We start from the raw sequence: 62,765 nt of genomic DNA, 5'->3' as shown, positions 1-62,765 counted from the left end.
ACACAGCAAAATGAAGATCTAGTGGGCAGCACAGTGCCCACTACCATGAGCCTTTTCAGCCATAAGGAAGGATTGGTTGAGGCCAATGAGGCTTCTTTAGTTTTTAATCCCTGATTTTAACAGGCATCTACAGGAACAACTGTGTTTTGTCATATTTGCTTTAGAAGTCAGTCTGTTGGCTTACGGATTTGTACATTCCTTTAGACGCCAGCCATCCTTTTAATTCTCATTAATAACCCATTTTATTTGATTTTGTTGTCAAGTCCATTTCTAGAAACAATTTTCATGGAAAGTCATGTCGATCAGTGAATCAGTCATCCAATAACCTTCCTCAGCAATGAGTGGCACAAGATGAATCAGAAGAATATGTAAGAAATGGTGAGAAATCATCCCACAGAACACTCTGGACTTCTAGGGTTTTGGCCATTGTTACTTATCTTGATGATCATATCTTTCTTTGGAATACTTAACAGAAAGATGGTGACAAATCTTGTGTCTTGACTCCTACTTTATCCTGTCATTGAAGCTTGAGGGGAGAGACAGAGGTTCTGAGTGCTCACTTTGTGGTAGGTTAGATCTGACAGCAGATGGAATCCCTGAGACATGTCAATTTAATTTTAGGTTGTGTGTCTAATGCACATGTTGCCAATTACAGTGGTGCGTGATGTCTTTCTAGGGAGGAGGTCTTTCTCTCTCCCACTGGGTGAACATGCTAAGGATAAATTTTGCAAAAGTTTTTTTAAATCTAGGCTCAGTCATGTCTTAACAGCCCACATGAATAAGGGAACATCATTCAAACATTATTTCTGGTTCTAGAAACAAGAGATTCCTCTCCCTCTACTCTTTTATCCAGTCTCTTAGCAGCAGTGCACTCAAACTCACAGGAAACAGAGAAAAACCTCCAGGTTTCAGACAGACTTCAGAGTTGATGTGGTTGTACAGTTTCGATTGAGCAAGGAACTTCAAACTTCATTTGCTAGCACCCCAGGACCACACTTAAGAGGAAAAAAAATCCCAAAATGGGCTCTCAAACAAGGGTTCAGACCCAGATTCGTGTTACCTAGCTCCTCAGTAGAGAAAAATACAGAAGAGACAGGAAGCTAAGATTAGTGTCCAAGTCAGTGTTAGATGCAGGACAGCTTCTGACATCACCTTTCCCTGGGAAGGAGGAGGAGGTGACATTTTTCTAATCCAAATCTGCTAGCCCTTCAGAGTAGTTAAAGGAAGCTCTGCCTAGCAAAATGAGACAAATCCTTTCCAGAGAAGCTGTGGTGATTTGTTCATTGAGCAAATATCATATTGGTTTTATCATGCTGGTTTTATGTTCTCTATTCTAAAAAGACTTTGTCTGTTTTCATCTATCCCAACACTTCTGCAAGCCTCCACTCCAGCACACTGCATCAGCCTGGCTCCACAACCAGGCCAAACCATCACAGATAGGACTCCCAATGAAACTTCCACCAGACTTCCTTTTAGCAGGAGGGTGTAAAAATCATTGTTCATCTTCTTAAGAAATATATTCATGATGCAACACCAATAATTCCCAATTTTAAAATGTGTCCCACAGGCATCACAAAAAGTTGAAATTATTGCATCCCTAAGACTTCTGTTTTACCAGCACATGAGATAAGATGTTTTTATTGTATAAGCAAAGACTTTAATTGTTCATTTTAACTGTGTATTCATAAGTCTCAGAGTCAGAGACCAGTCCCTGACCCACTTCATAGGCTGGCACAGTCGTAGCTTCAGAAGCATCTTGTCTAAAATCTTCAGAAGCATCATGGCTAAACAGCCATGAGCAGTTTGGATGCTACCCTTAAGCCACTACAGGACGTTGAAGCTGGGTTTTCTAGAGCTCCAACCTACTTTTGACCTTTGCAATAGCGAGAAACAATAAACTTATATGTGCAGCATATGTCTTGTGCTCATGCCAGCCTAGGCAGATATCGTATCTACAGAACACCTATAAAAAATTAAGTAGAACAATTTGTATTTGCATATAAGGCAGGTGAAAATTTGAAAATACTTAAGTAAAAGCTTAAACGGAAAATTCTATCAATTTTAAAGTATTTTATCCCTCCTTTTCAAACTTATTTTTGCAACAAAAGCCTGGGTGTGGACATTGACTCAAAAATAAATTCTGAGACATTCCAATTTGACTGTAAACCCTTCAGCATGATCATGATTTTTGCTTCTGAATACATGGATATTTGTTTGACCCGTGAAAGACACTATTCTGTGTCTGGAGTTAAAGAAAAAAAAGTAAGACATGTGGCTTCTGATTTGCTGACATGAGAGGAGCAACCAAGCACCATCCAGCCACCATATGAGTACAATAAGTTAAGCTTCACCTCTGTTGCAAAGTCTAACTCTAAACACTACACTTTCTCCTGCCAAATGACCCCTTTCTACAAGTTCCCAAGTTTCACAAGAAAAAGGGCAAGATGCAAACTGTGTTCCAGTCCAACTTGAATCTGACCCAGTTGGAATAAGAGAAGAGAATAAACTGCCACCCACACACAGTTTTCAAGCAGGAAATAAAATTCAATTGTTTTATTTATGTATATTTATTTCTTTATAAGTATCTGCATTGTCTATTACCAGAGAACGGGTGTCTGGGTGTTAGGCTGGGGAAAACACTGCAATTCATTTTGTGTAGAAATATCCTTTTGCTGTTTTTATTAATTAATATCTTCGAGCCACAATTTCCATGAATTTTGCAGGCATAATGGATTCATACACCAGATTTAAAGTATCCATATGTGAGTATTTGTGGAACCTAGAACTGCAAAAATATTCATTGGAAATATTACTCATACATCTAATCAGGAAAAAGGAATATTGCCAGGCAGTCAGTCCAATCAGTGACAGTTTGAAAAGCAAATATTGGCTCTCCACAAACAATTTACTTAGCAAAGATCATTTGGACAATATAAACTCTAAAATACTCTCATATAGTAAATATTTGTTCATTAATTTGATTAATTTTGTATTATGCTTTAAACAAACATTCTGAATATATTTTTATTTTCTCCACTTTTGCCAAACTTCTGTTACAGATTGGTGTCTAATTTACAAACTTAAACACAAAGCCACGTAGTGTGGCTTGATACGCTGTGCACATAGAAGCATCTGTGCTAAGTAAAAACAGTGGCTGGTTTGATTAAAATGTTTTGATTTATTTTCTATTTCATCCTAGATCACAAATGCTGTTGATTTCGGCATCTCTTCAAGACATGCTATCTAAAACATTGACTTCACGTGAGTGGATATGGGACTGTTGAGTTGTCCCTGTGAACTGTTTCCATGACAGACTAAAAATAAAAGAATACAAGAAAAAGTTCTCAATTTGAAATATTATGAGGTGGTCTATACTGTAAAGGGATCAGACAAATCTTTGGTACTACCAACTCACAATTTTAAAGCCAATGCCCACTTTGTATCAAATTTCCTTTTGGCAAATCAATCCTCACTGCACATCAGCAGAAAAGGTGGAAGAATTAAACCTAAAATTACTTCTCTCAATTAGCTTGTCAGCATTTTGAGAGATTAATCCTTCCCAAGAACCAAAAAGTCTTGAAACTCTCCCTTAAATAGTTGAGAAAAACTCCGAGCTCTACCATCTAGACAAGAAGTTCCCCACAGGTCAAAAATGGTACATGAAAGCAGCCAAGGAGTCATGCATGTGCCTGTTCATATGTGCATGCATGTTCAGGCAGGAATTACTGCCATCAGCAATGCCAATTTCAAGAGTGGCACCTGTTCTCAACAGGGTTTGGTAGCTCTTGCTTCTGACAGCAGAAACACAAAAAAAAACCCCAAAGATGGACACATACTCTTTTGGAAATTGAGAGCCAGACTTAGCATGTCTTAACCACCTTTCAGTGTCCAATTTCTTTTTTTTTTTTTTTAAGTCAAAACTACGGGTTATAAATTCAGGATGAGTTGTTTTAAAAGCACTTTTTACGCCTATAACACTAGGCAGAAGAAACACTACAGTATTCTAGATAGTGTTCAAACACTGCCATAAAGTGAATGATTTCACCCTAAATATATTTAAGCTATATTTCTGCATTTTTTTTTCATTTATGTGATGTATTTTTGTTTATATAAATATGCCAATTTTTCTTGCAAAGATGTTTCAACATTTGAACTTTTTGTAAACTATTCACTTTCAATCTGTTATGTAAAACTTCTTACCTGTGTTCCAAGAAGTTATTCTGCAATGAGTTTTTTAATCCAGATCAGGAAAACAGCCTTTGCTAGGACTAAACTTATTTATGGTTATATTAAGTCAAATGTGTTTATTTGCATTTTTTTCTTCTTTTGTATCTTGACACCAAAAAAACAAAACTATGGGGGCGACACTGAATTCCCCGTGGAGATCTCCACCCTCCACATGAGAAATAAAATACTGTGTGCATGAAGCACTATTATCAGTTTTTGGTCCACTGAGATTTTTGATAACCTGTTTAACAGTTAATAAACTTTTCTTCCACAAAGAGACAGCACATGGAGGAAACAGCATCTCAGAACTTTCTTTAGATTTTACATGTTTCACTATTGAAGTTTACTGAAGAGTACAAGCAAATATATCAGTATTGTAATGAAAGCTCGATACAAAACTTTCCACATCTCAGGCTGACCTCACAGAGTTTTATCAGCTTAAAATCCAAATGTAGGAACTGAAAATGCAGTTTACATGACTTCTCTTACCCTGGCTAGAAATGGGCTAACTGATGTTTTGTGGCACTGCAGCTTGCTTTCTCAATAGCTGGGTTTTCATTACAGCAGTTGCTACATTGACTCGTAGGGCTGAGTATCTGAACTAGGATTGGAGCCAAAGATAGAGTTGCTGTGCCATAGCTCCCTCTGCAAAGCAGCAAATGATGCTGAATGCCTGGACATTTTAACATTAGTGAATCTATGGCATTCATTTATTCATAACAAGACTGTGCTGCTGACCTAGTTTGCTTGTTAAATTAATGGAAGTTGGAGGAACTAAAAAGAAAATCCTAGAGGGGTTTCATTTCTGTGCCTACTTGGTTGGATCAGTAATTCCTTTTATTTTCATTTCTTTTCTCCTGGCTGTATAACCAGATGAATTTGTTTTAGATTATTTTCCTATTAACTAAAATTTCCCAGAGGCTCCTGGTATTTGCATTCAGCTATTTCAGTAGCAGATATAACATTGCACTGGATACACCGTCTACTGAAACAATGAAGTTGTAAGGAAATCAGACACATGTTCCCTACAGATGTTTGACCTAAAGCTTACTGGAGCTGCCAAATCCACCTTTGGGTCACACTCTTCTCCATCTGGAGGTCTACAAACACTGGGCCAAATGCAAGGAGTGATTTATAAACTGGGTACCCTACTGAAACTAACAATCATGAATTCAAGTGCCAAAATCAATGCTGTGAGTGCTAAACACTTGCAGCCAACAAAGACTGTAGTTGGGACTTTCTGGCACTTTGTATCTCTGAAAATTGGGACACCATGACTTTGGTGCTTTGCTGTTAATTTTAGAAGTTTGGCTTTGGAATTCTGACTTTCAAATTGCTGTTCACACCTCCAGGTTTAGCCAAGCCTCCCTTGATCTTTTTCTTCCGTATTCTCCACAGTGGCAGGAATTGGTCTGAGAAATATGCCAGGGACAGACAGACTTGTAGACAGACTTGTAGACAAACCCATCATTTCTGCTTCTTTTTATGGCCATGGAATTGCCCAGATGAGGGTCTTGTTCTTTTGTTCACTGTTCAGTCCCTTCTGATGCATCTTACTGCTCTCGCAGGAGTGGCAGCAGTAATGAGAGCTTTATCCTTATGGTCAGCTTTATCCATGCTCATTCTACTTTTGCAAGATTACTATTGAAGGGAACTTACCTACTGCATCTCAGGAGAACAGGACTGTATGTTCCACCCACCCAGGGCTGAAATGCTTATCTTATTAAAATCATGATAACTGTATAATAGATACTGCTCACAAACTAAGAAGAGACTAAATCCCCACCTGGTAAAGAATATAAGACATCAGTAAACAAGACAAAAAGTCTTAAATTATGTTTAAGACAAACTCTGTGCCAGAGGAAAAGAGAAGGAGGCTTCATGGATCACAGAGACTGAGTAAATGGCACCAAGCACTGAGTCCTTCCTGCTGACTTTTTCATACTGAATGAAATCTTTGCAGGAGCTTAATGTTGTTTCCATAATGTGATAATTGAGCTGATACCAGTTCAGCAGAAAGGTTGTGTTCCAGAATATTAACAACTCCATCTGATTTCCCCTTCCATTTTCTCCATTGGAGGGAATTCCTTTTATTATCCTTCATATAGTTTATGTACTTGATTAGGTACTTTGAAAAATTAAGGAACCTGAGCCATTCCTTTAAGCATTTCATTTGAGGTGCAGGAAAAAGGGAGTTTGATGAAAACACTGTGTCTCTGTGAATGTTCTTCCTTCCCCATTTTGAAAATCTAGTTTTCATTTTTGCAGCACTTTGAAATAGACTTATTAATCCACTGAGGGAAATAAACAGCTGGAAATAAATGTTTCCCAACTGCTGGAGAGACACTAACTGTTTCCTAAGCCATATCCAAGTGGTCACCAAATAAAATCATAAGGGAAAACCAATTCTTGGCCTGGCTCTATGTCTGTGCTAATGAAGAAATCACCAGTAGAGGGCTGGGTGAGTCATTCTTCTTTAAGAATCATCAAATATCCAGCTTCTTAATTATTTATTGGTTGCTAAGACCAGCAGCCAACACTATGCTCAGAGTTGTTCAGGGCAGTCTTCACCACACAGTCTAAATTTGGCATACCAGCAGTATCCAGCAACTCACTGGATGTTCAGTAGACATCCAGCAATGTATTTGAGAGGTGGTGAAAGCCAGAGATGTTTGTAAAGTGTTAGAGAAGTCGTTTTCCAAGAGAAGTGCATTTTAAGGAAGAACACAAAAAGTACACAATAGGCACCAAAAGAATTGACTGACAGTTCAAAGGGAAGCCGTGGAAAGTGGCACATTCTTGATGGTCTGTGATTTTTCCTTCTGCCACAGATGATGTTATTTCTCATGTCCCTTTCAAGAACATTTACACAAACCCAGTTTCACATGTGCAAAGAAATAGATAGGGAAAAGAACCTGCAAGCCTATAGCCAATACAGTTTCATTCATAATACAAAATTTCCCATCTGAAGTGGGAAAAAAAAAAAATCATGTTGGGTAAAATACAGAATTTTGGTAAAGTTCAGATCAAACAATTCCAAAACAAAAATAAGAATGTGTAATTAGCTGTCATATCACCATTCTCAGTTACAATGAAATGCACCCCACAAGAAAAAAACCATCCTTAAGGCCTCATGACAGTATGGTCAGCTACATTAACCCTTGAGCACATCCCAGTGAGACCAGCTGAATGTCAGACTGGAAAAGGCACCAGCATGAGGCTGTGGATGCTCTCAGCATGCAGAAGAGACACCCAGGAAAGAGGAAAATGTGCAGAACAGAGGTGGCTGTGCCTGGAACACTGAAGTGGCCTCAGAAGCCTGTGTAAGTTTGGGAAGAAACACCGGGAATTGTTATTTTTGGGGTTTGAGTGTTTGACTAATAAGAGATGGAAGAGCCTGAAAGAGACTTTTCCTGGGCAGAGGAAGAGTTCCACAGCCCTGTATAGCTGTGTATTGCTGACATCCTGCTTTGTTCTCTGACATGCAGCCTGATAGGCCTCAAGGGCTATGGCAGGTGAGGAAGGACAACAAGATTGGGAACCCACTCATCAGTATGGAGTTATTCCCAAAGGTACCATTTAGCACCCAGACCTCTCCCACCTAATATAACTTCAGATGAGATCTGCTTTTACCTACTTTTATATTTCCTTACTGGGAAGTTTTCTTCTCTCTTCTCTGATAATGTACCTGAGACTTTTTTTAAACTAGTACTGAGCTGCGGGAGAACGAATAGATAAAAAGCAAGCCTCAAAAGAATTTACAAGACATATATAAACTGAAATATTTTCACATAGGTTTGGAAGAAAGCCATGTTGTGTCTGGACAATCCTTGAAAGGATAAAGAAGTTGTTAAATAGATTAATCATTCACCCATAAAATGTGATTTGAGCAGCTCCAGTTTGAAACCAAAAGGCCAGAAAGAGAAAAGGTGTCATGTTGAGAGAAGACTGGAAATTATGTGGTTGTTTGAAACAAGTGAAAAAAGCAAGAGGATGAAGAGATGAATTAATTGAGAGACTTGGAAAAAGAAAGATTTGTAGTGAATTTCATTGTGGAAGACACTAACTTGAGCTTGAGGAAGAAGACCAGAGGGTAGCAAAAAAAGGCCAGACTGAAATAGAGTTATCAGATCCAGTGATGTGACAAATAAAAATACAGTTTCGGCAGCATGTAGGCAAATTAAAATGGAGCTGTGTAAGGGGCAGAAACACAAATTGGGATGGGCAGGGCAAGAATTCTATCAACACTGAGGAATAAAAAAGATTAGAGAAAGAAGTATTAACAAATGTGAATTTAAAAAAAAAAAATGAAGCAATATTACCTGAGAGATAAAGATTGAAGAAGGAAAAAAAAAAGAGAAAAACTGAATATTAAGTCTCTAGTACAAGCTGATATATCCTGTTAAAAAGCTAGTAATAATTTCTTTTTTTCTCTCTCTCCTGTATGAAATACAGACTAATAGGGACAGAAGTGCTAAATTAAAACCTAGGAAAAGTAAAAATAGACAAAAAATGTGATAATATGGATTTTGTGGCTGCAGCAAAATCATCACTAGGTCTAATTCACAACTTCTTCTGTAAAACTAGAATAGCTCTGTTCGATTCAGTCAAGTTAAGTTGCTGTAAAAGAGATGAACAAGTCCATAAATTCAGATTTCATTTTTCTACACATAAAATGTAAAAATATTGAAAATTAAATGTGAGTTCCGTCACTCAAAGATCTAGTAATGACAGAAGACAGGTTAGAAATCAGGAAAAGAGGCATGGCATTCATCCCTTGGGAAACAGTTGAGGTCCCTCATATGACCAGAAAACATGTTCTTCTACTCAGACAATACAGTTCTCCAGCTGTTCAAGCTGACTTGTTCCTTAGAAGATGCAGTAAAGATACAGAATGAACTTTCATGATTAGCGGTGACAAATTCTGTAGACAAACTTTTGGTAATCACCCACACCGATCAAATTGTTGGTTTGCTTTATTTTTCAATATTCACTCAGTCAGAAACTGTAATGCTAATATAAACTTTTGTATATGTTTGGTGTAATGTCATAGTCCAGTAAAGTATAGGAGTAAGGTGTAGGGGGAGTCAGCACCAGCAGCCAAGTCACAGGTGGAGGACAGAATGCCCCTTTTTAGTGATCTACCACATTCTCATCAGGTGTAACTGGTAGTGGAAATACAACCCCAGAGAGCAGCATAGAGGGAGATGTGAACTGGAAGTGGCAGAGACGTCTGAGCATGACGGGGACCCTGGAACATCCAGGTGTGATGAAGCGCAGAGGGAACAGCCGCAGCACAGCGCCGTGCTGAGGCCACTGCTCTGCTCGCAACCTTCTGCCAGTGTTCCCGCCCGGCACTCCCCTCTGTCATGGAGACAAGTCTGCTGGGGATCAGTGGGACGTGCACTGAGCCTAAGGACAAATACAGAGTTCCATCAAAAGCTGGAAACATTTTGGGACAGCTAGGTTGCTGTTTCTTTGAAGTTCTGCTGGATGCTGAGCACACCTCAGCTGCTCCTTGAGTTTAAATGAGGTAAACTTGACTGTGTAAAACAAGTCAATGGCTTTGCTTGTGTCTTCCAGACTGAGAAGTGTTTCTTCCTAAGGCAAGGGAAGATTCCTTCACTGCTGCAGCTCTCTGAGCTGTTAAATATGCATGTGGCCAAACTTGGTCCTCGTAAAACCCAATTGACTTCATTCAAAAAACTCCTATAAAGATGACTGATGTCATTGGAGTCCCACCAGGGATGAATTTGGCCCATGCCATTCCTCCTGTGTAGTCACTGGATAGGAATGTGGAGAAGAAAAGCATACTGGGCTCTAGGACTCCATCTCTCAACAAAACTACCAGGGCTGGAAAAGAATTACACGTGAATATAAATGTGTCGTACACACTCCATTAGATCACCCAGATCGGCCCCTGCTTTCAGCTACCCACGTACAAATTGGAGTTTCTCCTTTCACTACTGAGGGTTGAGCAGGAGTTTCTATATGAGTGTGCCAAGTCTCTTGGGAGCAAAATCAGCAGCATTACCCCCAATTTACAGATGAAGAAACCGAAACAGGGAGCTGAAGTGATTCGCTTCAGTTTACATGTGGTGACAGAGGTAGAAAAGGTATTGAAACTAAAGTACTTATGGCTCCTTGCCACTTAGGCCATGTATTCCTGTGATATATCTTTTTAATTTCCCTCTCCTTTCCCCATCTCCCTTCTCCCCTGCCCCCAACCCCATCCACATTGTCTCTAGCCACACAACTGGGAAGCTGGGATTAATCCATCCCTAGGGAAACTGGGATTAATATACAACTCATGCGGAACCTTTAAAAACCCAATGATTTGTGGTCCCCTTTTCAGAGGCACATGCAATCCACAGCTGAAAAGTAACTATTTGCTGTTCCAGTGCACATTCTGAGAGAGGCTTTTGCTCTGTTTCATGAATGTACAGTGAAGACCCCATCTGACAGGATTTCTTCCTGCATCCAACAAAGCAGGCTTAGTAGGCTGTGCAGAATCAGGCTCTTGTGGAGTACTAACAGTTTATGGGCAGAAAAAGAATGACTGGAATGCAAAGGGGGGGAAGAGAGAGAGAGATGTGCCAACACATCTTTATGTTTTCCTTCTGTAACTGGAAATGGTTAAAAAAAAAGAATTAAAAGAAAAAAAAATCTGTGTTTCCCTCATAAATCTTGCAGGAAGAGGCAACTAGAGTCAGGTGCCTGGTTTTTTACTCTTGCAAACTCCCATTCAGTGATGTTTTTATGATGAAAATGCAAAATTTAAAGCAACTGTGAAAACAGAATCTGCTCTCGATTGGCAGACAGAGGCCTAAATAAGTTTTATTCATTGCATGAATGTCAGATTAAAACACATGCAAAGATAGAAGAGAAAAAGAAAGAGAGGGAACACAATTAATCATTTAAATTATTTGTGATCCTGATTCAAAAGGCACATTTCCCGTCTAATTCCTTTCATTTATTTTGGGGCTTAGTACAACTTATCTCTTCTGACTGTCATGATTTCATCTCTACTTTGCTTTCCTTGGAATCTCTGAACTGATACTGCCTAGCAAATTTCAAAACACTGGAGGGAACAGGCGAACTGTTCCCCGATGCAGCTGGGAGCATGACCAGATAGATAGCCTTTGTTAGCATGAGGGCAAAAGTGGCCTTCTGGGAGGAGGAAAGGCACACACATGTAAGTGTAGCACAAGTGACATTAAGAGGTTGTGTGTGCATCCTGTGCTCAGCATGCCCACATAGTTTTTTAATACATCTGTATTTCTAATTATGTCAATTCTGGAGATTTTTTTTTTTCTTTTTAATTGCACATAAAAATGCAGGTCCAAAGACATTCTTGGCAGTCAGATCACCAAGCTTCAGCTTTTCAAATGAAACGCTTCTCATGCCCAGCTGGAAGGAGTGATTTCTCCACCTTTGCGACCCCGCAGCTCTAATGGTTCCCAGGAACCAGTTACTGACACGGTTTCTTACCTCGCCACGGGTGTTTCAGTTTCCCGGTGTTAAGGTGACCGTGGAGCGACCGTGGGAAAGCCTCGGTGGAGTGACCTGAGTCCCTTCCTCCCTCCCTGTGCACCCGACTCGGATTTCTGCCTCGTAGTTACGACCCCTGAAAACCTGGTTCCAAGCGACAGTGACCTTTGCTTTCTCGCTCCGCGACAGGATCCCGGGTGCATCTTTGTTCCTTTACTTCGTGCCAGGAGCGACACAAGAGGGACGGTGAAGTTCCTCGGGGATTTTCTCTCTGAGTCTCCGCACGGAGGAGGATGAACCACCCAGCCTTCAGGCTTCCCCTTAACGCCGTGTCAGTGCTCGGGGCTGCTGGTGAGCCCTCGGCCAGGCGCGGGTTGCGGTGCCCTGGCCTGGCAGCGGGACACGCCGGGGGCGGCTGGCGTGTCCCATGGAGCGCTCCGGGGCAGCGACCCATGCCGGGGAAAGGCGGCCGCTCCTGCGGGATTTGCGCAAAGCAATCCCTCTGAACCCCCATGGAGGACCCGGGAGAGGCGGGGGAGACGACACCTTCAAATCGCGTCCGAGAAAAGCTGCCGAGCAAACATCCCGGCCCGGCTCGGCCGCGCGGGGCCAGCGCCGCGAAGGGTTGGATGCTCCTAGCCCCAGCCGGACTCCGCGCATGAGAGAGATGCCGGCGGAGCGGAGCGCAGGGCTGCGCACTTGTCCCACCCTCCTCCCGCGCAGGGCCGGCCCGGGCTGCCTGCAGGTTCCTGCGGACTTCACCCCGCACCCCTCACTTGCTGCTTTTCAGATGCCAAAACAAAAAGTCTTCACGCGGGGTGGGAAGCGAGTGGCGGGTGGGAAGCAAAGCCAAAGCAAGCCGGCTTCACACTCTGCACATGCTACCAGGCTCCGGAGCTGGATGCGCAGGCGGCACTTCGCATCCCGAGCTCCCCGAGGGCCTTCCCACGTTGGAGGTGGGTCCGCAGCCCGTCCTGCAAGTGCCTTTTCATTAGTTACGGTGCGCTCGAATGGGTGTCCAATAAATAAGAAGCGGAGAGAAGTTTCTCTCCCCTCCCCTTATGTTAAATGAGTTACAACCGCAACTTTTTCCCTGTCGTTGATAGGATTCTTTGACCAAATAAAAAAATAATTACTAAAAGCGGCAGAGGGGAAGGGGAAAGGAACCGCACTGGACGGAGCGGCTGGCGTCGGTGACCATCCGCGCCGCGGCCGAGCATCCGCGCCGCGACCGCGCAGCAGCCGCTGGGCAGCTCCGAGGTCACCTCTGCCACATCGCTAATTTGCAAGAAAGGAGGCTTCTCTTATCGCGGGGGCACTGACTTGTGACGGGAGGAAGAAGGTTTAGGGTTTGCCGGGGGGACGAGAAAGGACGGCGGCAAGAGGCGCTTCAAAGGCTCAAGCGGATGCCCCAGCACTGAGCTCTCTCCCCCGTCTCGATCCAAAGCGTTTTCGCAGTGGAATAAACATCTCTGATCTAAGACAGCTGCCGGGAATCAAAGGCCGCCCCAACCAGCGCGGAACCGGCCGAAGATGTGACTGAAAAATGCCTGCTCCTGACAAACTCAGGGATGGGGGTGCGAAGGCGGCTCTCCCCGCAGCGCCTCCAGGCTCCGAGAGCAGCAACAGTTCACCCATTACTCATCTGATTTGTTTTATAACACTTCTGACACCTAATCTTATCAGCTAATACCCACGACTCAGTTACCCAAGACGATTGTTTTTTTCCTCACTAGCAGCAAAATTATTTGACTTTCTGCAGATGTGTTTACTTTTGTCAGCCTTAAAAAAAAAAAAAAGAAAAAAAAAAAAAAAGAGGGGAAGAAAATTAGGAGGGGGAAAACTAATGCATAGAAAAAAGATCCAGACTTTCCCAGACTGGTAGAAACAACCACTGAGGAAATAACTAAGAAAAAATAATCAAAAAATAATTAGGTTCTGAATATTGACAAAGGGTTTACCAGGGAAGAGATCAGAAACCAAATGAACACATATGTAGTCCATGCAGACTTGCCTGTAAAATAACAATTTATTTTAATACTTAAAAACCACACACAATCCAGTGATAAATGTCAATTACCAATAATCAGCATAAAGTGCCAAACAGCCATACAACTTTTTTTTTTTTTTTTAATAAACAGAACTTATTGGAATGTCTCTTAATTTGAATACACTGTTCAGAAAGCCAGCATTTAAAAAAATACGCTCTCAAATTGAGATTTGTTCTCTCACACCAGGACACACGAAGACTTTAAAGTACCACTAAAACCACGTTGTGCATACCGTCAGTTTGACGTATTGCTATCTTTCTTTCCTCTGGGTTTTTTAAATAAGTCCAGAAGTTACAAACTTCCTCACAGCACACTAGACCACAAGGTAATAAAAAAGGTCTCTGTGTCCCATGAACACTGATCTGTCCCAACACCAGGAACCCGTGGGTCTGAGATCGCGATGCGTTTTCTAACGCATAATAGGACGCCCCACTTGAGAGACTTAGGTCATTTCCAAACATTAATTTTCTTCTCCCTTTCTGAAAACAAACTAGCAAATGAGGTGCTGTGATGAAAAACCACCGTTTCAGTTCTTAATCGTCTTCTGGGATTTTCTGTATTTCCTGAAGTGTAAAAATAAGAAGCTTTATACAGTCAAAAAAAAAAGTATAAAATAAGAGTTTGGATTTTCTTAAGTAATACTTTTGGAAGCTACGATTTTGGTTTGGTTTTTTTGGGAGGGAGGTTGGGAGGGGATTGCTCGGGGGTGTCTTGTGGGTTTTTGTTTGGTTTTAGAGATTCCTGTCCAACACGTGAGCACCACCTTTTGGCATAAAGTTTATCAAAGCCACACAAGTCAGCTAGCACTCTCTGTATCATTCATGTGTATTTTAAATGGAAAATAATCTTTTCACCCACAACTTAGGAAGTTAATTGCTTGGACGGGGGATTGAAGGGGTGCACATTTTGCCCTTTTTAAAGTAGAAACCAAAACAAAGCACAAAGTCCAGTGCTCCCGTCCTGAAAGTTTTGTTTCTGCTCTAGGTTTGGTATAAAGTCTGAAGGGGAGGAAAAGTTCATAGAGGTTGGAGATTCAACACTTAAGTTTGGCAGGTTTCAGTTCCTTTACTTGCGTGTGCAGTGTCTTGTGGACTGCTAGTGTTCTGGACTGGCAAAATCCTTTCCCACATTCTTGACACTTAAAAGGCTTTTCTTTAGAATGGATATATCTAGAAAGAGAAAAACAATTGAAATGTCAGAAATAACTGGCCTAAACTCAGCAGTGAGCTACCTGAGGGGAGAACATGCTGGAGATTTCTTACACCTACTGCTGAGACTGAGAGTGCTGGAGTGAGGCACCCGGGCAACTGTCTGTATGTGTGTGGGCAAGAGGGGGGGTGGCATCAGAAGGTTATAGGGTGCCTTTCTTAGGAATAAAGAGCTTCTCTCTTACTTTGGGGTCATCAGGCTGCATGTCTTCATGACACTTCTGAATGATCATAGAGGCAGAGGACAAAAGATGATGCAAATGGAGGGTGAAAACATCTGTGGAAGCTAAAAAGAGGGCTGTTTTAAAAAGAAAGTTGTTTCTACGGAGTGAGTGAGGTATGTCTTCCACGGTGATTTACCTGGGCTCTTCCACCAGCAGCCGGCAGAGGAAAAACTAGAGGGAACACTGTTGGCTGGATGGGTACTTGACTTTTCTTACAAAAATCTTGAATGTAGGAGGGTAACTGGGAAAATACGAATACACACAGGAAAAAGAACAGGAGAAGAAAAATAGTTACCTGTGATCCCTCAGGTGATCCTGTCTTCTGAAGGCCTTGTGACAAATATCACATGTGTAGGGCCGTTCATCGGTGTGGGTTCTTTCATGAATCAAAAGGTTGTAGGACTTGGTGAAGTGCCTGCCACAGAATTTACACACAAACTCCTTCTTGGTTTTGGATGGTAACCTTCCCCGTGTGGGTTTCTTTTCTGGAGAGAGTTTAGTTACCTCAAGCAAAGACCCCAGCCCTGCGGGTGAGCCCTGACTGTCTGCCTGTCCCAGTTTAGAGTGGTCCTCTTGTGTGGCAGCCACTGCTAAGTTGGCAAAGTCAAAGCGGGGTTTGGCTTTGAGGGTCATGTTGGTAGCCTCTTGCTTGGGCTGGATGACATGTGGGAAGAGCGGGAAGGTCGGCAGCTGGAACCGTGCATCCACCAGGCTGGAGACGCTGGGCACTTTGGAGAAGGAGGAGCGGGGCAGGTGCATGGCCGGGTAGCCCAGAGTCCACTGGTGCAGGTGCACGGCGTGCAGGGCACTGAAGCCATAGAGGTTGGAGAGGTGGTCAGAGGGCACGGCAGGCAGCCCGTTGAATGCTTGCAGGAAGGAGTAGTTGGTAAGCTGGAGGGAAGGATGGATAGGCACTGGGGCCGGCAGGGTTTTACTTCCCATGGTGGCCGCTCAGGAGGAGGATCTTGGGAACAGGGGAGGAAAATATCTGGAAAATAAAGATGAAGAGGGGAAGAGGGAGGGGTAGATTTATATGAAAACAAAAGCAGAGGGAATTTCTTACCTCACCCCTCATTAATATCCTTCTCCAAGCCACAGGAGGAGGTTGCCTTGGACTTGGAGATGCCTGACCAGGTCTTTCCAAAGAGTGTATCCCCAGATTCCCCCTCTCCCCATCTCTCTCTTGCACATAAATGTTGTACTCCATCTGCAATTGTTCGCTTCCCAGCAGCATCCCCTACTATGCAGACTTTCAATGATCCTCTACACAGGGACAGCCGAGAGATGCCATTTTGGCCCACAAATCTCAGTCATCTCCCAGTAATTTAAAATCCCTTCCTGGGTGAACTCAGCCTTTAGAAAATAGTGAGATACTGCCCACTACATCTGTCCAGAGAAACTGCGCTTAGCCCTGACTCGAGGTGACGTGGGGAACGGTGTGGAGTTTGCTGCCCCTGGGTTGCTCAGCTCCCTGTGGTCTGGCCTCAGCCAAGCCTCTGAGGTGATGGAGGCACTTGGATGCTCAGAACTGCATGCTCTCCCTCATTCAAAAAGAGAAAATAATTTTGGGGGAAAAAAAACATTATGGGGAAAATACCAGCCAAAGCCTTCTCTCTTGTGTACTGCAAAAAGAAATTGGAAAATGCTGAATTTGGGTGACGAATCTGAAGTGCCATTTGCTCTTCCCCGGGAGAAGTGTCTGGCTTCAAGCCCACATCCTAATCTAGGCAATTGCTTAATTAGAACCCTTCAAAGGCAAAAAGACTGGGGCTGGAGAAACCCTTCCCATGGGACACCCAGACCAGCAGCTGCAGGGCCGCAGCCCTTCCCTGGGCTGGGTGCCACCACTTTGGTCTGTGTTTCAGGGTCCTGCCAAGACCCTAGCCTCTCTTCTGGGCCAGATCCTGACCCGTCCCATCCTCCCATCCCACAAGGCAGAGGGGGAAAATGCTACAAGGCAGCAGCATTGAGGCACATCTGGCCCAGTCTGAAAATTCAGCCCCAGCTGCTGTCAAACATTTGGCAGGAGATGCCTCCCGAGGGATGTTGGTGGGGACATAGCTTCCTCCCTTTGTGGGTGTGAGAGAGCACCCATGGCTTTTGGAAGCATCACATCCCTGCAGCCCAGAGAGCCTCCTCCTTACTCCACAGTCCTCAACTTATACTCACTTTCCCCCCAGAGAACTTTGGGGTTTCCCTTCGGTGGGGCTATTTTCTGCCAGAATCCCCACAGGTTTGCTGCAGGGTTCCCACGGGATCCACAGAGGGTCTTCATAAGATCCTTACAGGGTTCGTGCTCAGTCACAGCAGGTTCCCCCAAAAGATTCCCACAGGGATCCTGGCAGTATTTGGACTAGAGTTCACCCCCATGTGAAGAGTAAAGCCTCTTTGGAGAAATGGAGGTAGCAAAGCACAGCAGAGCAGTAGTTGTCCCTCTGAGCTGGAAGTCTGGGGGTGTGGAAACTGGTGGTGGAAGAGGTCTAAAGACCAGGGAAACAAACATGATTTATATGTGGGCTGTTGCCTGGAACGAGGAGCTGCGGCTGGGAGGGTGTGAGAGGGAGAAGCTTACTCTGAACAGCTCTATACTCCAGGCCCACCTTTCACTCTGTTTTACATAAAACAGTAGCAGGAAGAGAGACTCAAACCTTAGAGGAATTCCACCGCAGTGACCCAGAATAAGACATTGTGACATTTTTTGTTTTTCAATTGGATACATTTTGGATAGTGACTGATTGAAAAATGCACACATTATATTCTCTATTCTCCTCCCTTTCCTCTTTCTTTCCCTCTTTCTATTTTTTTTTTTTTTCACTAAACTATTTAGGGCTGTTGAACCAACCAGACTGTTTTGTTGCTCTACTGGGGATATACTTTTATTTAGTTAGTGCTGCCTATACACTAAGCATGTCCACATCACAGCACAAATGCCTCAACTGGTGACCCCGAGAACAAAGTGCACAGAAAACACTCTTGTCATCTCGTCCAGGTACCTGAAAATGTCTGTTTCTGTCCGTCACAATGGCTCCGTGTCTGTTTTCCTGCCTAGGTAGCTCTAGATATCTCAAATATGAAACAGGCTATTGCAAATTAAGTTTATCCCTCTTTCTTTCTTTATATTCTTAGAAAACATTTAATATGGAATATATAAACAGAAATCTACTATGTCAATATGGGTAAATTTTCACTTGAAAGCATTTTAAAAATTCTCTTTTGATTTCCCCAATAAAGGACAAACCAAGGAGAAATACAGTCAGGTCATAATAGCATCCATTAAGCCCACAGTTTTTGGGGTTTTGCTAGAGCAGCTTTGTTAAATTAAAAAAAAAAAAACAAAAAAAAAACCCAAATTTTAAAAAGGATGAGAAAGCAAAAGACAACAAGGGGCAAAAAAAAAAAAAAAAAAAAAAAAAAAGACAGGAGAAGAAAATAAGAAGAAAAGAGGATGTGGGAGCAGAGTGTTCATGTTACTACAAGCTTCTTGGCACTTTTCCAGAAATGTAAGCTCTACTTTTACTCTGTACGACCGGGATAGTCAAAAATATGGATAAAGAGCAGGGTATTTCATAAAGAAGTCCCCTCACTTCGGGACATCAAAGCAAATGTGTTTCACAGTGTAGTAACTCTCTGGTCTCCCTCTTGCCTGCAGAGAGATCAACGTTTCTTTGATTTCGGTGTCACCTCCACCTTTAATTCTGCTTCATGTAAACAGATCGTTATCGGGTCTTCTTTTTTATTTTTTTAATTTTTTTTTTTTTAACAGAAGAAGCCCCCGCCAGTTCTCTGCTTAAATTCCCCCATAGCAATAAAACTGTGCGGGCTTTTCTTTTTTAGCAAAGAGTAGCTCGGTGAGTAATTAAGAACAAACCACTTGTGTTCTGACTGAAACAAAACCCACTCATGCCAAGATAAATTTACCCTGCAAAATAGGATCATAAACTTGAAAGACTACATCTGTCTCCAGCTTTCTTACCCTTTGTCCTGAGTGAAGATACGGTAATACTGTTGTCCAGTTGCCACTGTTTTAAGACCATTGCAATCTTAACCTTCCAAATTAAATTCTACCTACTCTATATGCCAGAAAAAAAAAAAAAAATCTACCCGGCTTTCTGCTGGTAGCATAGCAGGAGGCGAAATTAAATGGATTTGTAAGTAATCTTGTGGCCAGTCGGTATTTTTCCTTTCTACATTGAATTATCAATTTCCGACGTGTCCTTTGAAAGCGATATTTGTTACATTAAATACCTGACTCATAAATAATGAGGTTTGCTAATTAGTTCCACATGGAAGAATGGAGGAGGTAAATTACCCTGAGGACGCTGCTTATTTTTACAAACATGATAAAGTAGCAGACATAAAATGATGCATTCTTGCGAGAACCTCAAACTACAGCAATCAGGTTCATCTGTCAAAAAAAGTTCCCCAATTTTTCCTGATTTTTTTCAAGTCTGGTAGCCCCGTCCTTTCGGCTGCACACATTGGTGTGCAGCGTTTTGCCACCAGGTCGCCTATTTATTTTGTCCTCTTTGAGGGGACGAAATTTTCCCTTCCTAAAGTTAAAGCGAGGAAATGGAGCTTACAAGGTCTGTGGGGGGGAAACTAAGTGGAAAGGGAATAAAACTGCCCTTTCGCTCCGCATTATTCGAGTGTGGTGCTCTTGAGGAGTAAAGTGCATTGTTCAGCACAGATTTATTCAAAGTATTAATGAAGTGAGCAGAATCTATTAAAGCAGGTTTATTCGGGGCTAATTGAGCGTGAAAGAGTTAATTGCTAACATTAATGAGGACTGGAAGGACTCAGTCAGCATGTGCCTTGGATATCTCCGCTCAATCCTTATAAAATCATCATTCACATTTTATCACGAAATCGGTGTTGACAAGTCTCCCCAGACCACCACTGCGAGCGCGGGTGAACGAGATGGGCTTTAGTCTTCTCAAATAATAATAATAAATAATAATAGCCGGGGGCCGAGTGCACCAGCGATCGCTACACTGCCCGGGGCAGCCTTTATCCAAGACAGCAAAGATGCCCGGGTTCGGCCCCAGGAGGGACAGCGGCTACGAGGCCACGGCTGGGAGCGCGGCCCCACGGCGGGCGTGGGTGGGTGCCGCGGGACGGCCGCAGGGCCGCAGGGCCAGGCTTCTCCACCTTCCCTCCGCAGAAGTTTTTAGGTAGGTTTGGGGGTGTTGTGTGCGTGCTTTTGCAATCCCCTCGGATGCTGAAAGGCCCCCAGGACAAGATCCACCCTCGCTTTCTCCCTAGACGAGTGCCCGGTGCCTCCCCTGCACACGAATAAATCGCCCTTCCTCTCTCCTGGACACAGGGAGGATTTCTTGCCTCTCTTCCCACTGTCACAGCACTCACAGCCGCGGGTGGGGGGCAAAGCTTTGCGGTGACAGCCCCGGGGGCAGGCAGGGCACAGCGGCGCATCCCCGGGCCCGGCCGTCCGCAGCCCGGCTCCGCAGCGGAGCTGCAGCCCCGCGGCCCCGGGCCCGGCGCCGCCTTAGGGGTAGGGCCTCTTTCTCAGCTGACTCCGGTCTTACTGAACCGGACCTCCTGTGCACCTGTCCGGGACTCGACCCTCACCCTCCTGCCTGACTGGCGATTTATCGAACAATTCCTGCAGCGCTACGATAATCTCCAAAATGCTCTATTTTTATAGTTTCCCTCCCAAAAGCCAACTGTAACAACCATACCCTAATCCTCGGCTTTGCACTGACACTTTATAGACTTGGCCTCGAGAGAAGCTTAGTCTCTCCTGCGCTGAACTTATTTCGATCCACTCAGACAAGTATAAACATCAGGTTCATTTCTGTTATGGCGTTGGGAGGAAACAGAGAAGGCTTCTCAGATCCTAAAACAGTGGAGTTGCAGGAAAAGAAGGAAAAGGGGGAAAAAAAGAAAGAAGAAACCCCGCAGAAATAAATAAAGAAGAGAAAGAAGAGGAAAGAAAAGCCAATAACAGGAAGGAGAAAAGCTGGAAGTTCAAGTCCGTAAAGGACATGCAGGCTTCTGTGTTGCTCGTGTCATTTTTAGCTCTGGTTAGAAACACTGTTTCTCCGCAAGGGGGGAGACACAACTTTGAAAGGGGAGGACAAATCTTTAAATAGCATCAAAATATCCGAGACCCATGTGAAGGCTTACCCCAAGCCCTCCGCCCGCCCCAAAGAGAACAGTCCTCCTCACGTGAACCACAAGTTCCACACTTCTGCACCATCCAGGGGATGGTGGGAGGGGATGGGGTCAAAGAAAGAAAGGAGGTAGCCTAAAGGAAATGTTTGAATCGATATCCCCAACCCCCGAGGACTGGCAAAACAGAAACCAAACAGAATGAGTTGGTCTTTTTATTTACCTAATCCCGATCTGTGCTCCACCGCTGGCAGCAGTTAAAAGATCCTGGGCTAAATTTGAGCTGGTAAAATAAAATAATTGAAAAAAAAAAAAAAAAGAAAAAAAAAAAAAAAAAAGGAGGCTGGGCTAGGTCAGTGTCTGTGCTGGCCCTGGGGGGCACAGCTCACCCCACCCACCCCACTGCTCCTCCAGCGGGTACAGGCAGATCCGAGCGGGGCCAGGTGTCCAGGTGCTCCGGCCGGCGGGACCGGAGGTGCTTTCCCTGCTCCTGCTCCCGGAGCCGGCTGCGTGCGCTGGAGTGCGAACGCGCCCGAGAGCAGTCGCGCTCAGACTGAACCGATCCCTTCCCTCCTGCCTCCTCCTTATTTCAACCCCCCCTCCCAGCTCCCCCCTCAACCTCCCACCGCACTCCGGGCATGCGCACGCAGGGAGAAAGTTTCTGGCTGGGAAGAGCCAACTTTTCAACCCGCTTCTCCCGGAGGCGCAGCAGCCCGGGGCTCGCAGCCCGCAAACCTCTCACCTCGCCCCCCCGCCCCGCTCCCGCAGCCTCCCCCGGAACATCTCCCCAGGGCCCGCTGCGCTCGGCCCCCGCGGCGGAACGTCCTCCCGGGGCCCGGGGGTTCCCCGCGCAGCTCCGCGGCGGACGGGACGCTCCCCCGGCGCCGCTGCGCGGCCGCGCTGCCTCCACAGATCCGGCCCCGGCGCTCCGCACCGCTCCGTTCTGCGCCGCACGGCTCCGAACCGCACCGAACCGCGCCGAACCGCGCCGAACCGCGCCGCTCCCGGCCGCCGCGCTGCGCCCCCTCCCCGCCGAGCAGAGCCGCGGGACAGGACTCACCGGGACCTGCCCAGAGGGCAGGAGGGAGACAAAGGCAGAAAGGATGAAAAAGTGGGGGAAGGATGGAGGGAGGGATCTGCTCCCGCTGAATGGATTTAGGGATCCAAAGTTGTTCTGCGTCTCTGAGAAGATCCTCCGAGAGGATCTCGGGAGCCGCTTACCTGTGAGGGGTCCACCCCCGGGTTAGAGCCGCTTCCTCCGCCCGCCCCATCATCCTTCCTGATCCCCGCTTTCCGCCCCAGCGCCCCTGACCTCGGTGCCTTCCTCCTCTCCTTCCTCCCACGGGCCGGGAGGGTCTCTCCCCGCGCCCCGGAGGGGTTCCGCAGCGTGCGAAACTCCGCGGATTCTCTGCGGATCGGGAGCCGCAAAGCTTTGCTTAGGTCCGGGGGCGACTACTCGGGCAACACAGGAAAAGCAAAATAACCCTCGAAAGAAAAAAGTTAAACATGCTTTATAATTAATCCTGAGGCCGTAATCTCCTCGGTTATTTGTTTTTCTATTCATCCATCCATTCACACTCCTTTAGATCCGTGAAGGGGGAAAAATTGCTTGGGTGTATTACATTGTCCCGAGGAGCCAGAGTAATATAATATGCGAGCGAAGACAGATCCGTCAGGATAACACGGTACCGTGCTCAGGGACACGCATGTGTCTTTTTATTGTTCATGTCACTCCCGTTACTACATCTTTTTTTTTTTTTTTTTTTTTTTTTTTTTTTTTTTTACCCTCTCCGGAGGAAAAACAAGCAAACAAATAAAACCAAAATCAACAAAACAGAAACAAGAAAACACCGTTATCATCCTGCGAAATAAGTGTTCATGAACATGACAGTAGCATGGCGAAGCAAGCCTAGCACTGCCATTTCAACCCCAAATCCTCTCTATTTTTATGAACAGTTTGGGGTCCAACATTGCACTCTGCTCCAGGCAGGAGAAGAGATTTTCGTTCCCTCTTTTTGTAAACGAGTGGCATTTTTATGAGGCAGAGGCGAAGCAAAGACGTTCCCAGCTCTTCTTCTGTTCTCTCACATTTCGTGCTGTTATTTTCTTTCTCTCTTTCTTCATTACCCCCACACACACTCAACCCACCCCCCCCCAAAAAAAAAGAACCCACACAAAAACCCCCAAATCAAGTAAAAAAAAAAAAAAAAAAAAAAACAAAAAACCAAACTCAAATCCCAAACTCTTAAACCTCGTATTTTCATTCCTGTCGAGAATGCGATCCTGTGCCCGATGTTGTAAGCTGACTTCTTTGAATAAGTTTGCATTTTCAAATATAGTTTAAGTCCAGTTGTCAGAACACGAATGTAAGATTCCCAAGTGTTCCCAGACCAAGACACAGACCGCAGACAGACTTTTCTAACTGGAGATGTATCTTTTCCCATAGGAAAAATCTTGTTATAGCTGAGGGTGGGTGCGTGCACTAATAAAACAGAAATCGCATTTCTCTTTAGAGAAATAGCAGATTAGCTGAGACGGCAAACACAAAACCAGAAATGATACCTGCACGTGCTGCCCTTGACAGAACAAAATAAAAACCACGCACTTCCAGATATAAACCCCGTCATTCCGAAATAAATACTTAAACATCGAAATAAATGGAAGTAAATGATCTCATTGTCTATGGGGGAGGGAGACACAAAAAAAATTATTCCCACGCGAAAATAGTTTATAATCAAAGCAGGTCGTTGAGATATCCTTTTATTCCAAAGTATTCTTGGAAGCTGTAGCTGAAAGCTGCCTGGATAATGTGTTGTCTGATATTTACGTATTTGTTAAAAAATAAAAATATTTGGACTTGTCAACCCACTGGCGATAGAACTGAAGTTTCAGGTTAACTGTCTTGTTAAATGCATTTGTTTAAATATCTGGTGTTTAAGTTATGAAGGGTATGTTTTTCCAAAGCCTTTATTCTCAGATGGATTTTTATGATGCCCCTTGCTAATTTTCATTTTGTCAAGTTGCAGCAGTGGAGAACCTAATACCGGGAACGGGGTGCAAAACCACTGTTAGCTCTGACACGCAGGGAATATGCTGCGCTTTTCCATGGCGAAGATCTGCTGTCGATTAGGAATGTTACAACTTCAAGAGAATTGTAAAAAGTGAAGTCATCTGCTCCCAAAGCTACCCACGTTTGTAGGATTTAGACGTGACAGTGAAACCCAATTCGTTTCAGGAGAAATTTGTGAGGTCAGTGGGGAGACAGGAGCCCTCATTCCTATTTCTCACCTGTATCCAACTCCCAAAGTCATCCCCGTCCCTATCCTGTCCCACGTATCTGCAAGGCAAAGGCCCCCTGTGCTCTGCACCCCATTTTCGGGGAACAGCATCCCGGACACCACCCGGCGCCCAGCACGCCGGGTCTGCCTGCTGGCTGCGCTCCCCCAGCGCCGGAGTCGCCGTCGGGCGCTGCCGCCTCGCCCCGGTGCCGTCGGTGCCGGCGCTGGTGCCCAAACCGGGGGGAGCGGCTTCTTGACCCTTGCGGAGCAGACTCAGGGGGCACGGGGAGAACATTTGAGAGCATTTCCCCGTCCCTCCCCGTCCTCCCCGTCCTCCCAGGGTAGCCTGTTGCGCTTGTCACCTCCTCTCTAACGAGTTCTGGGTTCAAGGGCTAACCCCGAGCACCGCGGACACTGGGGTTCGCGCCTCCTCTGGTTTAAGCTCCTGCGGATGCCGGTCATCCCTGGATACACCTACACGCGTGCTGGGAGAGGTCTATACAGCCTGACTGATGTTCCTCTTCCCTCCTGCAGCTGGGATACCCAGCTTCACCCACTTAACCTTTGCAAGAAAAACGATTCTCGGCCCCATTCCATAGCCATAGACGGGATAAAACTCCCTTTTGCTTCCGTGGGACTTTCTCCCAACCGGGGAACTGCCCTTGTCCCTTAAAAATTCTTTTACTGAGAAGAAACAACTGTGCTACTCGCGAAGCATCATCGGCGGGCTGGGGCTGGGGGGAGCAGCGGCTCCGGCGGGGCAGGGGGAGGTTCTCGTGTGCTCGGCGAGTCCAGGGGCTCCATCGCCGCTGGAGTCTGGAGAACGCAGCGGCGGTGGGTGGGGGATGGCTGGGCAAAGCCGCCTCCGCTCGGCAGCCCTGCAGCTCCCGACGCTCCCGGGAAAGGAAGCGGGAGCAGGACTGAGCAGCCGGCAGAGCTCGGCGAAGGTTCCAAAACTTCTTCGCTCCCGGAGCTTCACCGGGAGGATGGAGCAGCCCCAGCGGCAGACACGCAGGGGAGAGGCAGGCACAAGTGCACTCAGCGTTCCCCTCCTTATCCTCACACCTCCCCGGGCAAGGTGTAACGCCCCGGTTATCTGTACCACCTGGGATACATATATGTGTATACATATATTCTGCTTTTCTTCGCTTTGTCTGGTTTCTCCTCTTCCTCCGATTTTGCTGACGACCGCGGTGAAGGAGTGTGTGGACTGCCCTCCCTGGAATGGCCCGGACTGAGATGAAAAGGGAGAGTCAGAAAGGGGCAGGAAGGGCCACGAGCCCTCGGGGGCCGAGCGCGGAGCGTGGCCGGGACCTGCGGGTGGCGGTGTGCGAGGGGCCGGCCCGGAGGCAGCACGGGCGCTCCCGCACCCCGCTTCCCAAAGTGATCCCCCCTCTCTCCCGACCCCAGTTCGCTCCTCAGGTTCCATGTAGCCTTATTATTTTAATAGCTGCTAATGACAAGAAAGAGAAGAATAGCGGCAAACAACGCGGGTGGAAACTGCTCCCGCGGTGCGAGTAAACGCTCTTCAAATAGCAACTCCCGCCTCCATCCCCCAAAAAGAAAAGCGGTGCAGAGATGGATATAACGCTGTTCTGCCAACTTTCGAGTTTTTTGGGTTTTTTTTCAAACTTCTAGGGCTCCCTGAAAATAAAAGCCAAACTTTGGAACATCTCCATTTTGTTAGCAAGGGGGAAATCGTTTTCTCTTGATTGCGATGCTGAGATGTAACCCAGCGCTTTAATATATTGCCGCCCTTCTCTAGAGAGTTACTGCGGCGGGGGAGAGATCCGCGGGCGCGTAAGTCCCGGTTGGCCCCCCCGCGCCCCGCGCAGCCGGCGGAGACAGCCCTCTGCCAGCAATTTCTCGGAGTAGGAAAGAAAATCCAGAGCACGGAGTAGAGCGATAGGGGATTTGTCTTCTTCAAGAATCACAATGGATTTTGCAAGCAACTAATTAAGTGCAAGATCTCCCCCCACCCCCAGTCCCCCACCCCACACACCCCTTGTTTGCAAAGCGGTGTTAAGTCGGCTGTGTAAATGATTCCACTTTAACTTCCAGCCCCTTTAGATCACTAATAATGCCGTGGTGGTGCTGCTCACACTGGTGCAGTGAGAGTCAGCATTTCCATTATAATTTCCTATTTTCAGGAGTTTTTACAGTGGTCATAAAAATTCAATCCAGGCTCAAACTTGGCATCCCAGGGCTCCTCCCAGGAGTAATTTCTTTTTGTTGTATTTGAAAGAGGAAACCATTTATCTGTTTTTACATTGCAAGAGAGCAACAAAAGGAAGCAAAAGCAGAACATTTTTGTGTTTTATATCTCTTGCTTTTCCTCAGCTTTACAGTATCTGCCATAGATGTTAAAGGAGTACAGTACACAGTAATTAATAACACATGAAAAACCATCAGGTTATAGAGAAACCAGAGTCTGCAATCAGAACTGGTCGTATAAAATACTCTTTATCATTCTGAAATCTTTTGCTTTTCTAAAATAATAATTTATTAGCAATGCATCCAAAATGTAATTTGATGCTGGGGGTCACCTTGATTCAAAATGAACTGATCATTGTGGAAATCTGAGAAAGTTTTTATATGTGCTCATTTTTAAGAAAAATTTCGTAAAAGTGCAGATGTTTTCAGTGCAGATTTGAGGGGTCTATCCTCCAGCCTCCTTTAAGCAAGTATATGTACAACAGTCAAATAATCTTTGGATTTAGGTGTCCCTAAGTATTCATTTATATGATGGATTGTAATGGCTATATGTTTCCCTTGAAACCATTATATTCTATCAGGTCAAAACCAGCTTCTTAAAAAAGTTCATTTAATACAAGGGTGGCTGGAATGATTTGTGTACATTACATTTGCTCACATACAATTCCCATATCTGCTGGAAATTGAGTAAGGATTTAATGATCCCAGAGGAACAGAAGGCTTTGGTGACATGATTCCGAAGGGGCCTGTGAGACAAAGAGCAGTGTGAGTTGGGACACTGAAGTAGAATGCCAGCAAAGCCTGGACATCACATCATTTTGCTTTGGATTATGCCTATGCCACATGTTTTAAAGAGAAATCCTTTCTCTACTGCTATAAAATATACATTTCTGCTAGCCTGGAAACTCAGTAGGAGTATCCTCCAACTCATCCAGCTCTGGTTTCTCTAGGAAAAAGGATCTCCAAGAGCAATCTCTCAGACTTGAAAGAGTTACTTCTAGGCAGTACCAAAAGATTTCTATGGAATTAAAGTTATGTATGTGTACATATAAATACATGTACACTAGAAAAGGAAAGAACCTTTGTATGCATATGTAGATACATATACATACAAAGAGAGAGATTAACACAGCACAATGGAAGTAGGGGGATATGTATATTGAATCAAGGAATGTCAGTGACCTTTATATTTTTAAACTTTTTGAATGATATGTAATTTGATAAGGCTTATATTCACTACAGTTAACACTTAAAAGAGGACTCCATAACTTTCAGTGAATAAAGGCAACATCCACATGCCATGGTCTGTCAATCACAGTACTGGAATCAGACTTCCACAAGATTTATCTTCCATTGAGTGATTTCATCACAGTGACATTGGACTAGTAATCTCTAGTGGATCCAGCATTTCCTGAAAGCAGGGAACTTCCTGTTGAGATCATTTTAGAGAAACCTTTCCCTTTTTTTGATTAACCATATGCTGGCACATATACAGAGCCAATGGTCCCTATTTTAGGTATCTCAAATCATAGCCTGAAGGTTAGAGGATGGGTATAAGTCTTTTCTATTTCTACATTTTTATCAGGCTTCATCTTCAGGAGTTAATGATGTACATAACTGGAGTAGTTGATAGCTCATACACCTATGTGACAAGAATCTTGTTAAAAATGAAAAAAATGAAACACTTTCTGCACAAGACGTGGTTAGAAAAGCTTTTCCAAGGACTTAATTACAGCAACATTTCATGGCAGCAGTTCAGCATCTCCTTTGGTATTAGCAGGACTGGAGATTGCAATACAAACAGACAGGACTCCACATTTTACATCCTAATTATTTGGTATCTTGTTTTGGCTTTGTCCACTGCATAGATATGTAATGAAACAAGGCTCTGTGTTCAGTCAGTTGCCAATATTCCTATCCCTTCATCCCAACAGACTGGACACTGGACCCCAAAGGTACATTCAATCCATGTGCAGTAGCATGAGGGGAGACTGGACCATCATTTGTGCCACAGACCTCTAACAGTCTCCCCAGAATTGTGAGCTTACCGTGCCTTTGACATGACAGCTGCCATGCCTGTCTGGCACAGCAAACAGGGAGAAGAGGTGCTGAAGACTGGGAAGATCTTGTGCAAACTCACTCGACAGTCGTGGACAGGCTCCAGGGGCAGGTCTGCTGGGTCAGGTCTGTGGAGTCACAACCTACAGCTCAGAAATGTGGGTGGTATTTTAAATATCCAGGGCTTCCCTGCTCCAAACAAATGTGTTGTCCATAGCTGCTGGTCCCAGCTCTGCTGCCCATTCCCTTGGCTGCAAGCTCATTGACCAGTGCTGCTGGCAGACACAATGGCCAACTCTCCATAGCAGACAAGGACATTTTAAATTCAGTTACATCAGTCCTTGGTCATCTAAACCACATCTGTGCCCCCTCTCTTCTATAATATGATTGGTGCCAGAGGCCAGTTGGTCCTTAGCCATTTGTGCACTGCTGACATGACTGCATGACACTGAAGCAGCCATGGAGTTGCAGTATTCTTTCTCCCCCAGAAAACTATATGATTTTTTTATGATTGACTTCAGTGACATTAATATCTAACAACTGCAGTACTGTGTCACTGCAGATTCAATTTCTTGGCTTTTACTCAGTGGAAAGGTGTTATTTTAACACAAAGTGATGCTTTTAATAATACAGAACTGGTGCCTGGCTAAAATATGTAGAAATATTGATCTGGTGAGAATTTTGATATTTAGAACAACCCTAAAATTATGTTTATTTAGGATAATATATAAGAAATATATTCTAGTTGTATAATCACTCACAATGGCTTTCCTGTTTTTAGCAGTTTCTAAATATATAGAAGCACTATAGAAAAAAATGGTTTGGTTTTTTTTAGTGTTAACTTTCATAAAGGATATAAATTCCCTTTGAAACTACATGGAAATAAACCTGAGGGACCAACTAAAAGTCACGAAAGCAAAGGAAGTTAAGAGTCAAGTCAGAAAGAAAATTTTCTATCCTACATAGTCATGCTGAAGTGTCAGAGATAAAGGTCACCTAACAGGGGGGGCTTTGTGCCATCAGGTGATTCTAAATACCAAGTAAGCTGCAATACACTGGCCCAAGGGGACGATTAAGTAGTGACAGAGTTTCAACCCTAACTGAGAACTTCCTGCTATTCGTGGTTTGAGGTCAGGCCTTTAAGGTTATTTTGAGATAGGCTTTTGTGTATAAAGCTGTAGGAATAATACAGTCAGGGCATCATTGAACAGACAGGACCATAAAAATCTTTTCTTGGAAGTGCAATCCTGAAGAAAACTCGCCACCTGCTGGCCGAATGCCTCCTCGTGCTGCCCTCTCCTACCAGCATCTGCTAAAGTCGGTATTTACCAGATCACAGCAGCTGAAATAATCCACAGTTCATGCTCTCGCCAGTTAAAGCCTTCATTTTGGGACCTTCTGTCTTAAAGAAAAAAATAATTTTCATCTGAAATCTCTACTGTGTTGCACTGAAAATACTGCGAATCAAATGTTTCAGCATGAATAATAGTCTCTCGAGGCTTAAATATTTTTGTACGAGTGAGTTTTGTTAAATGCATTTTAAAACATGTATATCCTCTTTCTTTCCCTTATGATTACATCAGGAATCTTTGTGGTTTCTTTTGTGATATTTGTGTTGCCACAAGGTCTTTTATTTGCTGTTACTACTTTTATTTACTGTTACTAAACAGTAACTGGAGATTTTGACATCTCATTAGAAATAGTTCTCATTCCTGTAATGGGAAAAGAAACACCTCTCAATGCTAAAGATCACCATCTTACTTTTTGTTATACAGACATTTTAGTAAGCAAATCTAAACTATTTAGTAGAGATAACAGAATTTTTTTGTCAATTGAATAAGTCAGGTACATAATGTTGCCTTTTTTCATTACTGTCTGCTCTACAGTCAGCTAAGTTAGATGACAGATCCCATTGGTTCCAACCTAATTTGGGTAGACCATTACAGAGTAACCCAAAACAAAATGTGAACATACCTCAGAACTAATATTGAGTTTACAATCTCCTGATGAGGATTGTGAAAGCACAAGCCACAGGAAAAAAAAAATCACAGCCATCCGTTTCTGGACACAGCAAGGGAGGAGGCAGTGAAGGCTGGGTTCATCCACACTCAGTGTCCCGTGGAAGGGGGCAGCAGTCAGTGTGAGGCTGGCATGTAGCAAGGTGTAGGAATTCATCTATCAATACAGTCAACAAGGTGGAAAAGGAAAATAAAACATGGGTAGCTTTCCAAAATGGAAGAGAGCCATAGAGAAACAGATGAGACTTAAACCCTGTTAATTCCAATTTATATTACATTTGAATTTCAATTCAATATTCTACATCACTAAAGTGACAAAAGTACTGAAGTTAAAAAAAATATAGAAAGCAGGAATAGTGGAAGAATTAAAAAAACCAGGTGTATAACATAAATGTAAGCATAACACTGAGAAGCCAAGATAGAAATATTGACTAGAAGACCCAAAAGAATGAAAAATGGGCAATTTTTTTTAGTCGTTAACCATTAACATTTCAGTCTCTCACAACTCCAAAGTAACAATATCTGCCCAGTGTGGTAATAAAGATGATCAGAGAACAGTAACAGAATAAAGAAATGCAAGTGAAGCAACTAAGGAGGGGATGTCCCTGGTGTAGCAGTGAATGTGAATGCTAAAACCATGCTTTTCTACCCAAGAAAGGGGCAAAAGGAACAACAGTGGCTATGAATGGTGTGGGAATAGATCAATTTCTTCTACCAAACTCATCCATAGCTTTGTTCAAAGCATTTGATCAGTTCTCTGTTCTGGTATATACATCTGTAAAAGGTGGGTAAAAGATGTGTAAATATGCTCACCTAACTGCCAGGGATTAAGTAAAGAAAAATATTAGAAATCCTAATTCACAGAGGGGAAAATAGCTGCTCGCAGTCTGCATTTTCTTCAACTTGGCCTTGTCTCAGCTACTGTTATATTCTGTCCTAGTTTAGTCACAATGCAATTTTTAAGCAATTTGGGGAGCATTTGTTTGGAACAGTCAGCTTTCCAAAATTACTTCCTAAATTGTGAATGCTTTCACAAAAACTTGCTCACATAAAGCAGTGGTAAGCTTCTAAACCACCAGCCTCTCTTTGGCAGCAGATTTGGGGCAGGACCAGAGTCATGGACTTCTGACTTATAACTTGCTCTACTCTTTCTGTCTGATGGAGAATGAGCAGGACATTATGTATAGGAGTGAAGCCTCAAAATTGAACCTTGCCTCTTCTACAACAACTGTTCTCTGATCAGACATCATGACTTCTGACTGGTTACTCCCTGTGGTCCTTACCATCCCCTCCCAAAGAAGAATGGCAAAGCTGAAACCAGATAATGCTGCTTTTCTCATCTGTGGATAGTTATCCAAGAGAGTCTACACTTAAATTTGTTGATCTCCTTTGGAAGTTGCAGAGGCAGCCTTTTGAGTCATGACTCTTAGCATAATCCTTGGGGAAGGAAATAACTTAAAGGTACAACTCACACCTTTAGTTACAGGAAAATATTAAGGCTAGAAATTCAACTTGAATGGTTTTCCTGAGTCAAGGTGGTTTGGTCTCCACTCTCTGGACATCCAGTTTTGTATTTTTGTCATGATTTAGCCCCAGCCAGCAACTCAACCCCCAACAGCAGCTCACGCACTTCCTGTCAGTAGAATGGGGGAAAAAACTGGAAGGGTAAATGTGAGAAAACTCATGGGTTGAGATGAAGACAGCTTAATAGGTGAAATATCACCAAAAAAAATTGCATCAGAAAAGTAAAACAAGGAATTATTTCCCCAGGTCCCAAGGGAAAGCAGGTGGTCAGGCATCCTCAGGAAAGCTGGGCTCCATCACACGTAGTGGTGATTGGGAGGACAAAATGCCATCACTCTGAATATTCCCCCTCTTCCTTTTTCTTCCCTCCACTTTATATATTGAGCAAGATGCCATATGATATGGGACATCCCTTGGGTCAGTTGGAGTTACTGTCACAGCTGTGCCCACTCCCAGCTCCTTGTGCACCCCCAGCCTCCTCACTGGTGGGGTTAAGTGAGGACCAGAAAAGGCCTTGACGCTGTTTAAGAGCTGTTCTGCAATAATGAAAACATTTCTGCATTATCAACAGCATTTCCAGTACAAATCCAAAACACCGACCCATACTAGCTGCTGTGAAGAAAATTATCTCTGTCCCAGTCAAAACCAGGACAATTGTCTATTCGTGGAATTCTTACACATAATTGTAAAGTTGTTGAGAATTATTTTGGGGGTTTATTCATATTTTTATCTCTTAGAAAGTCCTTTCAGATTCTAACATCCCACATCTTACATCTCATGGGCAGTTTATTATACCCATATGTTCTGTGCTAATTTAAACTGTTTATCTTCATTGATGTTCCTCTTCCTCGGCTTTCATAGCCTTAAGGTAAACAAATCCTGTTCAGAAAGATGGATGCTTCATGTCCAATTTCCTTTTGATGAACTTTCTCTGCATCTCCTTCATTTTGAATTAGCGGTCTTAATGGTGGCTTCTACAGCAATTTAAGTGCCAAAGGTACTTGGTACCCAAGATATATGGTTATGCAATGTTTGCATCTATAGTCTCATTCATCCATACAAATAAGCTTGATTAACAAACACAGTTTGAAATACAGCCCTCTTTGAAGTAACACCGTGCTATTCACAAACCAGACAGTTGTACAACTTAGCTATTTTTCCAACTCAGCTGACCTGAACAATATTGGTTACAAATCTCCTCTCCCAACAGAGACATCCTGTCTGTACATGCCTCAGTTCTTGAAGCCTTGCTGTGTGCAGGCCAGCTGAGTGTCTTTCCTCTTCCTTTTCCATCTTCCTGAGGCTCTCTCATCTCTCTCTTGGCTCAAGGGAGAGTGTTTACTGAGGACAGAGGGTATGGAAAAGGTTATGACTTTCAAAGACGAGATCTTTATTGTGGCTGACCGTACCCAAGCACCATTTCTCCCACTGAAATCCAGACAGTCCTGTCCACTGCGTTGGGGCTGGTCATGTTTCCATCTGGGGGCCGTTATCCTTTTCCAGGAATGTCTGCCATGAGCAATGTAAGGTTAATTCAAACCAAGAGGACAACTGCACCTGCTTCCTCTCATCCAGCAGGGCAGCTGAGCATCCAGATGTTTGTAGTTGTGGTTGGGTTTAGATATTTTTCATCTCCTTCTCACAGGAACTAACAGTATTGATTTCCAGTGACCATACAATCCTGACTTCCTCTCTTAGAGGACTGTAGTATCATTTCCACCTTTTTTGTCATTGTCAAATATCTTCCTTTTATATATATATATATATTTATATTTAATAAAGATTGTATCTGTACTTTTTTTGTTCTTACTTAGTACTTTAGATTTTAAAGCCACTGTTCAAGTCAACTATTTCTAGATTTAGTGCAGCTACTGTATTGCTAAAGGAGATGCTTGGGAATAATTGACTGAGCTTAACTTTTCAGATCAGACTAAACTTTTATATTTCACACTTCATGACACTTTACTTATGGATTCTGAATGGAAGCTCTTCCTAATCTGGCTTTATTTTATATTATTTGATGGATAGCATACTAAATTTTTCATTTGGCAATGAACTGCTCTCTAGCTGTTTGCAATGGAGACTGCTTTGTGTTTTCACATGTCCATTAATTTTCTGATCGTATATTGCTGTTCTACTTTGACTCAACACATTGTGTTAGAGCTCTCAACATGGGCATGTAAGCTGTAAACATTTTCATAGAATCCCTACTTTATCCAGATTTCCATAAAAACAGAATTTCACTCTCTAAGACATTCTTACCAAAAATCATGACCAAAAAAATGCATAAGAGCTTTTAGCTGAATGCTGGTTCTCCGATATTAATTTTGCGTAATTTACAGAGCCTGATTTTGACTGTCAGGCTGAAGGTTCACTTCAAAGCCATCTTCTTCAATCGAGTTTTCCTTCAGTCTCTATGAATTTATAAGGATAGTTATAACTGAATTACGCTGGATGTAAATTCCATATGCAATGGACTCTGTATGTACACAATGAAGGTTTTCCACTCTGGTTTATGTATAAGATTTAGTATGATCTAAAAAAGCAGGTGATACAGAGAATTTAGCAAAAAAATTTTTTTGAGCTTATATTTACTTGGTTGTTTTCTTTCTTAACTTCAGTGACCAAGAGAGTGATCACTGGTAGTCACTAGTAATTTTAACTGAAATAATTCTGTTTTCTGGAGAGGAAGTGTGAAAAGCAACAGGGAATGGCACTGCCTTACTCAGTTTTAGAAATCTGCAGTGCAGAAGTTTGCCTCTGGGGTAAGCTGCCTTGGAATCAGTGGGAAGAAGCAGGCAGTCACAAAGTGCTATTCATCTAACCTGTTTTAAACCCCATTCTTTTAGCACCTGCTGCACACAAATACTGCTGTATTTGGCACGGAATCACTCTCATATTGCTTGTGGCCTTCAGGCCTTCAGGATACAAGATGGTAAAAAGGATAGCCCTCCTCATTTGATCTATAACTCCTCCAGCTTCCAGCAAGCCTTGCCAAGTTACACCAGTGGTAGGGCACATCCTTTGCAATGCACAATCCTGTCTGCTAAGACTTGGCCTGGACTCACCAAATCTGTTGATTCATATCATAGTTAAGTGAAGGTGACGTTATGACTCAATGACTTCTGTTAACCATATTTTTCCAAATAACACATGAATATGCCTGACCTTTTTAAGTTTTATTAAAAATTAATGATTTGAAGGGGTTTTCTTTCTGGCAAGGATCACCACACCATTAATTTTTCATGAAAACTGAACTAATCAGTATAAGGGCAGAACATGCAGAATTCATTCTTGAAAGGGGTGTTTGTTAGGGGTGGGAGGGCAAATGTCTCTTGTTAACCTTCTTTGCCAGCTCTCATAACCAAGAAGAAAAGAAGACCAAGTTCAATTTTCTTCCTCTGCCATCAGTTCATTGATTATGCCATTGCCTTTTAAGCAGGTAGACATTTCCTGGCGAGATGGAGTTAGAGGCTCTCTCGATAAGAGACATTAATCCCTATGTCCTATTCCCTGCTGTAGGATATAGGTGTTTCTCACATTAGAAAAGCAGTGGGAACACAAGTTTTGCCACAACCACATCACAGGAAAGGAAACAAGGTGTCAGAGGGAGGGGGGATCTCTTGCTGTGTCCATGGCAGATGAGAACAGCCTGAATGGATAGACTGTTTACAGCCATGGTTGAGGTTTGGACCTGAGCCTTAGTCTACACTGCTTTCACTAGCCCTTCATTCAGTGTAAATATCTTCCATCCTTGTATTATGCCATTCAGCTATGGCCTGTGTTTAGTCTCATTTAATGTCAAATGATAATATTTCTTACAAATGTTAGAAAAAAGCAGGGATTTCCACAGTTCTCAGAGAGTAGTTCCAATACCTGGTTTCATGATCAAGCACCACTTGTGGGTGCACAGAGGTACAGTTGGGTGTTGGCATGTGTGTGTGTGTGCATAGAAGAGTAACACACTTTGCCTTCTTTCACTGGCAGTCTTTGGGTACTTTCACTCAGGGTGGGAGCAGAAGGTTCAAATATCTTCAGGCTGGGGTGGGTCTGAACCAGTGTCCCAGGTGCAAGCAATATAATAAAAGATGTTTGTCTAATTCCCATCTCTTTTTTTAAGAAAAGTGACTGTACACTGAGCATAACTGTGCTCAGATTATCATGCCTTTCAGTTTCTAGGCATTATGTCTGTAGTCACCAGCTTAGGCTGGACTCAATACTCAGCTGTCCTATTTAGGATGCTGTGTATCTGTCTTGGTTATCTACAGAAGCACTCTGAAGTCAAAATGGTTTTTTACATGCTTTTTGGAATCAATAAAGTTGGAATCACTTTATAAATCCCAGAATCTTTAGATGGGACTTAGGCAGACACAGTTGCCCGACTCTCAGTTTTCACTGGTTGCAGGAAAAAGGAGGAGAAAGCTTTCCCCTCCTCAATTCTAGGGCTGTTCAGACTGCTGTTAGTTTTGTTCTATCTTCCCATCTGTTGCGGGTCGGGTTTGTAACCGGGCAGAAACACCAATTTAGTGTAGTGGTTTGGTCTAAAATACTCATTATTGTTTATCTTCTGTGAGATAAGAATTAGGAGAAATGCAAAGCACGCACCAAACTTGAAAGAATATAAAGAAGTTTATTAACAGACCTAAAAGAAGGGGAAAAAAAAAATTATACCACCTTCAGAACTCTCCTCCTCCCCCCACCTTCCTCCCTTCTCCCACTGACAATGTGAAAAGACAACCCTTAAGATGTTCAGTCTGTTTACCACTTCCATAATAACCTTGTTCAGTCCATTTAGAAAGAGAAGTCTCTTCTTGCTCGTGCTATGACAACAGTATCACAACGAGACAGCCACCCACTTCCAAATATTGTTCAGTCCATTTAGGAAGAGGAGTCTCTCTGCTCGCATGTGAGTCCCTTCCCCCGACTTGCAGCTTGTTCAAGGTCACACACAGATAGCAATTGGTTTTCCCGCGTTCGAGGGTCCACTCTTGAAGTTTTTTGGGGTACAATTTTAAGGTTGAGCCGTTCAGAAACAAGAACAGAGGCCCTTCTCCTTCCCTGGGAGCAAAGGGTCTTCCTCATCTTCATTGTTAGGACTATCTCTGGGAGCATCTCTAGGAACTGAGGTTTTCTCCTTTCCCATTTGGAGCAAAAGTCCTCATCAGGTTCATCTGTAGGGACTGAGGTTTTCTCCTTTCCCGTTTGGAGCAAAAGTCCTCATCTGGTCCATCTCTCCCTGTTCAAACTTCTCATGAAATTACAGCTGCGTCAGCATCTGCCTATCTCAGCGCAGGTGCTTTAGCTTACGAGCTGAACTTCTTCATGAAATTAAATATCTTCATGAAATTACAACAGGATACTCTGATATATCATAGCTTCACAACAGAATTTCAGCTTTAAGCATCTCCTCTCTGTCTTCCCTAGAGTTTTCAGCTCTTCACAGCGATAAAAAGGGTTAATCTCACCTCGGCCTTGCAGCTTTGCAGCTGGAATGTTGAATTTTTCTTATCACAGTGGAGGTGGGGGGGGCTTTCCACGGCTGGAACAGGTCCATCGGCTCCAGGATGGCCGTGGCCCGGCCCAGCCTGGCCCAAGCAGGGCCTGGCCGGGCCCGCTGGCCCCCACACGGGGCCCGCAGCCACCTGTGCCAGCGCCGGAAACGAGAGAGAGCTTGGAGGGGGAGTTTGTCTATTCTTAAGTGTGGATCACAGAGGTGGTCACAACTTTAAGTGGCTTAGAGAATTGTCCATATTCAAACTGGCCAGCTGATAGGTTCTATCAGGTCCCAGAGGAAACTGTAAGCATTCCTCAGCAAGGACATCCCTTCCGGGACTATGCTTGCTAACCTATGACACCATCCTTTTTCTTTTTGCACTGACCCACTTCCTACTTCACAACAGCTATTTTGTTTCTCAGCACCTGCCTTCAGTGGACTGTATCTGGCAGAAGGTTTATGCTGAGGCAATGAAGACGTGGACATTCTGAGGAGGTCTGTCTGCGGTGGGAGCACAGTCAAAGGCAATTAACAGGGGAGTTTGTGCAGAGATTCAAAAGCCAAGTTTTGACAGTAAAAGTGTTTACAAGGTGAATTTTATCCATCAGGCAGGGGAGTAGCTCTCCACAAAACTGTGCAGTGGCTAGAGAGAAAGTGAGGGATTTTTTGGGTGTTTCGGCTGGACAAAAATTAGCATACCCACCAGGGCTGAGGGGTGTGGGGACAAACTGTGATCCTTTTCTCTTGCAACCTGATTGGACAGGACCTGGAATAGAGGGTGGCCCATAACATATTGTATCATGGCTGAGGAGTGTATAAACACAGCATAGCCAAAACCCATGATCTAAGAAGACAGGTTCAGTGAAAAGCTCTTCACCTGCCAGCGCTAAAGTTTATAGGTTTCTATTTCTTGGGTCAGTGGCTTTATTAAGACCTGAAATACTGCAGGGTGAGTATTCTTTAACTTACTTCCAGCTGCTGGGGATATGCTTATTTGTAACATACTGGTTTTCCAGTAGAGAGGAAGTTCAAAGAGAAATTGTGAGGAAAAAAAGTGATGAATAATCCGGACAACAATTAGATGTCTAACTGAAACTTTAGACACTTAAATCCAGCTGTGATTCCAAGTGCCTTTTTGGATGAATCCTGGAGATATCCAGGGTTTATCCACTGTGTCAATGCTTCCATACATACAACGTGACTAAAATGTATCTTCTGCACGAATACACAACTCCCAGTCATTCTTTATAAATATTTTTGGAGGGTCTAGAGCCCAGCTTTTTCAAGTTAATACACAGGCTACATCCCAAACTGGAATTTTTTACCAAGCAAGCTAGAGAGAGCATCAGTCATAATTCACCTACAGAGCAAAGGTGTCTCCTCCCTGGAATGAAATACTGTGATTCAGATTCCTGTTATAAATCAGGAAGAGGAGAATACATGGCGCTCTCACACAAAAAATAACTTGTCTAATCTCTGCTCTTCAGATCATAAGCATATTGGGCTATTCCTTGAGAGAAAGACACAATCTGGGGCAGGCACACAACTTCAGGAGAGCACTGAGTTGAAAGCCAGAGGTTGACTTAATCTACAGATGGAGTAAAGCAGCAGCCAAAAAGCTGGAAACTGATAAAAACCCAGTGTTCACTCTACCTACTTTTTCTATGGCAGATCCCAGCCACTGGGCTTTTAATTTCCCTCTGTTTTGTGTCCAACTCCCTTCCTGAGCAGAGCAGCCCATTCTTGTCTTTGAAATAACACCTCTCATTTGAAATAAGCTTCTGATAAGCCTCAGATTGCTGTTGTGATATGGAGGGAGGCTGTCACTTCCTGAGAGGACAGAAGGAGAATGCAATGTCTTCTTCGGGTTTGTTTGGTTTTTTTACTTGTTCAGGCAGTTATAAACAAAAGACAGCATTTTCTTAGTCACTAATGTATAGAGTCACTTGGCATTTTCTCTAGGGTTAAGGGTTCCACAGAAAAACAAACTCCTTATGGTTAAGGAGGTACAGTGCTAGAAATGTTGCTCAGGATATATAAAAACCTAAGTAACAACACTATTAATCAGTACTGGGACACAGGACTCATGGGAGATCGATGAAGGTGCTTTTATGATATATCTTTTATTATCTTAGCAGCCGAGGAAAATGCTTAGAAGCTGTAGGGCCTGAGGAATCTAAAACATCAAACTTCTATGTGCAAGGCATTAAATGAATTGTAAATAAGCATATGAATTGTAAGTGAATTTGGGATGAAAGAAGTACAGATCACATTCAGGTTTCTTTAAAAGCCAGACCGATTTTTAAAAAGTTTCTTCCAGGCATCTGCCTATTTTCTCAGCTGTTGCTTAAGCAGTATCTTATATTGTTGTTTTGAAGGACATGTCTAATATATTAATTCCTCTCAGAGTAAAATCAAGTTGAATTAAGGCTGTTTAGACTTGATGGAAAAATTGAACAAAAGCTTAACTATGTACATCATATATAAACAGAATTCTTGGTGCTAGACCATGGTATTGGTGCTAATTCCTTGTCCTTTCTTCTCCAGAGACTGAGATATTCCTGGTTCTAGATTTCTCCTATTCTGCTAACACAAATAAGGTTCTCAGCCTTCTTGCTTCTCTTGCTGTAGGCTCCTCATCTTTCCTGAAATGGGAGTTTTGCTCAAAGGCTCCAACAAGAGGCCACATTCTCTGTTGACTTCTTCTGTAACATTTTTGGCTTTAGCATTTCTGTCTCTTAGTTTCCTCTGCTGTAAAACAAAGGTAATAAATTTTAGGGTTTTTTATCCCAAAGACTATTTTGAGGTCTGTAGTAAGTCACAGAACAATTCTAGTTCCCCCAAGCTACGAATATTTTAGCAAAAAGAGATGTGTGATTTTCAGAGGTGCTTGCCCAACAATTTCTCCATCTTGAACTCCTGTGAGGTGTGTCATGTCAAGCACCACAACATGGATACACACTGACTTGCAAAACTTGTAAAAATTGCTGCTTTTGTTCTTCCTGCTTGGTGTTTGAAAAGAAGACATATTCAAATCAGTAAAAAATAGCAATCTTCTTCTTTATAGAAGAGAAATATATATTTCCATAATAATGGTAATGTCCCATTTTTCTGATATGGAACGGTTGTTTTTAAATTGACAAATTCTCTGCAAAATAAAATTTATCCTCACATACATTAAGCATTACATGCTTCCCTTCATAATGCAAAAATTCCATGTGCTGCCAACTATGTTCCAGCAAAGCTCTCATCGGTAAGATATTGTTTTAACTGAATACACCCTGGGAGGGAGAAACTTCCATTAATAAACAACAAGAATCACCCATACAGGAAATGGTTAAAAGAGGCAGAAGTGCTGTAAGACAGAATCAGAGAACACACATAATCCCAGCTTGATGCAATTACTCTAACATGAATTTAAAATAAAATTAAAGTTAACAGTTTAAACTGATGTTTGAGGGGTTTTAAAAAGATTTAGTTTCCCTTGGAACCACTATGTTATTTGAGCCACTTATAATCTCAGAGCGCAGTGCTCATAACTTCTCTCAAGCACTGTTACTACTAGATTATGCCCACAGGTTAAGTTACAAATGTCTAAAAACCTTAAAATTATTAAAGCTAGATTAAAGTGTTCAGAGAATATGGTGTTATTTTAGTCTCCTGTCATATCCTACATTTACTATAAAACTGTTATATTGGCATTCTAATGAAATGTCATAAAGCAAGTATGTAAGGAGGTGTTTTGGGTTTGTTGCAGTCCGATGGAAGCCAAGTTAACATGGCAACCAAAATGTGTAACAGAAACACTTAAATGTTTTCATAAACTGCAAACCTTGTAAGAGCCTAAGAGAATGTTGACTACTGGGCAGTGCATGATTGAAGATTTCTGCCATATATTCTAGATGCTTCATCTTAAATCACTTTTACACAACTCAATTATCTCAATTGAATAACCTTTGTTCTTTCAGTCACACTCTTGCCCACCGGAGTCCTTTGACTCCAGCAGCCACATTTAAAGAGGAAGAAATTATTTATTCCTTTAACATTAGGAACAAAGTTATTACACTTCATCTGATATTTAGAAAGATTAAAGCCAGAAGGTGCCTATGTGATCCTCTCACCTGTCTTATTTTTCTTTACATTCCCCACACCTTGAAGAATACCTTATTCTGCTGCCTCCACAATGGATATGAAATATTAGCAGAGTGCATAATGTCTGTAAATGCCTTACCTGCTGAATATGCTCCTGCTGTTTTTTCTCTCTGTAATGCATATGTTCTTTGTTCTGGTACACAGTTGTTTCGAAGTTCTTTATTTAACTTATTAAAACAAAAGAAGAGTCTCATTATTAGACCTCAGTTGTTTTTCACAAAAATAGAAGGGTTCATGATGTCTGGACTACACCTTAAAATTTTACCTCCTGTCATGCTCATGAGGAAGATAGAGACAGCCCACCTTGACTAGCTCTGTTCCCATCACAGACACAAAAATTAGTTCTCTAATCTTGCTATCAAGGAACAAATAAGTCTGCACACGTTCAGATCTGAGAGAAAGAAAATAACTCCATAGAGTTCCTTTCACCTAATGAACTCCAGATGAATCCTTTAAAAATGCTCAGTTCAGTCACTTGTGATAAGGCTGTTTTACTTCTCAGTAGCAAATCATCCACTGATAGTATAGATGGCTAAATGAGTATATTCACATAGTGTACAGCAATAGAGAGAGCAAACCATACAGAGGTGAGAAGGAAGAGGTAGAGAGCTCTCTGAAAGACTAATGTTCGCACTGTAAGGGGATGTGTCTTGCATTTATTCTCCTCAGCTGATTGGAGAGGAAAATGCAAGCAGCTACTCTACTGAAAGAGTAAGTGTGATCATTTACAGACCAAACAAAAGTTTGCATAATAATAACAACAATAAAAAGACAAAGAGCTGACCAGAAAATCAGACAATACACTTTGCATCGGTCAGAAAGGTCTAGGCAGTCTGGGGGTAAAGTGCTAAAAACATGGCATGAGGGAAGCAGACACCTCAGTGATCCATAACAGAAAATCTTGAGGAATAGAAGGAGGCTTATTATAGAATCACAGAATAAGCTGAGTTGGAAGAGACCCATCAGGATCATCGAGTCAAACTCCTTGCCCTGCCCAGGACACCCCAAGAGTCACACCATGTGACTGAGAGCATTGTCCAAACTCTTCTTGAACTTTGTCAGATTTGGTGCTGTGACCACTTCCATGGGAGCCTGTTCAGTGCCCAACCACCCTTTGGGTGAAAAACCATTTTCTAATGTCCAACCTAAGGCTCCCCTGCTACAGCTTCAGCCCCTTCCGTCGGGTCCTCTCACTGCCACCACAGAGCAGAGATCAGTGCCTGCCCCTCCTCTTCCCTTCACAGGGAAGTTGTAACTGCAGTGAGGTCTCCCCTCAGTCTCCTCTCCTCCAGGCTGAACAGACCAAGTGACCTCAGCCACTCCTCACACGGCTTCCCCTCAAGGCCCTTCACCATCCTTGTGACCTTCCTTAGATGCTCTCTAATGTTTTAATATCTTTTTTACATTGTGGCACCCAAAACTGCCCCCAGCACTCGAGGTGAGGCTGCCCCAGTGCAGAGCAGAGGGGGACAATCCCCTCCCTTGCCCGGCTGGCGATGCTGTGCCTGATGCCCCCAGGACACACTTGGCTCTCCTGGCTGCCAGGGCACTGCTGACTCATATTCAACTCACCATCGGCCAGGACTCTCAGGTCCCTTTCCATGGCACTGCTCTCCAACCTCTCATTCCAAATGTCCAAATAGTAATGGCAATAATAATAACAATAATAATAAATTTAAGAGTATAATTACTTAAAATTATTTAAAAATGCAACTCAACACTAATCAGTATTTTAGTTGAAACCATTGTGAATTAATAAAACAATTTCTGCTGAACAAGAATGTAGCAAAACATTACAAAATATTACAAAATTTTTCTTAGTGCCTGTTCATCCCTTTCCAAACTCCTCCAAATCCCTACTAAATGTTTTGAGACAATATTTAGAATTTGAGAAACTAATTTTTGATCTAGGGAACGGACCTTTCAAAGATAAAAGAAGGACATTTTTCATTGGAATATGGTAAACTATCAGTTATCCACTGTGTCTTGAGAGATTTCATTTTTGACAAAATTAAAAACCAAAACTTTTATACCAAAACACCTGAAAAGGAATTGTTGACACAATCTCAGTTCCAACTACAGGTGTGCAAATGAAAGTGAGGAGCAAATATAGGTAAATGACTTCAAACTTCCTGTTAATTGCTACTTAACTTGAGTAGACTTCTTCTTGATATGGGTGTACAGGTCCAGCTCCCTTACTGTCTGTCTGATGGTAGCTGAATTTTGCCTCCTCTCAGAAACCCTGAATGATGCATAGCAAGGAAAGTGCAATTGTTTTGTAAATGAAAAGAGTCTGAAGCTAAGTACCATGATCTGGTCAGAGCTTCTGAACCCTGAACTAATTAAATCCCACTTATTTGCAGCTCAAAGAAGAAAACAAAAGTATTAAGCCAGCATCTGCAAGCCAATCACATCACCAAAATAGAAGTAGCTGTAGCAATACTGCAAGAGGAAACACATTATAAAGGCAAGGCAAGGGCTGCTTCCTGTCAAATCTACTGTACTTGTTTCCAATCAAGCAGTGGTTAGGATCATTTAGAGTCCCATCTGTGCCTCACATTGTCTCATGGAAGTGGAGTGTGGAGAGTGCCGTTAAAGCTTATAAGTCTTGAACAGACAACACAAGTTTGCAGGCGCTGGTGGGCCTGGTATATCCCTTGGATCATTAATAGTTGAAGTGCATTGCATGTGAATGTCTCATTTGACTGGCTCAGAGGCATCTATTTTTCTGTTGGTACAGCTGGCAGAGCTCATAAGCCTCTTCATTGTCAAAATATCTCTATTTCATGAACCACAAACCTCTCTGCTACAGCTGACAGAACTCACCATGAGGTAAGTGATGATGCTTGAATGGTCTTTTAGCAAAAGACCACACCATTCCCAAGATAGAAACAGCTGTGAGTCAAAGTAATTCCAACATTTTGCTTGCTCAAACAATAGAGAGCATAAGGGACATAGTGGGAAACAGCAGTGGTTCATGACATGTTCAACGTTACAGTTGGGAGCACTTACACAATCTAGTTACGGAGGCAGGTGAGAAAAGGACCTTGAATAATGCAAATAAAAGTGTTACTGTCAGAGTTTACAATCTTTGGTTTTAAAATGTATTAACTGTTCATTAAAAGGAAAACAGTGGCTGAATCTTCTACAAACCTCACCAGAAATGGCTGATGATGTCAGCATAGAACAGGAAAGGAAATTATTCTATCAGACAGGAAAAAATTTGAACATATCAAAACTTTATTCTCCAATATGTAGACAAACTCTTCAATTTTATGCAATTAAGATAATTTTCCTCCAGTTTCTAGTAGAATAAAGCTTCCTATGTGAATCAAGTGGAACATGAATTTCCCCATAACCTTTAGGCACTTCATAAAAGAACTATTTACTTCAGATAAATAGTTATGTTTCTAAGCATAAGAAATTCCTTAACAGGAAAAAATATTCAAAGACATTATTGGGTATGTTTATGGACACAAGTTTTCATTTTGATAAATCAACATTTTTCAGCAGAACAAAACTAGCAAAGGGGAAAATCTCCATCTCCTCTTATATGGATGCTTTTGATATTTCACATTAATCCATACCAAGAGATATTTTCTTGGAGGTGAGGTCTTGAGAACAAACTGCAGGAGATTTCAAATGCATAATGAGTTTTTTTAAGCAGACAAAGTGTGAAACACATTGGTAGTATTTGTTATTCTTAATGAGACTAATATTAGGTATTGCTTTTAAAAAAGTTTAATTGAGTCAAAGGGTTCTGACAAAGGTCATTAACTCCACAGCACTGTTAAATTCCCCAGAAAACTCTGTCTTCTCCCCAGAATAACTCTGCTGTTCTTGGACCTGAAGGCTGAGGCTCTATACCAGCCTTCACCCCAGTGTGCAAACAATTTTTGGCGTAATAATATGGCTTCAGTCACATTTTGAAATAACAGAACTCTACTTGAGCAAAATATGATTATAATATCATACAGCTCGAAGACACTTCAGGTAGCCACCTAATGCATACCTCTGCCCAAAGAAGAGTCATCCATATCTATGGTGCTGTCTAAGATCTCCAGCAATGGAAACTTCACAACCTTCTCTGGTTAAGAAACACCGAGACAGTTAATTTTTTCTTCCATTGACACAGGACAGCAAACATTATCATATTTGTTGTCTAATGTATGAAAAGAAAGATGCATCCTATACTTTTGTGACCTGTATTTTATTGGGAGGACCAATATAGATCATGTTCCAAGTCTGGAACTTTGGAGGCAAGACTTTATTTGCTGGCTCAGCCACCCTCTTTTTAATATAGCTTTGGGTAGCTCTACCTCACAGTGCTTTTTTTCCTCAGAAATATAATGAAAGCAGTACCATCCACTTCCACCAGGAAGAGTAAAAAGGAGAAACATCTTCAAGGAGACTGACCCATTCCTGACAAATTTCCAGTAAAGTCACACGGCTGCCCTCTTCTGTAAACTCAGTCTTCCTGTCCTGACTCATCAGGCCAGGATAGTGTCAGGATCTCAAAATCTCCTTTGAGATTCTTTGTCATTTGGGAACCAGGTTCTTTGGTCATAAAGAAGGCTGCTTTTGTCCAATGATTTCAAGACTTTCAGGATATGTCCCTACCAGTAAACCAAACTCATGGAAGCGTGAACACAAATATTTTCCCATGACCATACACACAACTTAACTGCTGCCAGGATCCCTGTCCTGGTTTGGACCTACACTTATGAGCACTCTTCCTTACAGTGACCAGGCACATGGGAGGGATCTCATCAGCCAGAAACTGCTCTTGACAACAAGCGTGAGACCAGTTAGTTTGGGAACTCAGACTCAAGAGATGAAAACTTTACCAGGGCACTTAAATGTCTGGAGTACAGGCATTGTGCCATTTTATTTACTAGTAGAGATGTAGTCACAGGTCTGAAGGCCAGGAATAGTCCAACTTGACTCTAACCCTCCAGCAGGAAAAATGGTAGGTTTGCTGTAGCGTGCAACTCTCTTCTGACAGTTCTTGAGGTACTTTACTGCCCTACATAGTCAGTCAGGAGAGAGAGGTACCTCAGAGACAGATGATAAACAAACAGTGTGAGCCTTAGCTGGGTTAACAGTTAACATCAGGTTTAAGTTACCAAATCACATTTAATGTAAGTAGCAACTGTAGCTAGAAAAGGGGAAGATCAGAGCATAGCAATGCGCTTCAGCACGAGTGTTTCTAGCCCTGGTTCAGACCCAGACTGGCACGTTAGTTTTGAATTCTTCCACAATCAGAGATATTTCACAATAGATAAACCCATAGTAATGTGGATACACTGCAGAAGGCCTTGCACATAGAAGTCCTGCCAGCACCCTTGTTACACCTGAGTGATACCAACTCAAATTCCTCCCTTCATATCAGCTTTAAAAGCACTGCTTCATGGGGAAAGAAAGCCAGTCTCTCAAGTAACCAAATCCCAAAACACTTAGGTCTTTATAGGTTAAAACCAACACCTTGAACTCAGCCCAGAAATTTGTTGGCAGCCATTGCAGATTTTGGAGAGTGGGGGGTTTTATGTCCTCTCTGCATGATGCTCCACTTAATAAACAGGTGGTTGAATTGTGCACACAAGATTCAGTTGCCAAATGGCCTCAAGATGTAGCCTCACACGGAGTGCATTAGAGTAATCTAACCTTGTGGTAAGAAAAGTATGGATAACTTGAGCAGGGACCACATGTGACAGGAAAGGTTGTGCTCTTCTTGCCAAACACAGCAGGAAGGGAAAAAACCCCTCTTGGCTGGCTGCGTCTGCTACCACAGAATCAACAAGCTGCCCAAGATCTTCTGTGTGCTCCAGGACCCAAATGCTCAATGGGAAGCTGGACCTAAGTTCTGAAATAAGTTGCTTGGATTCTCCAGTACTCTGGAGCAGGAGTCTGGAAATTATGTGACACATTCACTTAAATTGAATAATGGAAGTTTTCATTACTAAATGTAAAACGAACGATGTAGCCTGTAATATAGTCCTTGTGTTATTTATTCTGATACTAAATGTAATTTTATGCCATTCCTACAATTTCCATGTGGAATGTGCTTACTATTTTAAATTCATAAGAGCACAAGTTCATCACCGAAGTGGGAATATGAGGTTTGGGAGAATGTGTGTGGGCTGCTGAGGATCAGGAGGACGGTGGTGTGAAGTGTGGCATTACAGCACTAAAAGGCCATTCCTGCTAAATCTGCCATCGATGAAACAGATAAAAAATGTAGACATCTTAACTGTCACTTGTGTTCTCCAGAAAATTCTGATTGAAGGGACTATGTTGGAAATCGACATTGCATTGGTGCATTTCTTCAACATTTTCCCCACTGCCAGGAAGCTGAAATTGGTACCTTAACAATAACAAAGATCTAGGGAAAAAATTCAAATTCTCCAGCAAACTACCTCAGCTAAAGAAGCACGAGATGACTAAAGCCTAGACTATCATAAAAATCAATCTGTTGATTGGCAGTATTGAAGAACGGTAAAAACATGAAATAAAAGGAGTCATCACTTTCCCTTGCCCAGCCCTTTGACAGTTTCTTACAAATTCTACTTCATCTCATTCTCACATATGTGTTAGCTTCTAATAGTAGCTTTCACTGGATTCTGGCCGTCCTAGTTAAACAAGGACGTTAAAAGAAGTAGATTTCTATCAAACACAAATTTAAACAAACATTGTGCTATAATTGCAATTTTTTTAGCTTGTGTCAGTTTTTTCAGGTTGTGTCTGTTGTTTTCAGTGATACAAACAGTTGTTTAAAAACTTATTAAAAAAACCAAGCTTCCCCATTCCCAAATCAGTGGGAATATTTGCCAGAGTATCTACACAATGTAGGAATGTACATTTTGCCTGCTCATGAAGTGTAAGTACCCTGATGTCTGTGCTCTATTGTCTTTACTGCTGTATTTTGTACAGTGTATACTATAGAAGATAGACATATACAATATAGCCCTTCCTCTGTTTTAATCAAAGTACACTGAAAAGAAAGGCTGTGGTAAAAAAATTCTCATAAAGTCCTGATAAGTTACTGATACTGCCAAATAACTGGTTTTAGCCACAAGGAAAATGAAGAACAGCTAATGCCCAGGTCTCTGTTCACAAATTTATTTATTCAAGGAACCTGTTACAGGTGCTGTTATAGGTCCACTCCACCTGAGAAAGCTTCTCCTTTGAAATAAGGCTATTTCAGTACCATTGAAGGACTGCTCAACTTCTCTACCCAATCTTGGTGGGGATGGGGCCTGACAGTGTGAGGGGGCTAACTGCATGGTACTTTGATAAACTCAGTTCATTCTTTTATTGGCTTAAGCATTGCAGTGAAAACAGGATTTGCATGTCATTTTTATTATAATTTGGTTTCCTGTTCAGGCTAAAATAGCTTTTGAAACTGCAGTTTATCCACTCATGAACTAGAATGAGGTCTTGTAAAACTGTGCAGGGTTTACGCTACTTTCCCTTATTTGAAACATGTGGAGAAGCTTATGGTTGTGATCTAGGATTAATACTGTTATAGGCTGGGTTAAATCTAGTTGGAACTGCTGGGTGTGACCGTCACTCTTCATTTAAGATGGTAGAAACAGGCTTATTTATGATGTGATAGCAGTATTAGAGCTGAAACAAAGGCACACCCAAGACCACTAAGGAATTCGAGTTATCTTGGAGGATAGCTTTTCTGGCTGTTTTTTAGAAGGGTATTTGTATATGTGTATTCGTATGTCAGAGAGAGAGAAAGAAACAATCAGAGTGCAGAGAAACTCACACTATGAACATTTTCATGGCAAAGTTAGGGTGAAAGATCCCTTTCCATTTCTGTCCTCTTCCTTCTGTAGGCTCTCCTCCACAAGCTCCCTCTTCTCCTTTTCATCAGCTATCTATTTTTGCAACTGAACCTGCTTATGTGGCTGTGTTCTCAGGCACATCTGTAGCTTACTTTAAAGAAAAATAAGTATTTCTTTATCTTCCACCCTGCAACCAAATAATTTCCCTGGTTGGGAGCATTGCCACAGAAATAGTTGCATTGGCACAAAGGGAATTTGTTCCAGGGTCAGAGAGGGAGCATACAAATGGACAAGATGCTGCAGTCCAGAAGGTTTAGGCTGGAAACCTTGGCCTAAATAATTGTAGTCAGATAAAGTCTTTACAGGAACTCAGATTTTCATCAAAAATACTGAAACAGTATCTTGCTCTAATGTGACTTTTCATTCAAGTAACAAGGGGTAACATTTATATATCACAATATATATTCCAAATGTTATTTCTGCTCTGGTGTTGGTAAGCACTAGGAGAACCTATAGAGAGTTTCCATTACAGAATAGGAGGAAATTTGGTGACAGATGTCCTCTTTACTCTAATCTGTATTGGTCACTAAGTTCATTATCGCACCTCTCACAAGATCCCTGTGTGCTCACTGAATCAAGAATCACAGAATCACAGAATGGTTGGGGTTGGAAGGGACCTCTGGAGTCCATGTAGTCCAACCCCTCTGTTAAAGCAGGTTCACCAAGAGCAGGTTGCACAGGGTTATGTCCAGGTGGGTTTTGAGTATCTCCAAAGAAGACATGGGCAGATTTACATTACAGTTGTGATTTGTTTCAGATAATTGTCCATTTAGACATCTATCACTCTGGGTTTGCATTGTCTACAAACATTCTGGAGCAAAATGTTCTACCAAATACGTATGCATAACTACAGCCAACCTCAAAACTGGGCATGCATCCATATCATGGGGTAAATGATTGGGAATGTGTCTCAGAAAGAAAAAAAACATTAATAGAGTAGAACTATTAGTTTTAGACATTATAGTGTGAGATGATATGGTATAATTAGCTACATTAACTCAACAAATATACAATAAATCTTCCTCAAATTACTTTTATTTCAACTAGAAAAAACTTAGCAAAATTTAATGCTTACCAGGGACAGAGGAAATACAAGTCAAACTTTGTAAGTCATTTCAGTGATCAATTAATTCAAGAAGGACTAAAATTTCCACTTTGTTTCAAGGTTGAATTGGACTGCATTTATTTTCAGTCATGAGTTCTGATAATTTGAAGAGCCTTTTCTATTAAGTGTCAGTTCATCCAGTCATGTCAAACTTGATTCATGTCAACAATCTCATTCACAGATAATAGAGTCGGAGTGGGGTCCCCAAGACTCAGCTGTGAAGTATCTTTCACTATCCTATAACTTTATGTTAAAGCTCTTTTTACCTCCACAATTTTCTACAGGATTCAAAGCACAGAATCCTGGTAGTGGTTCCCATCACCACATCTAGAGCTAACATAACACCCTCTAGCCTCCTCCAGATTCCTCTCCTTACATTTATAAGAACTGTATTATCCTTTTTGTCTCAGTGCTAAACTGGGGATTTGAACTCAGCTGTTTATCCTTTACACCTCACAAGCCATTTGCAGAGATACTTCTTCCCTGGTCTGTAAATACAATCTGCTTTTGCTGAAAACCATTTCACTTGCCTGCAGCTGACCACAGAAAGCAAATTATTCAAAGTAACTGATTAATAGTCTTTGCTATTAAGCATTCTTTCCTAGCTATGCAATCTCTAAAGAAGATATATAATAATTCTCTGTTTTTCCTCCAATTAATCAATAAAAACATTAGGTAACAGATGACCGTGAATTAAAGCTTAAATTAAACTACTTCATCAGAGATGACTCACAAGTGATTTCTTGTCCACAATTCCACAAGAGTACTTAAACAGTGCTTCATTTAATGCATCAATACTCTGAATTTACCACACATATGTTTCTTGGTCAAAGTAAAAGAAAATTCAAGTCAGATATCCTACAGAAATCTATATCATCATTATTATCACTGAACTTTTAATTTTGTCAAAGATATCAAAGGACGGACATGCAAAAAAACAAGCCGCACCAAAAAGTATGTGTTTTCATTAATTTTTCATTCTGATTATTATGTTATTCTTTAAGTCTTAATTAAAGAAATTACAAATGATGCATTACATTATTCTGCCAGTGACTAATGCCTAAGCTGACATTCTTATAGTTAAACTTTCATAGTGTTACCTCAGTCATGGCTCTCTTTTACACCTCTACAATTTCTTCAGTGTTTCAAACAGCTCATGTGTTTCCTCTCTTCCCACTTGCAGATGTGGGTGATTTATCAGCCTCCTGCTTTGCTCTAGAACTGGAAATGTTTTCAGCACTGCTCTTTGATAAGAATGTCTCGTCCAGCTCTGTCCTGAATAAAAAACAGGAATACCCATTGAATGCTGTTTCCTTTGTGTCATTAGTAGCAGTTGGAATAATATTTCTAACTACATAATAGTATAGGCACTCACGGGTTTACCTGGGTGCTATTACACATCTCTAGTTTGGCAAACTGTTCCTTCTTTCATTCTTTGGCTTTTCACAACTTTTGCCACAGTTCCTCATCTAATACTATGCTTTGCTGCTGGCTTTCACTCTATTTCTCTTCCTTCAAGGTGAATTTTAATTTTCATATCTGCCACCATTTCTCCTCTCTATTAGTTTATTTTACTTTAGCACCATTAACATCTTCTAATTCTAGGGTTGTGATTCTTAGATAAGAGAGAAAACTTTTCTAAACATTTCCTCTTTATCTCTTCTTTTTTGATCATTTTTTTCTACTGGTGATTTACATTCCTCATTCTTGTTAATTTTGTGACGTTAACTCTCCTGAAACACTAGTCTGTAGCCACATACTAAATAAAAGAAAGAATGAATATTTAATTCAAGGCAATTATTAGATTTCCCCTCTAAAATTACTTGCTTTGTTTATGTCAAGATGAGAACCAGGTAATTCCCTTTTGTTGGCTTCAAGATTTTTTTTTCTTTAGTTGGTACATACTACTTTCAAAAATTCTGACTATTTAAACAGAAAATATGAGGATTTGGGTAAAAGTATTAGAGTTCTCCAGGATAATGCAGCTTTTAGGAATTTTTCTGGCATGGAATAGTTATGAACAAACCAATCATTCAGTTTGCAATGTGAATTGTGTACTACAGACTGTGATTTTCCTGTCAGGGCTTGGATTTAGAAGCATGTACTTTGACTTTTGTGTGTGGCATAGAAACAGGTGGCTGGAGATCACCACCTCCTTTTCAGTTTTGGTCACTAATCCATTTTAAGTACATTATAACCCTTAGGTCTACCCTTTGGCTAGATTTCCTGGGCATTTCTTCTGTCTTCTGACAGAAAGTTTTATCTGGGAAGACTTGAAGGGGAAGCAGGCCTTATATATCTGCCTGGGATTTCCCTGTGATCGTTAGCCCTAAATCGCTGGATATCTCCAACCCAGCCAAAGTTCATGGGGGGCTAATATGTGCCTGGGCCTTTATTTATAGGAAACTCTGTAGTCACTCTACAATAGTATCATCAGTCCACCTCTTCTGCAAAGCATCTGTGTTTCCCAGGTAGCCTGTGTGCACATGGCCCTGAAATACCAGGGTGAGAACATCGGAAAAAGCAATATTTGATTGGACCAAAGTGTGCTCAGCCCAGCAGAGTGCTTCTGACAGTAAAGGAAATCTGGGAAAAATGGAACAAACAGGGCAGCACAGAGTGCTGTTTGCCCAACAAGGCTCCCTCCGTTCCAGCCATGAGAGAATTAGGAACATGCCAAATTAGAGGCAACACCTTTGTGTTTAATAACCCTTGCAGTAACCCTCTTCAGTGGATGAGCCTCACCAGTTTTTGAACTCCCCTTGTCTTTTGGCTTGTCTAGCATCCTAGGACAGTGAATTCCACTGTTGTATCATGAATGGTATAAAAAACTTGTCTTGAATCTCCTACCTGATACTTTCATCTGATACTTCTGTTTCTGAAATACAAATGAAAATCCTCTTCTAGTGAACAAATTGTTTTGTGCACCTAAATTTCACACGGAACATTATTTTATATCCTCTCTCAGCTGAGTTTTTTTCTAGTTTCTGTGTTTCATGATTACTGTTCCATATCTCCAGTCACCTCTCTTGCTTTCCTTTGTAATGTCCTTAGTTTTCCTATGGATTTTAGTGGATGCAGGACCAGACCTAAATTCAAGATGGGAAGGTACTGTGTATTTTTTCAGTGATATGACAAAGATTAGTGTTTCATCTTGAGTGTCACAATTTCATTTGAAATAAATAGCAGTTTGATCCCCCTCTCCCTTCAGCTCTTGACTTGATATTCTCCTGATTCATCTGAAAAGCACATCCTCTCTATTTAATCCTTTCCTTCCATGCACACAGATCTTCTTTATCTTTTCCACAACCAGCTTCACTTTAAGCTCTAACAAGAGCACTGAGACAGAGACAAAATCGGAGTCCAGAGTGGCTGGACCTGCTTGACTGCAGCCAGAGTCATTCACGTGAGCTGTCCTTTCTAGAAGCAGGATGCAAAGATGCTCAAGCTGGTTCTGGAGAGAAGTAGCACAAGCCCAGCAAAGATTTCCTCTCCGGGCTTTGTGCCACAGCTCTTTGTAATGTGATCCTCTTCACTCAGGAGAAACCACTACCAAGAATTCTGATTCAATAGAGGCTTTCTGATGTGGCTGTTGCAAAAGTACAGTAGTATGCTTTGCGTTGGGTTTTGAAATATTTTACATTAATTCTCACCCCAGTGATTTTGGCTTCCTCATCATCAAGACCACCATAGAGAAATAGTGATCAGTAAGTGAAATAGGTGCCTGGAAAGCCTTGTATTGTTCACCCCAGGTTCTGGTTAAATTCCAGGTCAGATGATTATATTCCACCCACCATGAATTCTCCCTATGATTCCATGTGGGTAGGTGTTGAGGGACAAAATCAGGCCGATGATTTAGGTGATTATTTTCTTAAACTTTAACCAAATGGGTAAACCAGGCTGGGAAAGCAGTTATGTGGAACATTCACAAATTCCACTATTTGGTATGAGGTTATACACATCACATGCATTTTAGATCAAAGGCACCTTAAAAAAAAAGTAAAATTAGACAGGTATTATTCTGGTTCCTACTAACTGACAAGACGGTTTCATTCATTCTGCAAGAAAAATTGTGTTTTCTCCTCCCTTTCAGATTTTTTTCCTGCAAAAAATTTTCTCAAACTACCTCTATCAGTACAAATTTATCCTGTAATATATAGTGGATTTCCAGTTCTCAGGGACCTATGCTGACTCCCAATTGGTGCCTAATGCAATTATCATTCCTTCTATTTGAATATTAGCATTAAAGAGGTGTATTTTTTTCATAACAGTTTTGCGTATGTTCTGCATTAACATTCCAGTGCTGCTCAGTAAAAAGACTTGGCCATCTGCCCACTTTTTAAAGTAAATTTTTGGTTTACCATTTTTTAAATTTGGATTTCTAATTATAGTTAGTTCTTCATAAATAGTTTAGCAGACCTGGAGAGAGTGTTAAGCACTGCATTTCTGAACCTTTCCTCCCTAATAAGTAACTGTAACCTGGCTCTGACACCTCCAAAATCCAATATATTTTTGTAATTTCCCCTTCTTTGTTCTGGAGACTTCCCTAAACTTGCTAAGGAGAAACATCCCTCTTGCCATTGACCCTGGCAGCAAACCATCATCCCTTCTGTTTGATGCCTCCCAACAAACCAGCTAGTGTCTTCAGCTGGACCTGTGGGCCATCAGCTGGAGAGCTGCAGGTACTATGTCATCAGAGAGCTATTCTTTGATGATGTGGACAGCCTTCCTACAGTTTCTAGTAAGCCAGTCTTGGCAGGTTTGTCTTGCCAACGCGCCAGCTAATACAGCTGTAATTATAATTGAATCCACAAAGTTAGATTTAGTCTTCCAAGTCCATATATCACCCTTAGTTACTGCAGTTTTCTGCTACTTAAGCATATTTAATTTACAAACTACTGTTCACATTATATTTCCAGTGGCTTTTGAGATGTGTGGAAGGGTGTTGGTTCACATCAGAGGTACACAACCACACACATAAAAGAGAAAAAAAAAAAAAAACAGGGCAGACAGTATGGAAGGATATAAATGCCTTATGCTATAACAATATTTCAAACGAACATATCACCATTCACAAGGGCACAGCTAAAACTGGGCAGTAGTCCTTGGGAGTGTCAAGCCAGATACCTCTGTACAATTCCAGCTCATTTGTCAGGATAAAAACTTCTCCTCCTATGCGTGACAGAGCACTGTGAAAGCACAGTGTGGTGATCATCACAATGTGGTGATGAATCAAGTCTTGAAGCTCTTCTCTGGGACACAAATGCTTTGCTGTGACCAACAGGGAACCCTTGAAAGCCCCCAGTGGTCCAGAAATTATTTTTTGCCAGTGTAACTCCCTTCAAGGTTTGCACTGAAATCCTCATTGAACAAACATGTTCCTCCTCACTTATAGCCTTCACCAGATCATAAGGGGACAAGCCTTGATGCTGCTCTGCAACATTTTCTTCCAAATCAGCTGCACAATTTCTCACCAGTTTTTTTAATAATCCCTATTCCTTCAAAGAACTGTACTCAAATTGACCTTCCATGGGAAATATTTTTCCAGTACCCAAAAATCACCTAACCAGTATCTGTTTGTGTATCTTCTCTTGAAAACACTACTCATGTCATGGACAGATATAGAGGTATATTCCTATGTACATTTTTATATTGTCTGTTTTCCCTTCCACTTTCTGAAAATTTGTCTTTTATCAAGATGTGTTCTCCAGATTTCCCCTGAGGAGGGACTTTCCTTTCATAAATGTCTAGAAGGATTTTATTGTTTTCCAGAGTAAAAGAGACAATCAATCATAAAATAAGTTTTGAGAGAAAATTATTTGTGAGGGGAGAAGACAGAGAGAAGAGAAAAAAAGAGGATGTATCTGAAAATCACCAGCAAAAATCCCTCTTGCACACAATTCAGACTCTTTGATTTCAGATATTTTGATATGTCCTCTCATTGCAGCTGATGTGTTTCAAATCTACTTCTATATATAGCACACACACAGTCTGGATATTATTTCTTATGATGTCCTATGCCTGAGGACTTTGGTAAGAAGTCTTGTTATAGTTCTTCATGAAAAATTTAGTTTAACAAAAGAGTAAATTTAACTACAATGTAAGTTTAAGTAAGTCTAACAGAGGAAAAGTGGATATTAAAGGTAATCACATGAGTATTATGGAATCGTCTTTTTTCCCCCCATTCTTTATGATTTCTTGTTAAAAATATTTTTTGGCTATCTCAAATGCTAGTGGTAAGAGTGACAGAAATCTCCAAAACATTTCATTAAGAATTGATTGGATAGAAAGAGGAGAACAGGATTGTAAATGAACAGCAGCTTTTCAAATTTTACAAGTCATAGTCAAAACCAAAGGCAATTCCAGCACCAAATTGCTAGTCAAAAAAAAAAAAAAAAAAAGAGATAAGAATAGTTAATATAAAAAGATAAGAGGTAGCATTGCAGGACCTGCTTTACTGATGTCTGGAATACTGAAAACACATTTCAGAAATTATATCCTTTCTTTTAAGAAAGTTAACAAACCATGATGATCTTTCCTATTGCCAAGCCCACTCCAGGGGAGCAGGACAGCTAATGTGCCCTGTGAGGAAAAGCTAAAATGACAAAAGGGTTTTTTGTCTATGAAAACAGAAGGTAAATAAACAGCTATACCACAAGGCTTGTTGCTGGATTCTGAATTAGTAATTTCACAAGAAGCTAGAGGGAGTTTCTTTAGAATAACCTACCATGTTCTGGCGTTCCATTAATAAAATTATTTTATTCTGTATATAAATTATTAGATCAGATATCAACCAAAAAGTTTCATTTAAAGCATCTGTAAAATCATTTCATTATAATGTAGTTGCCTGTCAGAAAATGCTTTAAACAATATTGTAGGCACTGATGCAGGTAGCTCATACAAGTGGCAGATGACAAAAATGAGATATCCTGAGCTGCTTCTCTTTCCTTGTTCAGCATCTCCAAATCTTGAAGAAAGCTTTGAAAATATTCCAAATCCAGGGACAGTTGCTTAGTAAGTTTGTTGTTACAATGTAAATTTGCAAGTTTAGTAATAGGTATGGAAGGAAAAAAGCTGTGTTAGGTTCAAGAACTGAGGCACACAGAGGAAGGGAGCCTCAGCCCCATCTGAGAAGAATAACACAGAGGCATGAAGCTGCTGGGATTTCCTGTCATCCTTTGCTCTCCCACTCCTAATCTCCTGAACTGTTTTAATTTTGACATAAGCCTGATTCTAGCATGTTCTTTCGATCAGTCTAAAGGACCGTGACAACACTCAAATTTTAAAACGGTAACCTCAGGCACATTTTCCTCTCCCATCACTCTCTGCGTGTAACACTGCTCCTTGGCACATTCTTCATGCTGCAAATTCATGAGGGCCTACAGATGAGAGTACCACGGGGCTGGGGGTCTCCTTCAGTATGAACTGAAATGTCCCACTGGCCACCTCAGTCACTGAAAAGAGATTGAGCTGGGAGTGAGAGTCTCAGGCTAAACATTTTGCCATGAGATCACTCAGAAGGCATAGGACATGTTTGCAGCCACTCAGTATCAACCATCAGCAAAAGACCATCTTTGCATTCTACAGTCTGGCAACAGCTTGTGAAGCTCTTTGCTGACTGGTCCATCTCTGGCAAGTTTTCATTATCAATTTTGTGTACGGTCTGATTCTCCACTGTCTTAACCTTTTCCGTTCTATATAATGCTTCAGCATTGTGTAGATGTTAGCAGAGTTGCAGTTTTAGGGCAAATACAGGCACACTTCAAATAGTAAAAGATTTTCATCTTTCTTGCTTTAAACTCTCATTCAACTGTGTCAGATACCAAGCTGTTGTTCTGAAGATTTTTCTTTAACATGTGTGTGACTTACTTTCTCTAGCTTTGTAACAGATGAAGTGCACTTATAAACCTCAATACCTGAGCAACTGTAATGTCTTAGCAATTTCATAATGAAATTCATATGGAATTTAGCAACCCAAGCCAGATTTGTGTCAGAATCTTTAACATGTTCCAGTTGCATGAAATACTAATTAAAGGCACTCATTGTTAACTGATATAAATAGTCCCCACTTAGCCCATTATAGGTATGGGTTGTAAAACAAACAATTATGTGACAGATGATACATGTTAACACAGAGAAATTCTGTAATGACATTTCTGTAACACTGTAACCTCTTCAACCACCATGTGTTCCACATTACAGGCTAAAGGGGGTGCTGATTGCAAAGGTGACGTACTTTCCAGTTTGTGACTTTTCTTCTAAGAATAGAAATGCCTTAGAGCACCTCCGAATTATTTACATTACAAATTTAGTTCAGGCAATGAAATCATTAATGCAAGCTTGATTTTAACTGCTGCATGTGTTTGCTATTCCATGTGCCAGTGCCAAACAGTTGGCTGTGCCTACCCACCAAACACCACCCTACCCAGAAACTGCCTTGGTAATCCAAGAAAACGTTTGCTTCCTATTTACCGTTTCTTTCACCCAATACCCATTTTCCCATCACTCTGTACTAGGAATAAAGTGATTTGGACCAAACAGGAAAGTGACTTTGGAATGTTTTTGGTTTTTTTTTAATGTGCCATCAAAACTTCAAGCTAACCATGGGATAGAATCAATCTCCTGGCATTTGGATAAGATAGAGAAATTATTCAATTAGTTAAAAATGGTTTCTGCCTTTCCACTAGCCAACATATTCCTGTAACATTAGAAGCAGGTGGCCTCCTTACTCAAAGAACAAACATGCAGAAGTTGCCTAGTGCATTTACCCTGCCAAAAAATATGTATTTTCACATCTGTGAAGTTACAATCCTGTGTTTAACCCCTGAAACTACAGAGCTCCTAAAGCAGCAGAGAAAGAAATGACCAAGGTACATCTCTCCAGGGAGGCAGCAAATGAAGGAAAAGTGACCACAATCTATGGACAGTACTAAGAGTTATTTCAGCCATGGCTTTCAAAAGGGACTGCTGAGGAGGGACACAGGGTAACTGAGCTTTTTTTTTAAAAAAAAGCAAGACACTTATACTCATTTAAATGTTGGTTTAGGACTCAGAAAACTCCAATTTTGACATCTACTTTTAAAAATTTGGGCCTTAGTGAACAAGACAAAACTATTGGTAGCAGATATTTGTCTCCAAAGCACTTTCTCAGAGATATATATTTCACCAGGACCAATCCACCCTGAGCTATAGCATGTACAAGACAAAACTAAACTTTTGCTAGTATTATGATGATTGATTTGCTGCTGAAAGTGAAGTTAAAGCATGAGAGAACACATGATGCAAAACTTAAACATTAATGGAAATAACCTTGTCTTACATCACAGCTTGAAATTGGCTTGGATGGAAACCCTGGAACTCTTCAGACTTGTCCTTGGAGGCACTTTTTATCTAGGTCTGTATCCAAATTTTTTGGCTTAGAGCTATCATCTGATAAAGCATAGAAAGTCCTTTGTGACACCTCACCCGCACAGTGAGTTGGGAGTTTTCCAAGTCCACTGGGTTGTCCTCTCTCATGGTTCAGGCTCCACCCATTCTGTTCAAGAAGCGACTAAAAAACAGCATCTAATTTAATGTACACCAACTCAAAATTAAATAAATTAAGACACAGCCTGTGAAAGAACTGAAATCTCTGTATGCAAAGTCAATACATAAAGATGGCTAAGCACGCTGGAAAGATTGTGAGTAACACTAATATCTCTGCGGGTAATTAAAAAAAGAAAAAAAAGTAGGACTGTTAATTCCATTTTAACCCCTGCTTAATCTTGCCAACCTCAAGCAGAATCACCTGTAATTTTACCTAGCATTCAGTGGTCTTATCCCAGAACACACATTTGTTTCTGGAACATTTGAAGCCATTTGGATAGGACATTTGGATGATATTACTGTCCAAAAATGGGGATGTTCTCACTCTTTGGACTTTTTCCTAACCCTTTTTTTGGTTTTTAGAACACAAAAATGATTTACCCTAGAAATGTCAAACTTGATTCAATGCTTGCTTGGCGAAGAGACATGCCTTTGGAGCCTGCTAGAGGGCTTAGGTGGGTAATTGTAAAGTTATTGTTAGCTTTTTCCACACTCATGGCATGGAGTACATGGCCAGCTCATGTTAATAAATACCTGTTGGGTACATGTGTGGTTTATAAAGGCTTGATTCAAAGCCCACAGAAGTCAATGAAAAGAGTTCTCTGGCTATAAACAGGCTTGAAGTCAAGCTGTAAATGCAAATGACAGGATGGAAGAGAATCTGTCATGGAGAAAGTGGACTAGGAGAATCACATCTCCTGCAACCCTTGGAGTCTTCATGGACAGAGAGTGGGGAGGGTGGGAAGACACTCATTGTCTGTGGACATCATGTACTATAGGGGCCACAGAACGGAAAAGGGAATGGAATCTTGAGAAAGGGGAAATTCTGGGGTCACAGTGGGGTTAAAAATCATTTGAATTATAACAGCTAATGCTGATTACTGCACCATTGGAGAAACACAAAGGAAAAGAAAGAAGAAAGGAAGAAAGGAAGAAAAGAAGAAAAGAAGAAAGGAAAGAAGAAAGGAAGAAAGAAAGAGTAAAAGAAAGAATATGAATTCCATATTAAGTCTTATCATTATATGAGTAATATAAAGTTGTTCAATCGCTCTTGAGCAATATAGATGCATTTCCCATGCTTGACATATCTCATGAGTGCACATGTTGATGTGGGGACTGCTGGATAATTGCAGCACCAGTCTGTGGAAGGAAATGAGCTGCAGCAGCACATCACCCTCCAATCCAGCTGCCTGCTTAGCCCAGCCTCATCCTGCCTAGCACTGGAGTCCCGGGAGCCCCTGTCATCACCTGCCTGAGAACTATTCCCAGGGTCTTATTCCTTCAGCTCTTGGAGGCATTCCCATGCACCTCATGGGTCCTGGATTTTGGTAGACAGCTGGGAGGGTCAGGAAGCTTATGTGCCCATTTGTGATAACACACATTTGCTCTACTTACAGGAACTATGCAAATGTCTGCTGAATCAGTCCGTGAACTATTTTCACTGCAAAGTGAAAATCCTTCTCATCCCATGTCTTTTTGCACAAAGCAGGAACACTTTTGCACAGAGCCCGTGTATAAGTTCTAGCTCTTTGCATATTTGCTAAAAAAGTATGCATCTCTATTTATGGCTTAACACGTACAAAAGTCTGCAATACCTCCCACTATATTTGACTTCTACATTTATTTACTCATTCTCTCTCCATTTTTGAATGCTTCTTTTAAATTGACAAGACTCGTACAATGATTTGCCTGAGCAAGTTTTTGTTTTGCTGTGGGAGTATGAAGTCCAGCAGTAGCTAGTTGGTAGTTTGCCAGTCAGAGTTGAAAGTTCAACAGCCACCTGTGTCACATTTCTCCCTTTTTGGAATGAAAGGGTGCTATAGGAAAGGTGTGTTAGCTTTTTCTTTTTTGGTAGGACTAAAAGTGGAATGGAGCGTTGTCTGTGAGAAACTTATTTCCTCATGTAGTGAAGTAGCCAGCTGGCAGCCAGATGGCACCAAGCCATTAGGAGGTCAAAGGCCATTGGACAACTGTGTGGGATTTGTTTCTCACTCGATGTGTTCGGTTTTAAAATCATTTATTTCTGGAGTAAGTCATAGATATGGAAAGGGTTTTACCTAGGGGACGTTTGTTTCCCCATCCAGTTGAAACCACAAACAGACAGAAAGCTGGTCACTGGCCAAAGTGAAAGGCCAAAGGCAAATTGTCCCATAT

The 62,765-nt window shown here is 41.9% G+C and overlaps 1 protein-coding gene and 1 long non-coding RNA gene across 2 annotated transcripts; one reads left to right on the top strand and one right to left on the bottom strand.

Annotated features, from left to right (window-relative positions):
- Positions 1-13,718: 13,718 nt before the first annotated feature.
- Positions 13,719-17,520, top strand: LOC116441970. Its single transcript, XR_004239318.1, has 3 exons — positions 13,719-14,271; positions 14,754-14,758; positions 17,509-17,520. It is a non-coding gene; the product is annotated as an uncharacterized LOC116441970 (long non-coding RNA).
- Positions 14,408-21,895, bottom strand: OSR1 (odd-skipped related transcription factor 1). The gene is made up of 3 exons (XM_032104471.1): positions 21,554-21,895; positions 15,497-16,189; positions 14,408-14,938 (listed from the first exon to the last, which is right to left on the bottom strand). The coding sequence occupies exons 2-3, from the start codon at positions 16,141-16,143 to the stop codon at positions 14,803-14,805; spliced, it is 783 nt and encodes a 260-aa protein (XP_031960362.1). The 5' UTR covers positions 16,144-16,189; positions 21,554-21,895; the 3' UTR covers positions 14,408-14,802.
- Positions 21,896-62,765: the final 40,870 nt, after the last annotated feature.

Source organism: Corvus moneduloides, chromosome 3, assembly GCF_009650955.1.
Source record: "Corvus moneduloides isolate bCorMon1 chromosome 3, bCorMon1.pri, whole genome shotgun sequence".
Classification (NCBI taxonomy): Eukaryota; Metazoa; Chordata; class Aves; order Passeriformes; family Corvidae; genus Corvus; species Corvus moneduloides.
Note: the sequence above shows the minus strand (reverse complement) of the source record. Positions and strands in the feature narration are given on the sequence as shown.

What these genes read in the sequence shown, in the direction of transcription:
- OSR1 (XM_032104471.1), bottom strand. Translation starts at nt 16,143, where the DNA reads ATGGGAAGTAAAACCCTGCCGGCCCCAGTGCCTATCCATCCTTCCCTC. An exon ending in GATCACCTGAGGGATCACAG is followed by an intron (nt 14,939 to 15,496) that starts GTAACTATTTTT and finishes TTCTCTTTCTAG; the next exon opens with ATATATCCATTCTAAAGAAA.